This window comes from Nerophis ophidion, linkage group LG19 (assembly GCF_033978795.1).
Source record: "Nerophis ophidion isolate RoL-2023_Sa linkage group LG19, RoL_Noph_v1.0, whole genome shotgun sequence".
Lineage (NCBI taxonomy): Eukaryota > Metazoa > Chordata > Actinopteri > Syngnathiformes > Syngnathidae > Nerophis > Nerophis ophidion.
Window position 1 is genome coordinate 25315189 of NC_084629.1, and position 72089 is coordinate 25387277.

Here is a 72089-nt window from a genome sequence, read left to right on the forward strand (position 1 = left end):
TAATGATATATACATACATGTGTACATATAAACATAGGTATATATACAACATGTAGTGTGTGTGGGTACGCGCGTGTGTGTTAAAAAAAACAAAACAATGCATACTTAGTCACTGCCGTTGTGTCCTTGGGCAGGACACTTTACCCACCTGCCCCCAGTGCCACAACCACTGGTTTAAATGTAACTTAAATATTGGGTTTCACTATGTAAAGCGCTTTGAGTCACTAGAGAAAAAGCGCTATATAAATATAATTAACTTCGCACTAATACTGGTCTTGCCAGTAACCATGAGTTAATGACTTTCACATCCAGAGGGTGGCAGTATTGCACTAATACAGTTGGCACCCGCCGTTTAACGAAGAAGAAGAACAAAAAGAAACCCGGAAAAACCGCTGGAGAAGAGCCAGTCATGTACTGTACACAGCAGCACTAAAACGCAGCAAAACAGGTGCGTCTTGCTTTAATTGATTCATTCTTCTGTTACAGTTATCAACGCTTAATATTATTTAACACATTCTCCTTCCATACACTTTTATTCCAGCGCATGACGACGGACGAAGCTAATATATGTTCTTGTTTCGCCCACTTCTTCAATTCAGCATCAATCATTTATTTTCAGAATTTTTTGCACCTAAATCATTGTTTCTCAGCTGCGTGATGATTTTAAGTGATGAGTAATGTGCTCTTTTTCCAAAGTTTGTTTGGACGGAAATTAAAACGAGTCTAATACTTGTTGAAAGCATTAGCACGTTATAATGTTGACATTAATTTGAAATTTAAATGCACGCGTTTTGTCTCTCGCAGATTCGCCATTTTTATGCTTTCGCGTAGTTTTAGTCTTCTACTTTTCCCAATCCACACACTGTGGTTGTGGGAAAAACACTATATTGCCATATGAACTTGAAGTGCCTTCCCATTACTAACCCAGAGGGTTCAATATGATGTTGATCCACCTATTGCAGCTATGACAGCTTCAACTCTTCTGGGAAGGCTGTCCACAAGGTTGCAGAGTGTGTTTATAGGAATTTTCCACCATTCTTCCAAAAGCGCTTTGGTGAGGTCACACACTGATGTTGGTCGAGAAGGCCTGGTTCTCAGTCTGCGTTCTAATTCATCCCCAAGGTGTTCTATCGGGTTCAGGTCAGGACTCTGTGCAGGCCAGTCAAGTTCATCCATGTCTTTATGGACCTTGCTTTGTGCACTGGTGCACAGTCATGTTTTACACCACTGCATCCGACACTTTACATTGGACTTGTTGATGTATTGTTTAGATGCAGCTGCTCGGCCACAGAAACCTATTCCATAAAGCTCTTTGCCTACGGTACGTGGGCTAATTGGAAGGTCACATGAAGTTTGGAGCTCTGTAGCAACTGACTGTGCAGAAAGTCTTTGCACTATGCGCTTCAGCATCCGCTTACCCCTCTTTGTCAGTTTACGTGGCCTACCACTTGGTGGCTGAGTTGCTGTTGTTCCCAAACTCTTCACTTTTCTTATAGTAAACCCCAAAGTTGACTTTGGAATATTTACGAGCGAGGAAATTTCACGACTGGATTTGTTGCACAGGTGGCATCCTATGACAGTTCTATGTTGGAAATGACTGAGCTCTTGAGAGTGGCCCATTCTTTCATAAATGTTTGTAGAAACAGTCTCCATGCCGAAGTGGTTAATTTTATACACCTGTGGCCGGGCCAAGTGATTAAGACACATGATTCTGATCACTTGGATGGGAGGCCAAATACCGTGTAGCAGTCATTAGTTCTGAGCTTTGCTGATTCGCCATAATTTGACTCCAACTCATTAGTGGCCCTGGTTCCCAAATTATGTATGCTAGTTTTCAATAGCTGTTACCCAAATGTATGTGCTGGAGCATTTACAGTTGGGATCAAAATTATTCAACCCCCACACAATTTTGGTGTTTTAGCAAGTTGGACATTTATTCCGTATTTTGTTTATAGTCATATCAAATAAAGATGTATTAAATAGATAAATGCAACTTTAATTACAACATTATATTTTGTAACATACCAAACAGTGTCATTTTTCTTAATATCTCATTGACAAAATTATTCAACCCCTTGAAGATCATAACTCTTAAGAAGATAATTTGAATAAGGTCTTTTCAATCAGATGTTGAAAACACCTGTAGATGTGACTAGAACCATAACAAGCAACAATTAAACTGATTGAAACAGACTGTGACGCTCAGCTTCTTGTAGATGGTCAATGGTGTATTTGCAACATGGTGAAGTCCAGGGAGTGGTCAAAGAAGTCAAGAGAGGAGGTAATTTCTCTTCATAAGAAAGGATATGGATATAAGAAAATAGCAAAGACATTACACATGTCCTTTTTTGGTATTTTGTAAAATACAGTGTTACAATTTAAGTTTCATTTGTCTATTTGACACATCTTTATTTTATATGGCTATAAACAAAATACATAATAAATGTCTAACTTGCTAAAACACCACAATTGTGTGGGGGTTGAATAATTTTGATCACAACTGTAAAACCTTAATAGACAAAAAGTACTGTAATAATTAAAAAAAAAAGGATTTTAGTTTTATGTATTTTAGGATTGTAGCTGAGATAGGCGCCAGCGCCCCCCGCGACCCCGAAAGGGAATAAGCGGTAGAAAATGGATGGATGGATGGATGTATTTTAGGAATAAAATGAGAAGTTAAACTGTCCTCACATACAGTATAAACCTTACCACTCTTTTTGTGTTTTTGGTGTTCAGTTTTGTGTGTCCTCATTTTAGAGCAGCCATGACGTGCTCTTGCCCTCACCTGTGCTCCCGCTCGTCGGCCTACACGCTGGCCTTGGGCGTGGGTTTTGTCACCCTGGGCACGAGTCGCATCCTGCTGCTTAAATTCTCCGCCAATGCCGGTAAGCGGCAACCGAATGTGCCCCGGTCGTCAACCGTCGTTTTTTAAAATACTTTTTGGTTTGTAACGTGCCAGAGAACAAATACGACTTCCTGCCGGCATCTGTCAACCTGCTGGCGGAGGCGCTGAAGCTGGTCTTTTGCCTTACCATGTCAGTCAGGGTGTTCATCCAAGGTAAACACGGACGCCATTGTTGTCTTTCTCATTCTGTTTGCATGTGTGATTATGAGTGTTTGTTTTTTACTCCTTTCAGAGGGGCGCTCATGCAGAGAGCTTCGCTCGTCCTCTGTCTTGTCTCTCCTCGGATCTCTTAAGTGGGCGATCCCTGCTTTCCTCTACTTCCTTGACAACCTTATCATCTTCTACATCATGACCTACCTACAGCCTGTAAGTCGCTTTCTCGGCCTTGTTCACACTCATTGGACACCTCACTGCTACTAAAAGCCTGCTACTCTCCACAGTTGAGGAATTAAACCCCCCCAAACATACCCTAAACATATTGGATCTTATTAGATTGCACTAATTTTCCATGTTTGTTGTCTGGACGAAAATATTCCGTGTCCTTCAGTTTTATCTCCAAGTTGTTGTTGTTTTTCTTGTCCTCAGGCCATGGCTGTCCTGTTCTCCAACTTTGTTATTATCACCACGGCTGTTCTCTTCAGGATTGTTCTAAAGTAAGCAACCAGTTTCTCAAACAAAAGAGTGCTACTGTCCTCCTTAAAAAAACAGCCGAGCCCTCATTTACAGAGCTTATTTGACTAGTTCTTGACATAGATGAGTGGTTTTCAAACTTTTCTTCACCAACTACCACCTTTTTAGAAAACACTTGGCACTCCCAAGTACCACCATAATGACCAACATTAAAACCCAGTAGCACACTATATTAAATACAAAGCAGAGTTTAATTTTAACAAGTATATTTTATATTTTTGGCCAATCTACCATTACCCATAAATTGAACAGTTACACTGTGTCTGAATATAGGAAACAAAACACTGTACTTCAATCAAGTGATTCTTTGGCGTACCACTTACATGGAGCCTGCGTACCGCTACTGGCAAAATGGTGTATAAAGACAGTATGGCCAGTTAAACAACAGGCGCCATGATTGCTACCAAGGAGCTGTGCGGCTGTGCCCGGATGCATGCAATTGCTTTCGTTTTGACCTTTAGTTTTTCTGATGAATTAAACCAAAATAATATGTTTATATACAGTACAGGCCAAAGGTTTGGACACACCTTCTCATTGAATGTGTGTTTTCTTTATTGTCATGACTGTTTACATTGTAGATTGTCACTGAAGGCGTCAAAACTATGAATGAACACATGTGTACTTTACAAAAAAGGTGAAATCACTGAAAACTTGTTTTGTATTATTGTTTCTTCAAAATAGCCACCCTTTGCTCCGATTACTTTTTTGCACACTCTTGGCATTCTCTCCATGACCTTCAAGAGGTAGTCTTCTGAAATGGTTTTCACGTCCCGTGTGAGCTTGAAGCTCATCAAGAGAGTGCCAAGAGTGTGCAAAGCAGTAATCAGAGCAAAGGGAGGCTATTTTGAAGAAACCAGAATATAAAACATGCTTTCAGTTATTTCACCTTTTTTTGTTAAAGGCCTACTGAAATTAGATTTTCTTATTTAAACGGGGATAGCAGGTCCATTCTATGTGTCATACTTGATCATTTCGCGATATTGCCATATTTTTGCTGAAAGGATTTAGTAGAGAACATCCACGATAAAGTTCTCAAATTTTGGTGCTAAGAGAAATGCCCTGCCTCTACCGGAAGTCGCAGACGATGACGTCACACGTGTGGGGGCTCCTCACATATTGCCATTGATTTTAATGGGAGCCTCCAACAAAACGTGCTATTCGGACTGAGAAAACGACAATTTCCCCATTAATTTGAGCGAGGATGAATGATTCGTGTTTGAGGATATTGATAGCGACGGACTAGAAAAAAAAAACGCGATTGCATTGGGACGAATTCCGATGTTTATAGACACATTTACTAGGTTAATTCTGGGAAATCCCTTATCTTTCTATTGTGTTGCTAGTGTTTTAGTGAGTTAAATAGTACCTGATAGTCGGAAGGGTGTCTCCAAGGGTGTCTTGACGCGCAGTGTCTCAGGGGAGTCGACGGCAGCTGTGGATGGCACAAGCTCAGCTTCTCTCCGGTAAGAACTGACTTTTTAACCACAATTTTCTCACCGAAACCTGCTGGTTGACATTTGGTAGGGATCCATGTTGGCTTGACCGCGCTCTGATCCATAGGAAAGTTTCACCTCCAGGAATTTTAAACAAGGAATCACCGTGTGTTTGTGTGGCTAAAGGCTAAAGCTTCCCAACTCCATCTTTCTACTGTGACTTCTCCAATATTAATTGAACAAATTGCAAAAGATTCAGCAACACAGATTTCCAAAATACTGTATAATTATGCCGTTAAAGCAGATGACTTTTAGCTGTGTGTGTGTGTGCAGCGCTCATATTCCTAACAGCCCGTGGCGTCTTGCGTACACGTCACCATTACACGACGTTTTCAACAACAAACTCCCGGGAAATTTAAAATTGCAATTTAGTAAACGAAAAAGGCTGTATTGACATGTGTTGCAATGTTAATATTTCATTATTGATATATAAACTATCAGTCTGCGTGGTGGGTAGTAGTGGGTTTCAGTAGGCCTTTAAGTACATAACTCCACATGTTCATTGATAGTTTTGATGCCTTCAGTGACAATCCGCAATGTAAATATTCATGAAAATAAAGAAAATGCATTGAATGAGGAGTAGGTGTGTCCAAACTTTTGGCCTGTACTATATATTTCTAAACATATGCCACCTCATAAACTTACAATAAATCATGCTTTTATTTTATGTATATTTGCAGCCGTATTTGACACACTCTGCTGCTACATTCCTGTAGTGTTTTGTGACCAGCAGGCTCTCTTAACACGCGGTGATGGGCAGTAACAAGCTAAATGTAGCTAAGCTACGTAGTTTAACTACATTTTCCAGTAGATTTTTTTAATGAGTAGCTTTTCCTGTAACTTAGCTACTTTTAAACCCATGTAGCGAGGTAGCTTACAGCAAAGCTACAAGCTACAAAGAGAGAAAATGGACTGAATCCAGGGCAGAAAAATACAATCACCTGGGTAAATGAGAACATGCATCCATACGTAGAAAATCCATGATTATTGGTTGGTGTTCGTATGATGAGTCATAATTGGCTAAGGTTAGGGTGAAACATTATGGACTGGCCGATCAGAGGCAAGATAAGGAGGATCATCAAAATTAGTAAGCAAAATCATAACAGACACACACTCATGTCATATGACGACAAGCGAGTCGGAGACAGAGGGACACTTTAAGCTGACCACTCCAAAAAAAAAAAGAAAGATATTTGAAAGTGACAAGAGTATTTTTCTCCCGCAGATTACAATTTTAGTGCCGATAATGAAGTGCAGAAACCCACAGAAATACGTGTCCTTCGCTATATTTAGAAAGATGTATGCGTTTAGTGAAAACAACGCCCCAAACCTTAGTTTTTAGTTGTTTTTAGCCATTATCGGACATCTTTAGTGACAACCTTATAAGGCACACTGTCAATTTTTGAGAAATTGAAAGGTTTTTAAGTGCGCCCTATTGTCCAAAAAATACGGTGATAGAAAATGCAAATATATTATGTAGCGTTTATGAATTGATTTTAATTTATTTATCTATTTTTATGAATTTGACAGTTTATGTCAAATTGTGGGCTTCACGGTGGGAGAGGGGTTAGTGCGTCTGCCTCACAATACGAAGGTCCTGCAGTCCTGGATTCAAATCCAGGCTCGGGATCTTTCTGTGTGGAGTTTGCATGTCCTCCCCGTGAATGCGTGGGTTCCCTCCGGGTACTCCGGCTTCCTCCCACTTCCAAAGACATGCACCTGGGGATAGGTTGATTGGCAACACTAAATTGGCCCTAGTGTGTGAGTGTGAATGTTGTCTGTCTATCTGTGTTGGCCCTGCGATGAGGTGGCGACTTGTCCAGGGTGTACCTAGCCTTCCGCCCGATTGTAGCTGTGATAGGCGCCAGCGCCCCCTGCGACCCCAAAAGGGAATAAGCGGTAGAAAATGGATGGATGTCAAATTGTCAGCTGTCACTCTACAACTCGCATGCACACCCACAAAAAAACAGACACAAACGGATGTTGAATCCTACCTTTAGGTGTCACTATTTCACAAACAGAACTCTTGACATTACAATAAGCATCAGAGTGGTTATGGAAACAAGTAAATAAATAGGAATATAATGTATAGGAAACACTGGAATCTTTGGTGAGCTTTGAACGTTTCTGTGTTTCTCCTCCTTCCACCACCAGGCGGCGTCTGTCCTGGGTGCAGTGGGCAGCATTGGTCATGCTTTTCCTGTCCATCGTCTCCTTGACAACAGGATCAGGGTCCAGCCAGAAGTCCGTGTTCGTGCTTGGTGTCCACTCTAACTCCCTCTCCACCCCGTCCAACTCCTGCCGGCTGTACACGCAGCTTCTGGAGCAGATGAAAAACAGCAGGTGGCGTCTTAGCGACACCCTCTCTATAAAGACAGCAGGGACGTGAGTTTTTAATGTTACTCCCCACAGCGCCAACGGCTCGTGGTTGTCCAACCTGCCCGGCCAAGCGTGGAGGGACAGTCTGTTGGAGAAGCTGCGCTCCCTGGGTGTGGGCCACATCCTGCTCCTCCTGCAGTGCTTCATCTCGGCCATGGCCAACATCTACAACGAGAAGATCCTCAAGGAAGGAGACCAGCTCACCGAGAGCATCTTCCTCCAGAGCAGCAAACTGTGAGGCGTCGCCACAGCAGCATCTAAAGACACAGGTGGCATCTATTGACTTTGTTATTCTTCTCCAACATCGCAGGTATGCCTTTGGTTTGATGTTTAATGGATTGACCCTTGTCACTGGTCAAGAAGCTCGCGGTCTCACCGTCCACTGTGGCCTTCTTCATGGACATAACGTCTACTCTCTCGCTCTGGTGGTGGTCACTGGTGAGAAGCACATAAACATTGCTCAAATAAATCAAAACTGAGCATGGATTTCTTTGTAAATACATCTTTTTCCCATATAGCTTTTGTGTTTAAAATAATAAATGGCTACTATGTGGACATGGGCCTAGTGAAGTTGCAGAGTTGTATCAGTAGGTGGCACTGTAGTACCGCCAAATATTATCGTGGTTGTTTAGATCTGCACTGCAGAATATTTTCATTACAGTATGATTGGAACAGTATTGTTTTGTTTGCATAGTACTATTTTATACATATGTGTCTATTACATAAGCAGAAATCATCACACTAATTTTTTATATAATAATATTATAGCTGGTATAATAATGTCTATTATTAATATAACCAAAATATTAAGTATTTATATTATGAATTGATATAATATTAAAATGTAACATTTTTACACTCATTTATGTATTAGGTATTTAATGTGCTTTGTTTACCAGTTTTATTCAATATACTGTATTGATTTTCTTACTTACATATTTATCTCTACATTTAATTCATTTATTTAACTATTTAGTTTTTTTAAATATATACATTAATACAGTATTATGTATACTATAATTATCGAATGATTATAGCCTGTCAATAGGCATGTAAATCTTAGGGCAACTAACGATTCAATGCGATTTCGACTCCTAGTTTGACAATTTGATTCAGAATCATTTCTCGGTTCAGAATCGATTCTTGATTCAACATGATTCTCAATTCAAACAGATACTTGCAATGTATTTGGTATGATAATTTTAATGAAACTTTTTCAAAACCGGTTACAAAAGCTACCTCTGGTTGCTTGGAGATGGCCAAGAATTAATTTTAAAAAATGTAACTTATCAAAAAAAAATGTTTTAAATAACCACATTTTGGAAATTATGAATCAATTAAGAATCCCGATTTGGATGTGAATCTTTTTTTTTTTTTTGCTCCCCAAGCTGTAAACATATTACGGTTCACAATATTTCATTATTAATATTTAATAATGTATGATTACAACTATTTTAATTGTGTCTGAATAAATATGTAATTATTTGTATTGCACCTTGTAATAATTAATGTAGATTTTTGATATAAATAGCTCTTTGGACCATGTCAATCAAATAGAATTTAATTTTTAGGGCATTTTATCAGATTGTAGAAAATGGATGGATGGATGGATGGATATGCTGTACCTATGAAGTGGCTAGGCTGGTGAAAATGGTGTTGTCGGTAAATGTAATGTTTTACTAGACTAAAAGTAATTGTCAATGCTTTATGATGCATGCTAATGACAGCACCTGAGCCTTCAAAATCAATTGTTCCTCTCCGCCAGCTGCCCTGGGTCTATTCGTGGCCTTCATCTTGAAGTTCCGAGACAACATGTTCCACGTGCTGTCGGGGCAGATCACCACGGTCCTGGTCACCGCCCTCTCCCCCTTGCTCTTCGACTTCCGCCCCTCTCTGGACTTCTTCCTGCAGGCTCCCATGGTCCTACTGGCCATCTTTATCTACAACGCCAGCAGGCCCCGGGACCTGGAGTACAGCCTTCAGCAGGAAAAACTGCGGGTCATCAACGGGGAGGTGTTAAAGAGGTCCAGAGGGGTAAGAAGGGCAAAACACACACACCTGTTAAGTTGTCCGTGGGAAAGACACTTTATGTATTTTGTGCATTTTTTTTTTAAATATTCAGGATTTGTAGGTATTTTAGGAGAAAAAGCAACATTCAACAGTGCAATTGTGCATCAAACACGTACAGTAGAGTATCCACACTACTGCTAAAATCATCTTTGCTGTCCAGCGTTAAACAATGTACTTTTAGCTGGATTCCCTGAACGCAGCACTTCTGCGTTTCAGGACGGCGAGGAGCTGGAGCTGCTGACAAAGACCAACACAGACAGCGATTCCGAAGAGTCGTCTTTGTAGCGCACAGGAGTGTTCAAGTAGGAAAAATATTGTCTTCTCCTGGCTGGCCCAGGACAGGGCCGAGTTACTACGTCGGTGGTGTGATGAACTCGTGACAGGTTTGTCTTGTCCTGCGGTCCAACTTCAGTAAGGAAAGGATGTAAGTCTTCTGCTGTATTTCGTTCCATTTGGAATCGTCATCAATTTTTTTCAAATCTTTGCAATCGTGAAAGATTTGGGGAAGCATTAGTCAATTTTGAGGAACGTGACCAATCTAATATTTCAAAAACATTTGGATCTTAAGGCAAAGAACAACAAATATTTCTTTTTCGTGATCTTTTTGGTCCTGTCACACTGCAAGTATTATTTTTTTGAGTATTTATGTATTAAAAATGAAGTTTTTGTTTGTGCCGCTTGTGCTAAATGGCAAATTGTGCAATAAACTGCAAGTATTCTGCATGTTTGGTATTTGATTGTGACCGGAGAAAAGGAACAAAATGATTAGAAAAAATGCTTTTCTGTTAAAAGATTACTGCAGAATTTCAGAGCCAAGTCCAACCATAAACTCATTTATGAGCGTTAACATGTCTTACTTAATCCTGATAATTGAATGCACTAAATCAGTGGTTCTCAAATGGGGGTACTTGAAGGTATGCCAAGGGGTACGTGAGATTTTTTTTTAATATTCTAAAAATAGCAGCATTTCAAAAATCCTATATAAATATATTTATTGAATAATACTTCAACAAAATATGAATGTAAGTTCATAAACTGTGAAAAGAAATGCAACATTGCAATATTCAGCTTTGACAGCTAGATATTTTGTGGAAATGTTCCATAAATATTGATGTTAAAGATTTCTTTTTTTGTGAAGAAATGTTTAGAATTAAGTTCATGAATCCGGATGGATCTCTATTACAATCCCCAAAGAGGGCACTTTAAGTTGATGATTACTTCTATGTGTAGAAATCTTTATTTATAATTGAATCACTTGTTTATTTTTCAACAAGTTTTTAGTTATTTTTATTTTTTATTTTTCCAAATAGTTCAGGAAAGACCACTACAAATGACCAATATTTCGCACTGTTATACAATTTAATAAATCAGAAACTGATGACATAGTGCTGTATTTTATTTCTTTATCTCTTTTTTTCAACCAAAAATGCTTTGCTCTGATTAGGGGGTACTTGAATTAAAAAAATGTTCACAGGGGGTACATCACTGACAAAAGGTTGAGAACCACTGCACTAAATGGTTGCTCACAAGCCACAACAAGTCATACAAAATTCTGCCTTGAAAAAGATTATTTTAACCTGGGGTTCTTAACATTTTTTGACGTCGAGGCCCAGGGCCCATTTAAATATTTACACTGAATTAGTAATTTTATTCTTGACTTTAGTCATATTGAATAATTATACATACCCTACTTACAGTTTGCAACTTGTCAAATGATATGAAACCATGTGTTAATCACAGGGATTATAACTGTGATGAAATAAATAGGCTAAATTAATAGTGAATATTTCTTAACTAAACTGTCAATACAAATAAAATGAAAATACAGCTTCACCACTTTAATCATAATTATTGCACTTAAGAAACTTGTCTTTGATTTTAGCTCCAGACTTCTTCTGTTTGTTTGATATTGTCATTACTGCCAAAAGTGTCGGAAAAGTGTAGTACAACTGTGGCTGCGGCTCATACCAGCTAAGAAACAGGTATTTTTGGCGGCCCTCTAGGGGGCGCTCACGCCCCAACAAAGGTCAGTGTTAAGAAACCTTGATTTAAATAATACATGTAGTTTAGTTTGCACTGCATTATTCTGAGAGCTTCTCTTGCATTAGTTTTCATCAGCAAGTGTACTTAATCCAGTGCTTTTCAATACTTTTTTTTTGTCATGCCCCCCAAATTGAAATACGACTTTATTTTTAATTTATCTATAGAAACCACTTTTATGAGTTGCTGGTACCAGCACTTTCATGTTACTGAGCTATAGACTTGTGTATTGTTTTCTCGTGCTTACCCTAACACCTTATCACGCCCGGCCCAAGATAAGAAGTACTGGTGTAATTATCATAAAACTTTTGGAAATTTCCGTGTAAATACAAGACTTTTATGTAGTATACATTTAACACCTCAAGTACTGGATCAAGGTCTCTGTCCTCTGTGTAGGTCATCCATCCATCCATCCATCCATTTTCTACTGCTTGTCCCTTACGGGGTCGCAGGAGGTGCTGGAGCCTATCTCAGCTGCACACGGGAGGTCTGTGTAGGTCAGTGGGTCTCATTTTTTTTCTGTCACGCCCACTCCAGTAGACTAACATTTTTCACACACTCCCTGAATTTAAGTCCTACTGAAAACCTGACAATATTTGTTTATTTATATTATACCAGTAAACTGAAGGGTTATTTCTGTATACTTGGTGATATTTCCTGGTTGCCAAGCTGGAGGCTTGTGTATTGTTCATGAATGAAATGCCTCTCATGACCTCCCTGACACCGCACCGCACCCTCCCGGGGGATCCACCCCACCATTTGACAAGCACTGACCTAATCCAAGCAAATATTTCACATTTTATTACAAGAAATGTCATTATTTAACACATCGTCTTATGGTGTTACACATTTTATACAAATATCTCTCCCAAGGCCAGGATTTCATATCATACTCATAATTCAATAGTGTAAGCTTCTGAGAACCAGCATCCTCTGCAGTGGATTTTTGTGTTTAGCATAACGCGGAAATTTCTTAAATGACTTACAGGCCTACTGAAATGAGATTTTCTTATTTAAACGGGGATAGCAGGTCCATTCTATGTGTCATACTTGATCATTTCGCGATATTGCCATATTTTTGCTGAAAGGATTTAGTAGAGAACATCCATGATAAAGTTTGCAACTTTCGGTGCGAAGAGAAAAGCCCTGCCTCTACTGTAAGTCGCAGACGATGACGTCACATGTTGATGGCTCCTCACATATTCAGATTGATTTTAATGGGAGCCTCCAACAAAAACAGCTACTCGGACCGAGAAAACGACAATTTCCACATTAATTTGAGCGAGGATGAAATTCGTGTTTGAGGATATTGATAGCGACGGACTAGGAAAAAAAAAAAAAAAGAGTTAAAAAAAAACGCAATTGCATTGGGATGGATTCCGGTTGTTTTTAGACACATTTAAAAGGATAATTCTGGGAAATCCCTTATCTTTCTATTGTGTTGCTAGTGTTTTAGTGAGTTTAACAGTACCTGATAGTCGGGGGTGTGTGTCCACGGGTGTCTTGACGCAGCTAGTGTCTCAGGGAAGTCGACGGCAGCTGTATGAGCAGCACAAGCTCATCTGATATCCGGTAAGAAGCGACTTTTTACCACAATTTTCTCACCGAAACCTGCTGGTTGACATTCGGTTGGGATCCATGTTCGCTGTGATCCATTGTAAAGTTTCACCTCTGTGAATTTTAAACAATGAATCACCGTGTGTTTGTGTGGCTAAAGGCTAAAGCTTCCAAACTCCATCTTTCTACTTTGACTTCTCCAATATTAATTGAACAAATTGCAAAGGATTCAGCAACGCGGATGTCCAAAAATACTGTGTATCTATGCGGTTAAAGCAGACAACCTTTTAGCTTTGTGTGTGCGCAGCGCTCATATTTCCTAACAGCCCATGACGTCAAGCATACACGTCATCATTACGCAACGTTTTCAAGAAAAAACTCCCGGGAAATTTAAAATTGCAATTTAGGAAACTAAAAAGGCCGTATTGGCATTTGTTGCAATGTTAAGATTTCACCATTGATATATAAACTATCAGACTGCGTGGTGGGTAGTAGTGGGTTTCAGTAGGCCTTTAAGAAATAAATGTCCACTGAAGTAGATGCTTGTTCTCAGGAGGATAAAAAGCTAACAAAACAAAAATAAACAAAAGCAGATTGACACTGAACTTGATAGCATTGCTAGTAGGAAAGTGATATATTCCATAGCCACAATAGAGTATAAATAATAATGCAACACAAGAGCAGCTGAATAACTGCAACAGAAGTCCAATAAATACATATGACTCCAATGATAAAACTAAATTCAAAATACAAAAATTTCCCTCTAAGCTCCTCTACTTTTATTGGCGAACCCTCTCTTGATTAGATGGAGCCTTTTGCAAATGACCATTAAGTGGCGCCATACAGAATTATACTTGGGAGAAGTGGTGAGGTGAAAGCTATCATTTGACTGCCTCCACTTTGTACTGCAAAAACACCCAATGACCTCATCTTGGGGAAATTAAAGGGCTGCCTACGGAAGGAGAGAGAGTGCTCTCATGTACGCGGTGAGCATCCACATGTTTAAAGAACCAGCTAGTAACCGTAGCCCTGGTGATAGCCGTCTTGATAGCCGTGCTGGTGGTAACCGTAGCCGCCGTACTCGTCCTCAGGGCAGCGCATTCCCAGCGACTGCTGGATGGCCATTTCCTGTCGGCGCAGCTGCATCGAGTCCACTAGGTCGTAGATGATCGCCATGGACCACATGGGCGAGGGGTACCAGGACTTGACGTTGCCGTCCTTCCCGACCAGCAGCATGGAGAAGTATTCCGGGCTGATTTGGAAGTAGTTCCTCATGTCCTTGACGAGGGTGGCTGTCATGCCTTCTCGTTCCACCGTGGCGCTTCCTGGATGGAGCAGAAGCCTGGAAGTTAGGCCTTGTTTTCCCAAACAGTTGGATTAACGACACGTTTTGTAGAATTAACTGTCCTGAGCCTCATTAACATGCTTTATGGGTGTTATACGATGTAAATCACAGCAGGTCAAATGGTGCTTGGACACAGGCCGCTTAATATGTTTGGAGAACCAATGGAGCAGAGCAACAATAAGAAGCAGGAATTCTGAGTAAAAACAGCTTTATTAAGAAAAGCTGTCTTGGAATCCGACTGTCAGCCTTTCTTTGAAGAATTCTGTGTTCATTTAAACCATTAAGAGATACAGATCATCACTGTTCGGAACAGTTAACCCGTTGACTATGGACCAAAATACCTGTAAATCCGTCATACTAACAGGACAACATACAATGTATTTTAGAAACACAAGGTGCCCTTACTGAGAAGCTACTATGCTACAAGTCAGATCATTCTCCGGTAAGTGGCTGATCCTTAAACAAGTTCACTAAATAGGACTCTCCCTTAAGAAACTCCTCCAAAGTCTGTCCATACCAAATATTTTTTTCATGGGCTTGGCACCAAAAAAGTTCAGTCCAACACCTAAAAACATCTGGAACATGTCCAGATCAGGTCCAGGATGCCATGGTACGGGAACATTGACAATTTAGCCATGTTACACTTTTACATTTTTTTGAGAAGCCAATTGTTTGATGCATAGTTGTTCTATCAGTACAGGAGAACTGGTTACGGCTTTGAAGTCCTAATAGCTCAAATTGTGCTTGGACACGGGGCCGCTTAATATGTTTGGAGAACCAATGGAACAGAGCAACAATAAGAAGCAGGAATTCTGAGTAAGAACAGCTTTATTAAGAAAAGCTGTCTTGGAATCCGAATGTCAACCTTTCTTTGAAGAATTCTGTGTTCCTTTAAACCATTAAGAGACACAGATCATCACTGTTCGGAACAGTTAACCCGTTGACCATAGTAACAGGACAACATACAATGTATTTTAGAAACATGTCTTATTCGAGTATTCCCTGGTGGTCACGACCCAGAAGGTGCCCTTCCTGAGAAGCTACTATGCTACAAGTCAGATCATTCTCCGGTAAGTGGCTGATCCTTAAACAAGTTCACTAAATAGGACTCTCCTGAGAAGCTCCTTCAAAGTCTGTCCATACCAAATATTTTTTTCATGGGCTGGGCACCAAAAAAGTTCAGTCCAACACCTAAAAACATCTGGAACATGTATAGATCAGGTGCAGGATGCCATGGTACGGGAACATTGACAATTTAGCCATGTTACACCTTTACATTTTTTTGAGAAGCCAATTGTTTGATGCATAGTTGTTCTATCAGTACAGGAGAACTGGTAATGGCTTTGAAGTCCTAATGCAAGCGCACCAAGACTCTAGAGATTTGACTTTTCTTGTTTTGGATGTCCATCATGCAAACACTCCACACAGGTTCAAGGACTCCTTTAGTTCACCCTCACATCTGTAAACTTAATTAGCAAAGTTACCAGAAGACGAGACCGGTCAAAGTAGGTTGACCTGTCTATGAATTCCACGTTCCTAAAACCCCACACACACCAAGAGAATGTTATGGTATGGATCAGTTAGCTTTGGTAATTTTAGCTGGGAAGATGGACAGATTTCCAGGGGCTTTTGAAGAAGAGGTTTCTGGTGATCAATTTTAAAGTTTAGACTTCCTTTCGTCCTAAGCTGCTTGTTTGATCCAAGTCCTTGCCATAACCCTGAACACGATGAACTATGGAAAGCAGATTTAGTCCCTTGATGTTTCATAGTAGTAGGTTTCTTAGGAGTTGTACAATTCCACGGTCAAATCAGAATGTCATGTTTGTCAGAGAGGGCTCTTACCATTAAAAGGATATAGTTCCAAGACTCCTCCCATGTCCAGGATGTCTGTCCCAACCAACTTCAGAACGGAAATGTGCCTTAAACCTACAAAGGTACAAAGTGCATTAGATTAAAAAGTCCAGATCTTAAAATACCGTTTTGCAGTATTGCATCTGATCATCTGCCTCTGAATCCTATTTTTTCTGCTAATCCACCATGACCTCACCATGCCTGTTTGTTTTTGTAGCCATCCTAAACTAAACAGGCAGTTGCTAGGTAAGAGGAGAAGGAAGTGGTCTGGGGATTGTGGGCCAGAGAGATTTTTTTTCTTTTGGAACACAATAAGCATGTTTTTGTCTTGTTGAGAAGTGCTGAATAGCGCAATCAAATCTTTTTAGGCCTTGTCAGCAGGACGGGTCTTTGTTTGGGATGTGACGGGAGGGAGTAGTCCTGTATCCTGGCCAAGAACAACTTGATATCTAAAAACAAAATGTCCGAACATGCTGATAAGGAATCCCTCCATTGCCTGGCAACTTTTAAAATGAAGATTTTTAGATATTTACAGCGTGATCTACATTGTTTAAGGTAAAAAATATATATATTGTAATACTCAACTAGCGAGTTGTGAACGCCTATCCGACACACTACAGTGACTCACTATTGTCTCTGGTGGTTTAAAACCACCGCTATTTGTTCAGTGGGGCAAAAAAGTATTTAGTCAGCCACCGATTGTGCAAGTTCTCCCACTTAAAATGATGACAGAGGTCTGTAATTTTCATCATAGGTACACTTCAACTGTGAGAGACAGAATATGAAAAAAAAAATCCAGGAATTCACTTTGTAGGAATTTTTAGAATTTATTTGTAAATTATGGTGGAAAATAACTATTTGGTCAACCATTCAAAGCTCTCACTGATGGAAGGAGGTTTTGGCTCAAAATCTCACGATACATGGCCCCATTCATTCTTTCCTTAACACGGATCAATCGTCCTGTCCCCTTAGCAGAAAAACAGCCCCAAAGCATGATGTTTCCACCCCCATGCTTCACAGTAGGTTTGGTGTTCTTGGGATGCAACTCAGTATTCTTCTTCCTCCAAACACGACGAGTTGAGTTTATACCAAAAAGTTCTATTTTGGTTTCATCTGACCACATGACATTCTCCCAATCCTCTGCTGTATCATCCATGTATCCATTTTGGTATGATCTCAACTGGTCGTGTTTGGAGGAAGAAGAATACTGAGTTGCATCCCAAGAACACCACACCTACTGTGAAGCATGGGGGTGGAAATATCACGCTTTGGGGCTGTGTTTCTGCTTAGGGCACAGGAGGATTGATCCGTGTTAAGGAAAGAATGAATGGGGCCATGTATTATGAGATTTTAAACCAAAACCTCCTTCCATCAGTGAGAGCTTTGAATGGTTGACAAAATAGTTATTTTCCACCATAATTTACAAATAAATTCTTTAAATTTCCTACAATGTGAATTCCTGGATTTTTTTTTACATTCTGTCCTTCACAGTTGAAGTGTACCTATGATGAAAATTACAGACGTCTGTCATCATTTTAAGTGGGAGAACTTGCACAATCGGTGGCTGACTAAATACTTTTTTGCCCCACTGTATATTTATTGTGTTTCCATGGTAAAGAGTCCCAGCGTATTATCTCTGTCTTGACTGGTTAAGCCTAGTCAGGGTTTTGCTGATCCGACTCAATCCTTGAACTGAACCACTGCTTTTTGTAAATGTGGCCTTTGTTTAATTGTCAGTTCGAGTCGTCTGCTCATTTTGTTATTTGAAAGTCGAAAAACTATTGACCATTTGAGGCAGGCGTAGCCGCCCCTTGTTAGAAGTCCATTTTAGGCTACACTCACCCAGGTTGCAGGCCTGGCTGCTCAGGCCATAGAGCTGCTGCTGATAGGCCCACTCTTCGTCATTTGGGGTGGAGATGATGAAGAGACGACGCCTCCATCGGAACCTGTGATCGTAACAAATTTAGAGACTTGAGTGAAAGGGAATGCTGAACACTTTGGACATTTTCTACATTTTAGCCACAACAGATCTCTTCACTTTTGATCCAGGTTTTTGTGGCAATAAAAATGTCTCCGGTAATGTAATGCCTGTTGTTTAAATTACTGCAGAAATCTTTGGGTAATAAACCGGCTGTCAGAGTCACTGTAAATTGTGGACAAATTCATAACAGAGCACAGGAACAGGTGCTTGAAAGAGGAAACAGGCCAAGGGGACCACCCAAGCAAGCAAGGCCAAAATGTTATTCAGGATCTGCTACCAGAGTCCAGTCTTTACCTCGAGAGGAAGTTCTCCAACGATCTCGGCTTGTCTTCTTTCTTGCAAACAACGCTGTCTCGCTTCTGCTGCTCCATCTCTCTGATGCGCGAAGAGAACGTGTCAATGTAGTTGAACACGGCCTTCATGGCGATGGGAACCTCGTAGGATTGCTGACAGAAGAAGACCGTCATTGATCACTCGGGTTGATTTGAACGTGAGTAAAAACCACACAGACCGACACAGCTAAGGAGGGGGAATCATTTGCAGTAAAGTTTTAGAATATTTATCCTGTAATTTTGGTGTGGCTTGTCACATATTTTGCATTCTTGATCCTGACTTCTGGGAAGCAACACCCAAAATGCTGAGCTATCAGTATTACAAGAAAAAGCCTACAAGCCACATCCAACACTTATTTCCTCAGGGCTACGGTGAATCTGTTGCACACCCGTCTCCCGCCCACGTTCTTCGCAAGTCCACAGACGTCCCTGTCTCTGTCTCTGGCGGCTGTCAGCGGAGCTGGCGAACACTAGCCTCTTTGATGGATTCGTCCAAAAACAACCTGCTGATTTTTTCCTGGCATGAGCGCACACATGCACAAGCAGCTGTCGGGCAAATGTTAAGTTGTGTAAATTAAAAGGGTTTTTGCGTCAATGCAAGGACTCTGATAGTCCATGGGACATGATGGACAGATGCTTTAAAGGGAACATTATCACAATTTCAAAAGGGTTGAAAACAATAAAAATAAGTTCCCAGTGGCTTGTTTTATTTTTCGAAGTTTTTTCAAAATTTTACACCTCCCGGAATATCCCTAAAAAAAGCTTTAAAGTTCTTGATTTTCGCTATTTGCGATGCGACTATCCATTTCCCTGTGACGTCATACAGTGCTGCCAATACAAACAACATGGCGGTTACCACAGCAAGATATAGCGACATTAGCTCGGATTCAGACTCGGATTTCAGCGGCTTAAGCGATTCAACAGATTACGCGTGTATTGAAACAGATGGTCGGAGTATGGAGGCATATAGCGAAAACGAAATTGAAGAAGAAACTGAAGCTATTGAACGAATAGCTATAGACGCTATTCGGCCATAGCATGGGTGTACCTATTGAAGTGGCCCATAGCATGGCTGCCGTATTAGCATCGCCGGTAAAATGTGCAGACCAAACGATCAGGACTTTCGCATCTTGTGACACTGGAGCAACTTAAATCCGTCGTGTGGTAAGTGTTTGTTTCGCATTATATGTGGGTATCTAGTTTCAAATGTACATACAGCTAGCGTAAATAGCATGTTAGCATCGATTAGCGTATCATGTTAGCATTAATTAGCTGGCAGTCATGCTGCGACCAAATATGTCTGATTAGCACATAAGTCAACAACATCAACATAACTCACCTTTGTGATTTCGTTGACGTAATCGTTGCAAATGCATCTGCAGGTTATCCATACATCTCTGTGCCATGTCTGTCTTAGCATCGCCGGTAAAATGTGAAGACACTCTGGCACATTCAATGGGGGTCTGGCGGCAGATTTCTTGCCAGTGGTGCAACTTGAATTATCACCTGTTAGTGTTGTTACACCCTCCGACAACACACCGACGAGGCATGATGTCTCCAAGGTTCCAAAAAATAGTCGAAAAAACAGAAAATAACAGAGCTGAGACCCGGTGTTTGTAATGTGAAAATGAAAATGGCAGGTGTATACCTCGGTGACGTCACGTTCTGACGTCATTGCTACAAGACCGATAAACAGAAAGGCGTTTCATTCGCCAAAATTCACCCATTTAGAGTTCGGAAATCGGTTAAAAAGACACATGGTCTTTTTTCTGCAACATCAAGGTTTATATTGACGCTTGCATAGGTTTGGTGATAATGTTCCCCTTTAAAAATTAGAGGAAAGATATCAGGACAGTTCTTTGAATAGTTATTCAATGCACAAAAGGGATGGTTTTAGCCTAAAAAAAAGATGAAGCCTTGCATAAGAACTGCAAGAACTTTCCACGGAAATCTGTCGTGTTTGAACCACAGGAATCATAGTCCAAATTTTGTGTTCGGATGATTTTATCTAGTCTTAAAATAGTACATATGGTAATATTAATACAGTATACTTGAATGTTTTCAAACAGCATCACTGTCAGACAATCCAAGCAACAAAGAAAATCTGTTATTTATAGCCACAAAAACATTCGGATGTATTTAGTACTTTTCTGAAAAAAATCCATCCAGGTTTTGGATTGTGAGCAAACCTGTCAACCCTCCAGTTTTTGCCAGTAAATCACGTGTGTTGTCCTTTAGTCTGGCTCTAGTTCTGCCGCTACTGCATCAATCGGGTCCGCTCGACTTAACCCTCGACAACACTCGGGGGTTGGCTCGTAACAGCCGTGGGGCGAGTTGCATGTTCCAAGATTCAATCAGATCAACATGTAAACGATACCCAACTGAGAAACATTAGATCAAACTGGCTAATTACCTATTGTCAGAGTGGCTAGTGCAGTTGTTAGTGACATTCCTGTGTAAAACAATGGACATGGGTTTGAGTGTCGCCTCAGTGATGTCATTTTTTCTCTAATTATTTAACCGTGATTTTTGACAAAAATGAAAGTCCCTTATTTTTACCCATGTTCCTGGAGAAATTTCCTCTATTTTCCATTCAAACGCTGTGATTTTAGCTGGTTCTAAGGCGCTTCAGTCTGGAAACCAGCACCCTACTGGTCAAAAACCTTTACTGTAATTTGCAGACTATAAGGCGATACTTTTTTCCCACACTTTCAACCCTAAAGGCTTTAACAAACCTGTGGCTGATTTATGGATTAGTCCAGGTTCACAGGCTTCACGTGTCGGCAATAAACTTAGCCTCGTCACATCAGTGGTCTAGAAAAAAACACAACCCTCTGTTTTGCTTCAAGAGTCAGTCTGTCAGAATTCACCTTGGGTGAACCTTTGACTGGTTCATGCAGTATACACTAACTCTTTCCGTTGGCCGTCCAACATCTTACCTTCACCCTCATGTCCGTGTCAGTCAGTACCATGTTGAAATCATCGTGGATCATACTGAATTCTTTTCTCAACTCGGTAATCAGGTCCTGGTTCACGAGATCCTCCTGACGCAGCCCCTTCATTGGCTTGTCATTCTCTAGACGAGGGAAAGCAAGCAGGGAAAGATCTGTGAGCGTATTTCCAGACAGGACCAGACGTGAATTAGGTATTTGAAGGACACGAAGTAAGTCAATCGAGGACAAACTTGACAAAGAGTTGCTTTTACTCGCTGACTTCTTGGCGTGCTGGTTGGATGCTGTAGCTTAGCTAGCTGGCATTGGGAGACGCCAGTTAGCTCCTAAAAGAGAGGTCTTAATTGCGGTGCTGGTTATCTTTGTTTGACTAAAACAATGCAGATAAGGGTACCGTTTTAGCTTGAGCATTTATTTGTCCAACAGTTCGTATTTTTTCTACTGTAGTTCTAAAATAAGTCACTCCAAATGCCCTAGAGGCCGCTACTTTCCAATGTGTTTAGCTTTGTGTGCGGTTAGCTTATGATTTTGGCCTCAACAAAATTGACAAGATCTTGGGTTTGGGGGAAACTGCTGTCGTGACGAAGCGGTTGTTGCTGGACACAGGACGGACTCTTGGAAGAAGAAGGAGGGCCGCGTGCCTGGCGACCCTTTTTTGTCGAGGACGTGAAGATATCCACCTATTCGAAATTATGACAACAGGACATCTGCTGATTGGAGTAAGCGTTGCTCTGGTTTGTCGACAAATTGGAAGTTGCTGGCAGTCTTCAAAGTACCCCAAAGCTGCCACAAATGATTGTAGGATGAGGGAGGAACTGTGGATTACATCGGACTGTCTACCCCGCAGGTTTGAGGACCAGTCATAGACAATTTAGAGTGAAAAGCAAATTTTTATTTTCACTCGCATACAAATCATTCTAATTTGGATTGTTTCCCTGGCTTTGAGACTCTCCTGAAGAACACTGCAGCGAAGACACAACAAACTCCCTTCTTGTCTCTCATGGACACACTTGTTGTTGTTGTTGACTTTGGACTAGCGACTGCATAATACATCGAGGCCGCGGAACAGAGACACAATACGGGCTTACACGCACACACATCCCCAAAAAATATACGCCACACATACACACCCTTTACCCCCCCAACCCAACACCTTCGACGCAAATCCCGTAGGGGTGATGAATGGATGGTCAGCGCCTGAAGAGCTGCGGCCTACCACCATGACCTTGAACTACCTTCCCTATGTAACTAGATATCTCGAGATGTATGTTGTAATATGTATATGTGCTTTGCTATGGAGTTTTTTTCCCACTCCAGACTGGGCCCCCTTAGGAGCCCAGTCTAGATTGTATTTTTTTACTCATCCTTCCCCAGCGTTTACCTTTTCCCATCTTTTACGGGGCGCCTTATGGCGACCCATCAGCGTTCTTTTTCTGTAACCCAGTACACTGTTTGTCTAATCTTGAACAGGTTTGTGCTGAAAACAAAGTTTCGTTGTACTTGTGCAACGACCTATCCTATCCTAGATGGCTAATGTTAGCTATCTATAATTGTATATTCTATTGTAACAACAACAAGACTGAAAATTGTTAGTGTGTTATCTGGGGTTGCTTTTGTGTACGTGCACACGACATCTGTGAGCCGCAAGTATGGCTGCATCGATTAGTCGTCATGATCGACAACGTTGATTATTAAAAATAATTAGACAAAGATTTGTTATTGTCCACAAGTCGCTTGAAGGGGTCATTTTATGATTTTTCACTACATTTAAACCACTTTCTTGTGGTCTACATAACATGTAAGGGTGCTGCCTTGCTTTGGTCAAAATTTTGCATTGATTGTTTTACAGACCGTCTTTCAATCCGCTTTCTGACCGTTGCTCCACCTCGACTGTGTTTTTTCCCGATCAGTCATGTCATATAACTTTGAACTCTACGCAAATTTGTACAATAAATGGCAACAGCGCAGGATGCATGTGCATGTACGAGCCAGTCTTCCCCACAACGAAAGGATGGAGATAAAGAGGGATTGACCACAACGTCAGACTACAATAAATTTTTTCCATATGTGGATAATCCGCTGGCGTCACCAATGGGAACAAAGTAAGAATTGGGGAAAATTCCAAACGGCTTGTTTGGAGGACATATGAAGGTAGGTAAGGTTGTTTTTTTTAAATATCTTCGCTATTCATGGATGGTTTCACTTAAAATTATCGGGACTTACGGAGATCCCAAAAGGTAAGATAAGTTAATTTTGCATGATAAATTTTAATTCATATATCGCCTTTTTCACCAAGGGCCATTCTTCAGCATACCGCTAGTTTGAGAATCACTACTTTCAATGAATAATTGCAGCTAAATCAATCAATCAATGTTTACTTATATAGCCCTAAATCACTAGTGTCTCAAAGGGCTGCACAAACCACTACCTTGTTTACAGTACATATTTTTTCACTGTGGTTATAAACTTTGTGCGGTATCGTCAAACCATTACTTTCTTATTAATTTGTTTCATTTGTCACAATGGGGATAAGTTGATTGGCAAAACTAAATTGGCCCTAGTGTGTGAATGTTGTCTGTCTATCTGTGTTGGCCCTGTGATGAGTAGGGTGTACCCCGCCTACCGCCCGAATGCAGCTGAGACAGGCTCCAGTGACCCTTCGGGACCCCAAAAGGTATAAGCGGTAAAAAATGGATGGATGGAATTTTCCATAATAAGTTTTAAAAATGAGTTAAAATCAACACCGGAGTCGAATGTGTGCAACCAAACACAATAAATATTACCCAGTTAGTTGTAGCCCTGAATGCCAGCCAAATTCTTCGGACCAACGAGCAATTTTAATTTAATATAATTAGTAATTGTGAACTTTAAAAATACGCAGTACAGGCCAAAAGTTTGGACACACCTCCTTCTCCTTCAATGTGTTTTCTTTATTTTCATGACTATTTAAACTGTAGATTGTCACTGAAGGCATCAAAACTATGAATGAACATGTTGGGTTATGAAAACCATTTCAGGTGACTACCTCTTAAAGCTCATCGAGAGAATGCCAAGAGTGTGCGAAAAACTAATCAGAGCAAAGGGTGGCTATTTTGAATAAACTGGAATATAAAACATGGGTAACACTTTAGTATGGGCAACATATTCTAAATAACAAAGACTTAATTTAGAGTTATTCGGTTAGGGTTAGGATTACAGGGTTAGGGTTAGTAATGGTGAATATGTTCCCCATACTAAAGTGTTACCGGCTTACTGGTTGTATAATAAGGCCATGCAGAATAAGGCGTTAATAAGTACCTAATAATGACTAATTAAGAGCCAATATGTTACCAATTTTTATGTTAATAAGCAACTAATTAATGGTGACTATGTTCCCCATACTAAAGTGTTACCAATACCTGTTTTCAGTTTATTCACCTTTTTTTGTTAAGTACATAACTCCACATGTGTTCATTCATAGTTTTGATGTGACAATCTACAATGTAAATAGTCATGAAAATAAAGAAAACACATTGAATGAGAAGGTCTGTTCAAACTTTTGGCTTGTACTGTACATGTTCTGGAAAAAAAACACTAAACTAGCCCATGTTGTATTTTTTTGGTTTTGAATAATTAACTGTGAGCAAGTTGCTAAGAGCCCCGTTAAACGGCGAGGTCCACTTAAACCAGGGAGGAGTGCCCCTTAAAAGGCCCAGTTGTTTGCTACACACAAGTTTGTTTTTTTCTAGTACGGAAAATTAGCATGTGGGCGCACCGTGACATCACCTTCCGGCATTTTTCCCCCCCAAAATTCCATGTGGATGAAACATTGTCTTGCGGTGGGACATGTAGACTCATAAAGTAAAAAATTAAAAATAAAAAATAAAGTGCATTTTCTCTTTGGAGGAGGTACAATATGTGGTACAATGGTCAATACGGAGACATTTCATGTAAAGTCTAGTGTTGTGTTTACAAATCTCCAATCACTACATGTCTGGAAAACATCCCCAGAGTGGGCGTATGACTCAGCAACTGCAAGCGTCTGGTGGATGTTGCCAAAAAAGCGGATGGTCTGGTGCACAGCAGTACAATGCGTGAGACTACTTACTACAGATGCGCGGATAGGCAATTATATCATCCGCAACCGCATTGCCAAAGTCGTCATACACCCACCGTCCACCCGAACCAACATTTTATCAGAACCGCAACCGCCCGCTGACATACATCAGAGGTCGGCCACCTTTACCACTCACAGAGCTATTTAAACCCGTTTCACAGAGTAATGAAGACAATGGGAGCCGCTAACGTTTTCGCGAATATCCAATAGCGTTCATCCTGATGACAAGAATTTGGGCGTGCTGTGAAGCCTTTGCCTTTGACACCTTCAAAAAATGTACAAACCGATTGTTAGTCCAGCAACATGTTGTATGCAGCTCCCGCAATCACACAAACAAGATTGAAAGGCATACTGGGTGATACAGAGTACACTGATGGTTGTGATATAAACAAATTTAACACTCTTACTAATATGCGCCACGCTGTGAAGCCACACCAAACAAGATTGACAAACACATTTTGGAAGAACATCCTCACAGTAACACAACATAAACGCAACACAATCAATACCCAGAATCCTTTGTATCCGTGAGAATTCCTGAATATATCTTACACCCCCGCACCCCCAACCCCGCCCACCTTACCGACGGGTGGTGGGGTTTGCTGCTAGCGGGGTATATAAAATAGTCATGAATTGTCATGGATACAAAGGATTCTGGGTATTTGTTGTGTTGCGTTTATGTTGTGTTATTGTGAGGATGTTCTCCCGAAATGTGTTTGTCAATTTTGTTTGGTGTGGCTTCACAGCGTGGCGCATATTACTAAGAGTGTTAAAATTGTTTATATCACAACCATTAGTGTACTCTGTATCACCCAGTATGCCTTGCAGTCATGTGTGTGTTGCTGCGGAAGCCACACACATGTTGCTGGACTGACAAGCAAATCGTACATGCTGAAGAAGGCGACAAAGCCAATGGCTTCATAGCACGCCCTAATACCTATTATCTGGGTGACTGCCGGCAGTCATTCTAGAGAATATTAGCGTCTCCTATTGTCTTCTTCACTTTGTGACACAGATCTTAAACGGCTCTTTGAATGGTAAAGGATACCGATCCCAGAACCATGTATATCAAATATTTCCGGATGGTTCAACCGCCACCCGCCCGAATCTAATTAAAATCTATTTTTTCGTCATGTCACCCGCCCGACCCGCGGTCTCATCCAGGGACTCCGCGGATGAGACCGCAAACCGCGCATCTCTACTACTTACCCAACTGGTAGTGGTCAATTTTCATGGTGGAGTTGACGAGCGAGCCAAAGATGGTGATGATGGAGACTTTCCTGATGGCCATCTCGCACACTGACTCCAAGTACTCGTCCCTCTGCTGGACATACATCTTGTTCTCCTCGCCGGGTGATGTAATCAACTGCAGGGGAGGGGATGGACGTCAATGTGTAGAGGTCACACTCATACGTGGTACGCTGCAGAGTTGGTGTTTATGTTAACCTGCAAGCGGAGGACCCGCCATATTTTCCCAGTCTTTACCCGCGCGATAAGAATCTATAGGGGCTGCAAAACAGAGACGCGCAGTCTAGCTCGCGGATGATAGCGCCGTGTGAAGCAAACCACGACAGCGAGTGCGTCACAATGAACAGAAGTGCAATTGTTACTGCGCCCAGATCTAAAGTCTCGGAAAGATCCAGCTTGCACAACTATTTTCAAGAGTGTAATCGATCTTGCTGTTGAACCCCCCCAACACACACACACCCCAAAAAACAATATTAAACAATAAAATGCTAATTTTCACCACTAAAATGTTGCCATTAAAGCAGGGGTGTCAAACTTCTTTTAGCTCAGGGGCCACATGGAGGAAAATATGTGCCCACGCGCGCCGGGCTATCAAAATCATGGCATTAAAACAAAAAAATAAAGACAATTTCAAGATTGGGTTCTTTCTCTAACTGTGGCCAGAAATAGAACAAACAAGTTCTGAAAATATTACAATAAAATATAGAAAAAAAGCAGTAAAGTTTAGATCAATGAAGGAAAGAAGAATGTTAATGAATGTTAAAGTTAAAATGTAACAATGATAGTCACACACAGTAAGTGTGGTGAAATGTGTCACCTGCATTTGATCCATCCCCTTGTTCACCCCCTTGGAGGTGATGGGAGCAGTGGGCAGCAGTGGTGGCCACGCCCGGGAATAATTTTTTGGTGATTTAACCCCCAAATCCAACCCTTGATGCTGAGTGCCAAGCAGGGAGGTAATGGGTCCCATTTTTTTTTAGTCTTTGGCATGACTCGGCCGGGGTTTGAACTCACAACCTACCAATCTCATACTTATAACTGAATAAATTTACATAGGCCTAAAAATGTGTTTTCTTTTGTACTATTTTTTTTAATGAATTAAGTAAAATTATGACAACCTTTTTCAAAAACACAATATAGAATGAAAGATATAACAGGATAATGCATAGATTTGTCATTTGTTTTCAAAACGCTTACAAAAAAGTGGGACCCCAAAAATGTACTGTGAGACCACAATTTTATGACTTGATGGGGTCCCTGGCACCCCATTTTTTGAAAATTCCTAGCGCCAATACTGATGGAGTATTGATGCGCTGTGGCCTGCGGGCGGGTTCTAATAGTAATAATCAAATCATCCCAGGGGCCATAATTATTTCAGATATCGCCCGCGGTCCTTGACTTTGACACATGTGCATTACAGCATTTCAAATCATATTTTTTACAGAACTTTACATAAGCCCCCTTTTTTAACTGTGAAATGTTCATTCTTGCAGCCATTGTGCTCACTCAGCCACATGCCTGAGTGAGTGCAATGTGTCCTTCATGTCTTTTTATTTTTTTGGACTAAAATGTGCAATAATGTTATATTTGTGTGTGTGTATGCATATATATATATCTATATCTATCTATATATATATATATATATATATATATATATATATATATACATATATATGCATATGTATGGATATGTGTGTGTGGATACAGTATATACCGTATTTTTCGGACTATAAGTCGCAGTTTTTTTTCATAGTTTGACCAGGGGTGCTACTTATACTCAGGAGCGACTTGTGTGTGAAATTTTTAACACATTACCGTAAAATATCAAATAATATTATTTAGCTCATTCACGTAAGAGACTAGACGTATAAGATTTCATCGGATTTAGCGATTAGGAGTGACAGATTGTTTGGTAAACATATAGCATGTTCTATATGTTATAGAACTCTTACCATAATATGTTACGTTAACATACCAGGCACCTTCTCAATTGGTTATTTATACCTCATATAACTTACACTTATTCAGCCTGTTGTTCAATATTCTTTATTTATTTTAAATTGCTTTTCAAATGTCTATTTTTGGTGTTGGGTTTTTTCAAATAAATTTCTCCCAAAAATGAGACTTATACTCCAGTGCGATGTATATATGTTTTTTTTCTTCTTTATTATGCATTTTCGGCAGGTGCGACTTATACTCCGGAGCGACTTATACTCCAAAAAATTCGGTACATATATATAGATACTAGGGCTGCGAATCTTTGGGTGTCCCACGATTCGATTCAATATTGATTCTTGGGGTCGCGATTTGATTATAAATCAATTTTTTTCGATTCAACGCGATTCTCGATTAAAAAACGATATTTTTCCGATTCAAAACGATTCCGTATTCATTCAATACATGGGATTTCAGCAGGATCTACCCCAGTCTGCTGACATGCTAGCAGAGTAGTAGATTTAAAAAAAAAAAAAAGCTTTTATAATTGTAAAGGACAATGTCTTATCAACTGATGGCAATAATGTAAATTTGTTTTAACTATTAAATGAACCAAAAATATGACTTATTTTATCTTTCTGAAAATATTGGACACAGTGTGTTGTCAAGCTTATGAGATGCGATGCAAGTGTAAGCCACTGTGACACTATTGTTCTTTTTTTTTTTTTTTTTTATAAATGTCTAATAATAATGTCAATGAGGGATTTTTAATCACTGCTATGCTGAAATTATAACTAATATTGATACTGTTGTTGATAATATTCATTTTTGTTTCACTACTTTTGGTTTGATCTGTGTCGTGTTTGTGTCTCCTCTCAATTGCTCTGTTTATTGCAGTTCTGAGTGTTGCTGGGTCAGGTTTGGTTTTGGAATTGGATTTCATTGTTATGGTATTGCTGTGTATTGTTTTTTTGGATTGATAAAACTTTAAAAAAAAAAATCGATTAAAAAAAAAAGACAATCGATTCTGAATCGCACAAAGTGAGAATCACGATTCGTATTCGAATCGATTTTCCCCCACACCCCTAATAGATACATATCTTATTTGTATCTTTTTTTTACTATTATAATAATAAATTATTGTGTATACACCTTTTTCCTCACTGGAATTAATCGTTTCAGCTGACCTTATTGTTGGAGATGTTTCATGGTATGTTTTTTGACTACAGATAGGAATCTTACAACCACTCACAAATCGATTTCGAGTCTTGGGGTGACAATTCAATTCAAAATCAATTCCCAAAAACTTATAACATCTTTTCAAAACAGGGTACTCTTGGCAGTTGACGTATACACGCAACGAGTAAACCATAGACCATTGTTTCTTAACCACGGCCGCCAGCAGCCCCAATAGTATCGGTTTCTCTGTTGTGATTCACTTTCCCAACACTTATGTACATACAGCATTAATGACAATCTCAGACAATGTTTGAAACTTGAGTAATAGAGTAGTAGTGAAGCTGTATTTTCATTTGCACTTAAATTTATTGACAGTTTATTTAAGAAATATATATATTTATATACTGTATATATATGTGTGTGTGTATGTATACATATATACATACATATATATATATATACATATACCGTATATACATATATGTGTATGTATATATATGTATATATATATATATATATATATACAAACATACATACATATGTATGTATATGTGTATATATATATACGTATATACATATATGTATATATGTATGTATATACGTGTGTGTTTATATGTATAATATTTACATTTATAATATTTTTATTAGTTTACTTAATTATTTTATACACATTATGAGTCTCTTCTTTTGCAGTATATTTGATTAGTATTTATTTTTGTAATCAGCCTGACCTAAGCCTTGATAATAATCATTGTGATTTAAAACATGTTTTCATACCATTTGACAAGGTTTATCCTGGTAAACTGTAAGTAAGTTACACGCTATAATTATTGATAATGATTGAAATCAAGAGTACGATTACTAATTCAGTCGTAATATTTGTGTGGGCTCCGTAGTGGAAATGTGGGCCCCAGAAGTCAAAGAGGTATGGAACCCCTGACATACTGTAGATGGCCTAAAAATGTAATTCTAAAACATCGATTTTTGAAAATTATGAATCGGCTTAAATAAGAATCACGATTCGAATGTGTTGTTTTTCAGCGCCTCTATATTTTATGGTACATTATCATAAACAACTTTATGATGCCTGGTGGCAAACTTTATTGACATTAAGGACCAAGCCTTCCTAGGTTTTGTAACTCCACCTTATTGGCTGTAGTGAGTTGACTGAAGGTTCAGTCCTATACTACCATACTTTCTCTGGATGATATTACTAATATACTAAGAAATGTATTATTGTACTTTTATTTTATATTACTGCTGTTTCCATAAAGCACCAGTACCGCGCTTATCTGGAAGGATGTGATCAAGATGTATCATACGTACGTACTCTGTATCACCAAATTCCAACAAGAGAGCAATGCTCCCTTCAAAGACGTTATTCTTGCTGGGTGTGTCCTAGATTATGGATTCTATTGTGATGCTATTAGGTTTAGCACCACTGAGGTCTGGGTCGGGTTACTTAGATCCAGATGTTAGGAATGCTGGCTCTAACTCTCCCTCCCAGTGTATGATAGACAAGAATGTTCTCTTACCAGCAGTCTTCTCCGGTTCTCAAAGTAATCCAGGAAGGAGGCAAGAGACCCCTTCGGAGGAGGTGTTGGCTTTTTTGTGGGTTTGGGGTAGTCGTCCTTCTCCGGGTACTTTGACAGCTTCTTTCCATTTTTCTTGCCGCCTTTGCCCTCTTTGCCCACCTTCCCCCCTCGCCTCTCAGCCTTCTTGGCCGCCTTCTCGTTCTTGTTCTTCTTCTTCTCGTGCTTGGCCTTCACCTTCTTGGTAGGGCTGATGTCCGGGAAGCCTTCGTTCTCCTCGGGATAGGTGACCGTAGGCTTGTCCTCGTACTCGTTTGTTAGCACCTGGATGGATGTGTATGATAAGAAACGATTTGTTAATAGGAGTTTTTCTGATCAACATGGCTTCCGATCCCAATCCGATTTTTTTTTATTATGTTCTTCAATCCCGATCCGATTTATTTTTAATTTTTTGGCCTCCAAACCCGTCCTGACTCGATTTTTTTTTCTTTTGGGCCTTCGATCACAATCCAATTTTTTTTATAATTGCCTCCCTTCCCGATCCGCTTTTTTTTTTTGCTTCGGATACGATTTTTTTTTTATGGTCTCCAATCCCGATCCACCTTTTTTTTTTTGCCTCTGATCCCAATCAGATTTTTTTTATTATGGTCTCCGATCCCGATCCGCCTTTTTTTTGGCGTCGGATGCCTAGCCGCCTTTTTTGTTTGTTGGGGCTTTGATCTCGATCGGATTTTTTTTATTAGGGTCTCCGATCCAGATCCAATTTTTTTATTTTGTTTTGGCCACATATCCTAATTCGATTTAGTTTTTCTGATCCCATCTTGATATGATTACATTTTTTTGGGGCCTGCGATCCCAATCCAATTTAGTTTTTTTATTATAGCCTCCGATCTTGATCCGCCTTTTCTTTTTTTTTGGCCTCTGTTTCAATTTTTTTTGGGGCTTCCGATCCTGGTCATATTTTTTTTTTTTTTGGCCTCCGATTCCAATCCAGTTTTTTAAATTATGGTCTCAGATACCGATCTTTTTTTTTTTGAGTTTTTTGGTTGGCCTCCGATCCCGATCCAATTTTTTTTTTTTATTCAGCCTCTAATCCCATCCTATTCCGATTTTTTTTTTTGGCCTCCAATCCCAATCAGATTTTTTTTTATTATGTTTTTCGACCCCGATCCGATTTATTTTTTTTGGTCTCCGATTCCGATCCGATTTATTTTTTTGGGGCCTCCGATCCAAAACATTGACGATAGATTATTGGACTGAAAATGTAAAGAGCAAGTAACTAAAGTTAACAAAATGACACAATTTTATAAAGCTTACCTTTATAAATTTTGAATTTGCTAGTATTGTTGTAAATCAGATGATGTATTAAATGTATAGTTTTGAATGCTGTATACATTTTTTTTTAACAAAATAAGGTGTCTAGTGCACAATGACTAAACAAGAACTACTCTTGGTTCCTATTTCAATCATTTGGGTTTTGCCCTGACAAATTTCCTGTATCCAGAGAGAGTTTGTAAACAATAACAAAAATGACAACAAAAAATATTTTGTAAAGCTAAAAACAAGAAAAGAAAAATATAAATCTAACCAATTTAATATAATTTACACACTGATACTATACTCGGTATCGAAAGTATTAACATCTGGATCGATCACCCCTATTTTATATTGAAGTTTTAGCGGTTAGCTTCCGGTGTCGCCCTGCTCAGTGTGTGTGCGTGTAACGTGCATTTCCTTTCCTCTAGTCCTCCAGTGATAATGTTATTCGGAAGAAACCTAGTTTATTTTTCCGCCACGGTGCTGAGGATTTACTATCTTAGAAGCGTCTTCACACTGTGGATAGACGGCGCATTCATTTCAGCTTGTTGTCAAATTGCAGCCGGTGTTCTGGCAAGACATGCACCCTCCTGGAATTCATGCAAACTCCTGGAAATGTACTTGTGGGAAAGTAATATTTCAGGTGATGTATGTAAACCCTGGCACAAAACCGCAGTAAGGATTGGCTGGGCTCGGCAGCTCATCAGCCGATTAGTCAAATATTGGACCGTGATCAGGATAGGGGCATCACTAGCAGTCGACCCGAAGTTTGGAAACAAAAACCTGGAGGACTACAATCCCAACGTACAACAATTAACAGTGAAAGCATGGCAAAGTTCTGTTCACCTTCTCTCTTCCGTTCTTTCTCTTGGAGGGTTTTCGCGTGACCGGGACCAGCTTGTGACTGTGCGGATCCTTGTGGTCCTTGTCTGTGTGGTTATCTCCGGACGGTGTGGTTTTAGCTGGGAAGCGCTCCCTCTCTCTTGGGTTGTAGTAATAGGAATCGGCAGTGGTTCTCGGTGGTGCGGGTTCCACCATAACCGGGGTGTGGGGTCTGGTCGGTGTCAGGGTGGTTGTGGTGGTGGCGGTTCGTTTGGTGGTGGTTCTTCTTGTGGTTGTTGTGGCCTTGGTTGTTGTGGTGGTAGTTGTTGGTCGAGTTGTGGTTGTTGTTGTTGGTCGAGTCGTTGGTGGAGTTACTGTTGCCACAGATGCGGTTGTTGTTGTGGGCTTTCTGAGGAATTTTTTTACTGGTTTTCTTTCAACCGGTGTATCCACTGCCCAGACACACACATTAAATTACCTAAAAATCAGGTTTTAGTTCATGATTTTTAAAAAGTTTTATACGGTTGATTTTTTTACCAGGTAGTGTGCCCTCTTCCACTTGACCTTCCACGCCCGCTCCTTTACACTTCTGGACAAAACCTTTCTGGCGAAGCTTCTCCAGCCTCCTCATGGGCACCTGGTCTATCACCTCGTACATGGCCTCCAGCCTAACGGGGTAGGGGTACCGTTCCTGCACTTGCAGGGTTTTCTTCAGCAGTACCATGCCAAATTTACCTGCAGGGTTAAAGGTACAACACTGTTGTCAAACTTGAGTCCATCCCAGCTGAACTCGATCAAATACACACTTGTCAATAAGAACTGTTTGCATTCACGCTGACACCGTTGGAAAATGTAGTCATGCGTTAACCTAACGTACATTTTGGTAAATGCCAAGGACAATTTAGAGTCCTTGATAAACCGTTACTGACTTTGTGTTTTACAGTAGAAATAGAAGCTAACATACAGTCCTGGTGAAAAGTTGACATACACTTGTAAAGAACATAATGTCATGGCTGTCTTGAGTTTCCAATAATTTCTACAACTCTTATTTTTTGTGATAGAGTGATTGGAGCACATACTTGTTTGTCACCAAAAACATTCATGAACTTTGGTTCTTTTATGAATTTATAAGGGGTCTTCTGAAAATGTGAGCAATTCTGCTGGGTCAAAAGTGTACAAACAGCAATGTTAATATTTGGTTACATGTCCTTTGGAAAGTTTCACAGCAATAAGGCGCTTTTGGTAGCCATCCACAAGCTTCTGGCAAGCTTCTGGTTGAGTTTTTGACCACTCCTCTTGACAAAATTGGTGCACTTCAGGTAAATTTCTTGGTTTTCTGACATGGATTTGTTTCTTCAGCATTGTCCACATTTTGGGAAGGCCATTCTAAAACCTTAATTCTAGCCTGAATTAGCCATTCCTTTACCACGTTTGACGTGTGTTTGGGGTCATTGTCCTGTTGGAATACCCAACTGCGCCCAAGACCCAACCTCCGGGCTGATGATTTTAGGTTGTCATGAAGAATTTGGAGGTAATCAACCTTTTTCATTGTCTCATTTAGTCTCTATAAAGCACCAGTTCTTTTGGCAGCAAAACAGGCCCAGAGCATAATACTACCACCATCATGCTTGACGGTAGGTATGTTGTTCCTGGGATTAAAGGTGGCGACTTGTCCAGGTTGTACCCCGCCTTCCGCCCGATTGTAGCTGAGATAGGCGCCAGCGCCCCCCGCGACCCCAAAAAGGGAATAAGCGGTAGAAAATGGATGGATGGATGGATGGATTAAAGGACTCACCTTTTCTCCTCCAAAGGTATTGCTGGGTATTGTGGCCAAACAGCTCAATTTTTGTTTCATCTGACATCACATGGACAAAGATAAGACTTTCTGGAGGAATGTTCTGTGGTCAGATAAGATTCTTCAACGAACCTAACATATACATTTTTTTTACTTCAAAGTTGAGATGTGTGAGTTATAAACATTTTTTTTACTGAAACAGGACTGATGGCTACTCTTGCTTACTCATCCCAGCTACCGATAGCTAAATTAAAAAAGAAAACTAAGTAACGTGTAAAGTCAAGGGAGGGATGTGGGGTAGAATTTATTCATGCTTTGTGACCATTGAATCATTCATTCACTTAAGTGATTGATAAAAACTGGAGTCAGTAAAAGGTTTCGAGTTTCCTATCAGTACCTCAAAGACATTTGGGACCTAGCATTTTTGTGAACATCGATGACAAGTTTGGGTCTTCGATGAAGCTATTGCACTCTAGAGATTTCAATCAACCTTGTACGTATTTTACGGAAAGGCAGACAAATGCAAATAAACTTAAGACACATTAATTGTAAAAAAAAGGCTTTAATAAATATAATGTACATTTTTTTCGAATAGAATGTTGTTCAGGTTTGGCTTGATCAAAAACAGGAAGTTTTTGTGTGTGTTTTCATACACCAACGATTTAGAATCTTCACTAGCGAACAGTGCGTGTTTTTAGACAATTACGTCTTCAATCAGTCTAGCGTACGTGTTTTTTGCTGCGACAATTTGGAACAACTTCATCTTTAATGCACTGAAAGTACACTTCGTTTTCTAAAGGTTGAGAATAATTTTGCGTCTTTAATGAAATTAGTGGTACATTTTCATGACAAATTATAACAATTTAGTGTTAAAGTTTTACAAAAATCTAAATTAAAACTATCAAACGTACTTGTAAAACTTGTAAAAAAGTTTTGCAAGTACGTGATTATGTACTTTTTTGCATACATTGAGTCTTCAATGAACGACAGATTTCGTAAAAATGTTAAACAATTTAGAGAATATCTTTAACCTGTTCAAAACAGTCAAAAACATTTTTTGCAGTGAGCTAAATACCGTTTTTGTACTACCTCAGATTGTTTAAATACATTGTAAACGTGAAATATAAATGTATCAAAAGGAACGTAACATACTTATTTGTTTTCGGAACCGTAAAGAACTTAATTTATCATTAAGGAACCTAAGGTACCTTTTCTCATAAACCTTGTTGGCGACTGAGTCTTAGAGGAAACTAATAACGCATTTTCTTAAAAAGTAAAGACAGATACAATTTTAGTAAAACTAACAAACGCGTTTTTGTAAAGGCCTGAGAAAATGTTGTCTTGATTAAAGATGTGTTTTCGGAAACATAAAAAAGTAATACATCATTGAGGCACCTAAGGTATGTTTTCTCATAAACATTGATGGCCACTGAGTCTTCTATGAAAATTACGCATTTTCTTAAAAACTAAAAACAAATACAATTTTAGTAAAACTATCAAATGTTTTTTTTTTTATCCCTGACAAAATGTATTGAGAGATACTAACTTTTATGTTTTCGGAACCATAAAGAACTTAATTTATCATTAAGGAACCTCAGGTACGTTTTCTCGTAAACCATGATGGCGACTGAGTCTTAAAGGAAACTAATAACACATTTTCTTAAAATTAAAAACAGATACGATTTTAATAAAATTAACAAACATGTTTTTGAAATGCCTGAGAAAATGTATTACGAGGTACTAACTTATGTGTTTTCGGAACCATAAAGAACTTAATTTATCATTAAGGAACCTCAGGTACGTTTTCTCGTAAACCATGATGGCGACTGAGTCTTAGAGGAAACTAATAACACATTTTCTTAAAATTAAAAACAGATACGATTTTAATAAAATTAACAAACATGTTTTTGAAATGCCTGAGAAAATGTATTACGAGGTACTAACTTATGTGTTTTCGGAACCATAAAGAACTTAATTTATCATTAAGGAACCTCAGGTACGTTTTCTCGTAAACCTTGATGGCGACTGAGTCTTAGAGGAAACTAATAACACATTTTCTTAAAACTAAAAAAAGATAAGATTTTAATAAAATTAACAAACACGTTTTTGAAACGCCTGAGAAAATGTATTGAGAGACACTAGTTTACTGTATGTGTTTTTGGAAAAATAAAGAACCTAATTTACCACTAATATATGTTTTCTCATAAACATTGATGGCGACTGAGTCTTAGAGGAAACTAATAACGCATTATTAAAAACCAAAAACAAATATGATTGTAGTAAAACTAATAAACGCATTTTTGTAAATGCCCGAGAAAGTGTTGTCTTGATTGAAGTTCTGTTTTCGGACACATAAAAAACTAATATATCATTAAGGGACCTAAGGTATGTTTTCTCATAAACATTGATGGCAACATAGTCTTAGATGAAAATTACACATTTTCTTAAAAACAAATACAATTGTATTAAAACTATCAAATGCGTTTTTAAAATGTCTGAGAAAATGTTGTGAGAGATACATATGTGTTTTCGGAACCATACATAACTTATTTTTCTTAAAGGAACCTAAGGTACGTTTTCTCTTAAACCTTGATGGTGAATGAGTCTTAGAGGAACCTAATAACGCATTTTCTCAAAAACTATAAACAGATACGATTTTAGTAAAACTAAGGAACGTGTTTTTGTAAAGGTCTGAGAAAATGTTGTCTTGATTGACAATGGGTTTTCGGAAACACAGAAAACTAATATATCTTTGAGGGACCTAAGGTACGTTTTCACGTAAACATTGACTGAATCTTAGATGAAAATTACGCATTTTCTTAAAAACTAAAAACAAGCACGATTTTGCTAAAACGAACAAACGCGGTTTTTGAAAGGCCTGAGAAAATGTTGTCTTGATTGAATAAGTGTTTTTGGAAACATAAAAACAATTATATATCATTTCTCGTTAACATTGATGGCGCATTTTCTTGAAAATTGAAAACAAATACGATTTTAGTAAAACTATCAAACAAGTTTTTTGAAAGGCCTTAGAAAATGTATTGAGAGATTCCAACTTATGTGTTTTCTGAACCATAAAGAACCTAATTTATCATTTAAGATCTTAAGGTACGTTTTTTGTAAACATAAGACTTAGAGGAAACTAATAATGCATTTTCTCAAAAACTGAAAACAAATACAATTTTAGTAAAACTAACGAACGCGTTTGTGTTAATGTCCTGAGAAAATTTGGTTTTGATTGAAGGTGTGTTTTACATTAAAAAAATATATATATATCATTAAGGAACCTCAGGTACGTTTTCTCGTTAACATTGATGACGACTGAGTCTTAGATGAAAATGACGCATTTTCTTAAAAACAAAAAACAATTAGGGTTTTAGTAAAACTATCAGACGCGTTTTTTTAAAGGCCTGAGAAAATGTATTGAGAGATACTAACTTATGTGTTTTAGGAACCATAAAGAACTTAATTTATCATTACGGAACCTAAGGTACGTTTTTCTCGTAAACATTGATGGCAACTGAGTTTTAGATAAAAATTACGCATTTTCTTAAAAACAAATACGATTTTAGTAAAACTATCGAACGCGTTTTTTGAAAGGCCTGAGAAAATGTCTTGATAAGATACTAAGTTATGTATTTTCGGAGTTTTAGAGGAACCTAATAACGCATTTTCTAAAAAAACTAAAAAAATATACGATTTTGGTAAAACTAACAAACGTGTTTTTGTCTAGGCCTGAGAAAATGTCTGGAGAGAACATAATGTACAAATGTGTGTTCGGAAACATAAAAAACTAATACATCATTAAGGGACCTAAGGTATGTTTCTTTGTAAACCTTGATGGCGACTGAGTCTTAGAGGAACCAAATAACGCATTTTCTAAAAAACTAAAAACAAATATGATTTTAGTAAAACTAACAAACACGTTTTTGTCAAGGCCTGAGAAAATGTATTGAGAGAACGTAACGTATATACCTATGTGTTTTCGGAAATATCAAATACCAATACATCATTAAGGGACCTAAAGTACGTTTTCCCGTAAACATTAATGGCAACTGAGTCTTAGATAAGAAATACGCATTTTCTTAAAAACAAATACGATTTTACTAAAACTATCGAACATGTTTTTTGAAAGGCCTAAGAAAAAGTCTTGATAAGATACTAACTTATGTGTTTTCGGAACCATAAAGAAATTAATTTATCATTAAGGTACGTTTTCTCGTAAACCTTGGTGGCGACTGAGTCATAGACAAACCTAATAATGCGTTCTCTAAAAAAAAACTTAAAACAAATACTATTTTAGTAAAACTAACAAACCCGTTTTTGTCAAGGCCTGAGAAAATGTCTGGAGAGAACAAAACATACATATGTGTTTTCGGAAACATAAAAAAGTAATACATCATTAAGGGACCTAAGGTACGTTTTCTTGTAAACATTGATGGCGACAGAGTCTTAGACGAACCTAATAACGCATTTTCCCAAAAAACTAAAAATAAATACGATTTTAGTAAAACTAACAAACGTGTTTTTCTCAAGACCTGAGAAACTGTCTGGAGAGAACATAACGTACATATGTGTTTTCAGAAACATAAAAAACTAATACATCATTAAAGGCCTACTGAAACCCACTACTACCGACCACGTAGTCTGATAGTTTATATATCAATGATGAAATATTAACATTGCAACACATGCCAATACAGCCTTTTTAGTTTACTAAATTACAATTTTAAATTTCCCGCGGAGTTTCCTGTTGAAAACGTCGCGGAATGATGACGCGTGTTTGTGAAGTTATTGGTTGGGAGGTTTTAGCCCAGCACCCCTTACGGCTAAAAGTCGTCTCTTTTCATCGCATAATTACACAGTAATTTGGACATCTGTGTTGCTGAATCTTTTGCAATTTGTTCAATTAATAATGGAGACTATAAAGAATAATGCTGTTGGTGGAAAGCGGTATATTGCAGCTGCCTTTAGCACCGAAACACAGCCTGTGTTTCTTTGTTTGTTGTTAAGCTTTAACACAGAGCGGTCAAGCGAACATGTTTCTCTACGTCAACCAACAAGATTTTGGATGGGAAAATTGTGATATTAAGTCGGCTCACCGGAGAATTGAGTGAATTATACGACCTCCTCTTGTAGCTGTCAAAAAGGCAGCTGTGATCTTGGCTCCTCCATTGGCTTCTCTGGGAGACCCTGGCGTTCACCGCAGCCCTCCGACTTTCAGGTAGGACTTTATAATCTCACTAAAACACTATTAACACAATAAGCAGATAAGGGATTTTCCAGAATTGTCCTAGTAAATGTGTCTAATAACATCTGAATCGCTCACACTGCCGTCGCCTGGAGCCGTCGCCTTTTTTTTCTAGTGCTTCACTCTAACTTTCCTTATCCACAAATCTTTTATCCTCGCTCAAATTAATGGGGAACTTGTCGCTTTCTCGGTCCGAATTGCACTTGCTGCTGGTGGCTATGATTATAAACAATGTGAGGATGTGAGGAGCCCTACAACCGGTGATGTCACGCGCACATTGTCTGCTACTTCCGGTACAGGTAAGGTTTTTTTATTAGCGACCAAAAGTTGCGAACTTTATCGTTGATGTTCTCTACTAAATCCTTTCAGCAAAAATATGGCAATATCGCGAAATGATCAAGTATGACACATAGAATGGACCTGCTATCCCCGTTTAAATAAGAAAATCTCATTTCAGTAGGCCTTTAAGGCACATCGGGTACCTTTTCTCGTAAACATTGATGGCAACTGAATCTTAGATAAAAATGACGCATTTTGCTAAAACAAATAACATTTTAGGTCTCTGCTTTTTGCAGATGATGTGGTCCTGATGGCTTCATCTGGCCAGGATCTTCAGCTCTCACTGGATCGGTTCGCAGCCGAGTGTGAAGCGACCAGAATGAGAATCAGCACCTCCAAGTCCGAGTCCATGGTTCTCGCCTGGAAAAGGGTGGAGTGCCATCTCCGGGTTGGGGAGGAGACCCTGCCCCAAGTGGAGGAGTTCAAGTACCTAGGAGTCTTGTTCACGAGTGAGAGAAGAGTGGATCGTGAGATCGACAGGCGGATCTCGGTGCGGCGTCTTCAGTAATGCGGACGTTGTACCGATCCGTTGTGGTGAAGAAGGCGCTGAGCCGGAAGGCAAAGCTTTCAATTTACCGGTCGATCTACGTTCCCATCCTCACCTATGGTCATGAGCTTTGGGTCATGACCGAAAGGATAAGATCACGGGTACAAGCGGCCGAAATGAGTTTCCTCCGCCGGGTGGCGGGGCTCTCCCTTAGAGATAGGGTGAGAAGCTCTGTCATCCGAGAGGAACTCAAAGTAAAGCCGCTGCTCCTCCACATCGAGAGGAGCCAGATGAGGTGGTTCGGGCATCTGGTCAGGATGCCACCCAAACGCCTCCCGAGGGAGGTGTTTCGGGCACGTCTGACCGGTAGGAGGCCACGGGGAAGACCCAGGACACGGCCTGGGAACGCCTCGGATCCCCCCGGTAGAGTTAGACGAAGTGGCTGGGGAGAAGGAAGTCTGGGTTTCCCTGCTTAGGCTGCTGCCCCCGCGACCCGACCTCGGATAAGCGGAAGAAGATGGATGGATGGATGGATGGAATACAATTTTAGTAAAACTAATAAACGTGTTTTTGTAAAGGCCTGAGAAAATGTCTTGAGAGAACATAATGTACAAGTGTTTCCATAAATATAAAGGCCTACTTAAACCCACTACAACCGACCACGCAGTCTGATAGTTTATATATCAATGATGAAATATTAACATTGCAACACATGCCAATACGGCCTTTTTAGTTTACTAAATTGCAATTTTAAATTTCCCGGGACTTTTTTCTTGAAAACGTCGCGTAATGATGACGTGTGCGCGTGACGTCACGGGCTGTTATGAATATGAGCGCTGCGCACACACACAGCTAAAAGTCGTCTACTTTAACGGCATAATTACACAGTATTTTGGACATCTGTGTTGCTGAATTCTTTGCAATTTGTTCAATTAATGTTGGAGAAGTCAAAGTAGAAAGACGGAGTTGGGAAGCTTTAGCCTTTAGCCACACAAACACACGGTGATTCCTTGTTTAAAATTCACGGAGGTGAAACTTTAGTATGGATCACAGCGGACATGGATCCCGACTACATGTCAACCAGCAGGTTTCGGTGAGAAAATACCGGATATCAGCTGAGCTTGCGCCTCCCGTACAGCTGCCGTCGACTTTCCTGAGACACTGCGCGTCAACACACGGCCGTGGACGTACACCTCCGACTATCAGGTACTGTTAAACTCACTAAAACACTAGCAACACAATAAAAAGATAAGGGATTTCCCAGAATTATCCTAGTAAATGTCTCTAAAAACATATGAATCCATCTCAATGCAACGCGATTGCAATCGCGTATTTATTTTTATTTTTTTATTTTTTTCTTTTCCGTCGCTATAAATATCCTCAAACACAAATCTTTCGTCCTCGCTCAAATTAATGAGGAAATTGTCGTTTTCTCGGTCTGAATAGCTGTTTTTGTTGGAGGCTCTGTCACGCCAAATTTCTTCTCCCTACAAAAACCTCGCCCCCCCATTTACTTCCAGGGTCATGATTAATACAGACGTTTTGTTAACGCTATATTATAAAAATATAACGCTATATTATAAAAATATAACGCTATATTATAAAAATACAGACGTTTTGTTAACGCTATCTTATAAAAAATTAAAAAAAAAAATTTACAAACACAAGCTATGGGATGACATAAGAGGAAACGTGACCCCGGAAGTAAATGTGTCATCCCATAGCTTGTGTTTGTAAATTGTTTTTTAATTTTTTTTATAATATAGCGTTAACAAAACGTCTGTATTTTTATAATATAGTGTTAACAAAACGTCTGTATTAATCATGACCCCGGAAGTAAATAGGGGGGGAGGTTTTTGTAGGGGGGAAGAAATTGGGGGTGACAGCTCTCATTAAAATCAATGTAAATATATGAGGAGCTGTCGCCAAATTTCTTCCCCCCTACTAAAACCTTCCCCCCCTATTTACTTCCTTCCGGGGTCATGATTAATACAGACGTTTTGTTAACGCTATATTATAAAAATATAACGCTGTATTATAAAAATACAGACGTTTTTTTAACGCTAGGTTATAAAAAAAAATTTCAAAAAACAATTTACAAACACAAGCTATGGGATGACACATTTACTTCCGGGGTCACGTTTCCTCTTACGTCATCCCATAGCTTGTGTTAGTATATTGTTTTTTTCATTTTTTTTAATAATATAGCGTTAACAAAACGTCTGTATTTGTATAATACAACGTTAACAAAATGTCTGTATTTTTATAATATAGCGTTATATTTTTATAATATAGCGTTAAAAAAACGTCTGTATTAATCATGACCCCGGAAGTAAATGGGGGGGGGAGGTTTTTGTAGAGGGTGTCACGCCAAATTTCTTCCCCCAAACAAAAACCTTCCCCCCCATTTACTTCCGGGGTCATGATTAATACAGACGTTTTATCAACGGTATATTGTAAAAATATAACACTATATTATAAATATACAGACATTTTGTTAACACTATATTATAAAAAATAAAATTCAAAAAACAATTTACAAACACAAGCTATGGGATGACACATTTACTTCCGGGGTCACATTTCCTCTTAAGTCATCCCATAGCTTGTGTTGGTAAATTGTTTTTTTCATTTTTAAATTTTTTTTTATAATATAGCGTTAACAAAACGTCTGTATTTTTATAATATAGCGTTATATTTTTATAATATAGTGTTAACAAAACATCTGTATTAATCATGACCCCGGAAGTAAATGGGGGGGGGAGGATTTTGTAGAGGGTGTCACGCCAAATTTTTTTTCCCCAAACAAAAACCTTCTCCCCCCATTTACTTCCGGGTTCATGATTAATACAGACGTTTTATTAACGCTATATTGTAAAAATATAACACTATATTATAAAAATACAGACGTTTTGTTAACGCTATATTATAAAAATAAAATTAAAAAAACTATTTACAAACACAAGCTATGACGCATTTACTTCCGGGGTTACGTTTCCTCACGTTTCCTCTTAAGTCAGGGGTCGGGGAATCTTTTTGGCTGAGAGAGCCATGAAAGCCAAAGATTTTAAAATGTATTTCCGTGAGAGCCATATAATATTTTCTAACACTGAATACAACTAAATGCATGCATTTTTTATTAATAACATTTGTAGAGTACAATAAGTCTCCTATTATTTTGAATAACATGTTTTATTCTAAAGCTAACCAATAATAAATAAAATACTTCTAATCAATAATGTGACTTCTTGAACAGGTGCGGTAGAAAAATGGATGGATGGATTAAAATGCATATATTTTTATTTATTATTTTTAACACTGTGATTGCCAGCAAAATGATTCATTACTTATTGTGTTAAGCAGTGTTAAGCAGTGTCAGCTAAGATTTATCTGAGATCCAGATGCAGTCATCAAAAGAGCCACATCTGGCCATAGGTTCCCTACCCCTGTCTTAAGTCATCCCATAGCTTGTGTTTGTAAATTCTTTTTTTATTTTTTTTTTTATAATACAACGTTAACAAAACGTCTGTATTTTTATAATATAGCATTATATTTTTATAATATAGCGTTAAAAAAAACGTCTGTATTAATCATGACCCCGGAAGTAAATGGGGGGGTAAGTTTTTGGTAGGGGGAAGAAATTTGGCGTGACAGGGCCCTCAACATGTGACGTCATTGTCTGCGACTTCCGGTAGAGGCAGGGCTTTTCTCCAGTTGCGAACTTTATCGTGGATGTTCTCTACTAAATCCTTCCGGCAAAAATATGGCAATATCGCGAAATGATCAAGCATGACACATAGAATGGACCTGCTATCCCCGTTTAAATAAAAAAATCTCATTTCAGTAGGCCGAGGGAATAAGCGGTAGGAAATGGATGGATGGATAAAATATTTGTTTTTTCTCGTAAACTTTGGCGGCAACTACGTATTACGTATTTCCGTAAAAACTGAGAACAAACTTTGGTAAAGAGAAATGTATCACCTTCAAAAAAGAAACGCGTAGCCTTGACTGAACTTAATTGGACGTTACCTTTCTCCAGCTTGAGGAAGCTCATGAGTCTGGGGATGAGGGCGGTGTCCAGCGGCTCTTCCATCACTTTGCCCTCGTTGGTGATCCTTCGCACTTTCCCGCCCATCTCACCCTCCTGGTGGAACATCACGATCTGCTGGACGTGCCTCTCCGCCAATTCGCAGTACACGTCGGGTTTCAGAAGCGACATCATCAACCGGTAGTAGCCTTCCGAGTCGTGCGGCGCCGTGATCACCAGGACTCGGTTCTTCCCGGCGAAACTGGCCAGCAGGTTGGGCGAACGGGCGCCGGCGGGCATCCTCGCCACCCGGGACCTGGCCAGGTGGGCACCCTGGTCTTGCGGCATCCCAGCCCCGGCTCCTCTCCTCCCCGCCCTACGTGTGCCCTCGTCCGCCTGCACGTCACGGCCCTCTATTGAGCTGTGCACGGAGATGGCGGACGCGAACCCGGGACGCGCCCGCTCGAGTGGGCGCCCCCTGGCGGGCCTCGGTCGCCGGTGCAGCTGCGCCCGAATGCGACGGGTGTGCGTGTCGGCCTCGCCTGTCCACGTCAGGAGGAACATTAGCGCCAAGGTGAGCGCGGAAACCTGACACATTATGCACCAATTACAGCATTTGAAGGCAAAAAATTAAATAAAAAAAATAAATAAATTAACTCCAGGCGAAGATGCACATCTGATAGTGAGTGTGACTCACAGCATGAGAAGAGTTTAAAAAAAAAGTGTTTTTAAAAAAGTTAATCGTTCGTAAAAAAGTGGCGACTACACGCAAAAACGCATCTCAAGTTAATAAAATCCCCAAGCGCTTAGTGATATTCTTCATTGTTGAGACTAATTCAAACCTGCGTTTTAAGAGCACGTCCACGTCGCATCTCGCGGGGAATCGAAACTCCACTTCTTTGTTTTAATTCCAACTTTGTGTGAATATATCCTCCAGCGGATTCTGTGCTCCTCGCCGTGTTTCCAACCTTCCCGTCGGAGTCCTGCTTGACAACAAAAGTCCTCATCCACCTCCGGAGCTCCACTTTCCTGACGGTTTTGAACTCAACACCACGCCTCTTCATAGAAGCAGTAAGTAAAAAAAAAAAAAAATGTAAGATGAAAAATGAAAGTATCCCCTCCTGTTGGCCACAATGATCCCTCAGTGTCAAGTTTCTCCTTTTAAGCCAGCGGATGAGGAACACCCTTTTTTTTTCTCCTAAAGTACTGGATATTTTCTAACAAATATTAGGGCCACACTATAACTATACTACAGAAAAACGTTGTTTTTTTTATTTTGCAAAAGTTTTTTTTGTGTCGACCTCTCAAAAAAACCCAAATTTTACAAGAATAAAGTATTATTTTTATTTTTATTTTTTAGAAAAAACAATTTTTTTTAACCAACGAAAACTTAAAAGTTGTATGATATTTTTTAGGATTTTTTTGTAATATAACTAGGAAATAAAGTGAGTGAATTAAATTTCACTTACTTTTTTCCTTTTAAAATGTTAACAGCTTTTTTTGTCTGGAGAATATGTTTTTTCTTGTAGTGTTGTGTTTTGCTGGAAAATGGTACATTCTTAATTTGTAATATACAATACAAGATTTACCTAGATGAAAATAAATAAAACATCAAAATGCACATTTTTTAATGTAAAAAAAATAATACAGCTTTTATGGGGTAATATTGTCATGATCTGCTGCTCGGATCATGGCATATTCTGGTTTTGTTCTAATTTGTATGACGTCCTGTTAATATTTTGTCTTCCTTAGTTCCTGGTGGAACTTCCTGTTTTGTTCCGTTTCCATAGTAACACATTTGTGTCCCCTTCCTTTTGGTCTTTCACGCGCACCTGCCTTTTGATTATCCGCTTTATTTAAGCCTGCCCTTGTTTGTCATTCGTCCTCGCAGTCTAATTTGCTATTTCATGCAACAGGTGACGTCGCTATCCCCACTTGTGGTAAAAGACTATTTTCTTGTACTTTAACTTCCACGCTATTCCCTCTTTTGTTTATTTCCCTAGCTCACATGCTAGCGTCTTTTGTTCTTTCTAGCTCACATGCTAGTTCTGTTGGTTTGTCTCGAGTGCCTTTTTGCAAGTATTTATGTTCTTAGTTTGTTCTGTAGTGTTAACTAAATCATCATTCTTACTTTCACGCTGTGTCCGGTCCGCCTGCACGATTGAGAGAACGCAACAGCATCACCACAATGCCAATGAAACGTCACAAATATAAAGTTTTCGCAAGATAAAAATATGTTTCCGCTCAAAAAATGTATGCCTTTTCAATATTGCATTTTTTTTTTCAAAAAAGTATTCATGTTTTTAAATAAAAAGCATAAAACTATGTCATTTTTTTCCCAGGGAAAAGTCTAATTTTCTCAAAACAATAACCTCCTCAAAAATAGTTTTTGTCTCAATTGATGTTTTTTCGCTAAGATATTCTTCTTCTTTCTTCTTTCTTTTTATAAGCTCCCCCAAAAAGACATTTCTCCAAAACCCTTTTTGCCCCAGAAAAGTTCACACTTTTTCTGTTAAATATAACTGACATTTCCAGAAAAGTATGTTTTTGCAAAAAAATGTAACCTCGTTTGAAAAATAAATATTGCTTCCGTCTTGAAAATACACACACTTATTTGTGCAATTTTTTTTTTTAAATGGTACGAATGACATGTTCTTTCTTTTTTCCTAGAATATGTACAAGCTTATTTCGCTGGAATGTTATTTTATTTTTTTGAGGGGATTTGTAAAAATGGAAAATATAACAGAAATTTTAGGAAACATGATTTTTTTTCTTAAACATTTAACCTCGTTTAAAAGAATACCTCTTTTATCTCCAATACACACAACTTTTTTTTCTGTGAAATATTACATAATTTCTGGAATTTTTGTTTAATATGTTATATATATATAAAAAAAAAAAAGTTAAATGTTTAAAAACATTTTAAAGTTTATAGATTTTTTTTTTTTTTTTTTTTTTTAAAGTTTAAGTTTTTTATTTTTACTAAGAAATTGTATACATATTTTTAAAGGGTACCACTTTTTTCTTTTTTTCTTACAAAAAATATACAAATCCCTCCCAAACATTTTTTTCCTATACACAATTTATTATTATTTTTTTTTTAAACATTTCTTAAAAAATAAAACAATTGGGGGGATTTTAAAAATGTTTTTCCTTTTTTTTTAAATGATGTTTTATTTTCAAATGTTTAAAAACATTTTTTTAATTATACATGTGTGTGTGTGTGTGTGTGTGTGTGTGTGTGTGTGTGTGTGTGTGTGTGTGTGTGTGTGTGTGTGTGTGTGTGAATATATATATATGTATATATTAGGGGTGGGCAAATTAATGCGTTAATTATGAGTTAACTCATCAATCTATTAACGTCGACAATTATTTTATCGTACATTTGCGTATGTTGTTTACATGCTTTTATTTTGTTAACGCCTTTTCTTAACAAGATGGCAGCGCCCAGATGCGCTTCGGCGTGGAGGGGCTCTTGGTAAAGATGGAACATTTGGCAAAAATACCGGACAATTCTGCAGATTTCATGGCTGGCTTACAGCGTGGTCACTCCGGGATCACTTACGACCGCCAGACAATTCTGGATGTGGATAGATCGGGCCGTTTTGGACTGAATGACGCGTGCTTGCTAGACCGGCTAGCTAGCATGGGAATACTTTGCCGGCTACATCCAGCGGCCTGTGAAGCAGCGGAGTATGTTTGTTGTCTGTCTATTTATGAATAATGCAGACGAGGCGTGTTGGCTGAGTTCTTAACGTTTGCTTTCAGAGCGTGCATATCACAACATACAAGAGGCCGTCATGGCGACACAACCTATACCGGGCTACCGCGCATGCTCGTCACTCCTGTTGCGTGCTGGGTAGGGTAGTTATTTTTTCCCCTGGCTCATAACATCACAATATAGTACCATGTATATGCGTTCAGTTTATCAATGCACCAAGCAAACAGATATGGTCATAATTATTTTAAGTCCACTACGCAGAATAAACACAACATTATTAATATTGCTACTACGGATAATTTGATCAAAAATTCCCTAAACCAGCCCACTACCTATAATATAAGTTTTTGCTATTTAACTGCTACTGACTGATTTAAATTGTGTTTGCACAAATTGTGTTTGCACAATAAATGTTTTGGCGCTTTTGTTCATGTGGGGGAATATTCCAATAAAGGTGCACTACACACTACTTTTTAATTCATTATTGGGCTTTGCGTATACAATGCAGTTAATCGCTATTAATCAGAGAAATAGTGCGATTAACTTCGATTAAAATTTGTAATCGTTGCCCAGCCATATATATATATATATATATATATAGGTATATATATGTTTTTGTATATATATATGTATATATATATATATATGTGTGTAAGTATATATGTATGTATATATATGTATGTATGTATATATGTATGTATATATATATGTATATATATATACATCTGTATATATATGTATATATATGTGTATATATGTATATATACGTATATATGTAAATATGTATATATATATATATATATATATATATATATATATATATATTGATAAATATTTTTAAAGGGTACGTCTTTTTGTTTTGTTTTTTCTTCTAGAAAATATACAAACACTTTTTTTGTCCTAATATGTTTTTTCTTAATGGTATGAATGACTCATTATTTTTTTGCTGTTAAATGTACAAGCTTTCTTTCCCTGAAATTATTTTTTTGTTTTTCCAGAATTTTGTCTTTGTGAAATATAATATAAATTTCTGGACGGTATGCTTGTTGTTCTTGTTTTATTTTTATTTACTTTTATTTCATTTAATTTTATTCATAACATTTACCTCAACGAAGTGGCTGGGTAGAGGGACGTTTGGGCTTCTCTGCTTAGGCTGCTGCCCCTACGAGCCTCGGATAAGCGGAAGAAAGATGGATGGATGGATGGATGGATACCTCGTTTAAAAATAACAAAACATTTTTTTAAGTTTATACATATATATATATATATATATATATATATATATATATATATATATATATATATATATATATATATATATATATATGAATGTCTTGAAACATAAAAAGTAAAACAATTATTATAAATTGTATAAATACTTTTTAATGGTATGACTTTTTATTTCAGAAAATATAAGCTCACCCTACACCTCCAAGTAGATATGTCTCCAATGTACGACTTTTTGTAGAAAACAAACTTTTTTTCTGTGATGTAAAACAGACATTTCTAGAAAAGTACACTTTTTCAAACATATTTAACAATGATTTATTAAAAAAAAAAAAAAAAAGCTTTAAAATTGCTTTTTTCTCGAAAATATTTAGTTTGTACTATTTTTTCATTTTTATTGGATTTGTTTGTATCACTATGCAGCGTTCTACAACCACAATGACAAACAAAGCACACGCCGAGACCAGTCTGGTAGACATGGTGGTCCTCCTGCTGCTTCCTGGACAATAGACGTTCTGTTGACACTTTTAGGAGGACGGAAGCTTGGAGCATCCTGTGAAGTTCTCCTGATGCTGGCCGATAAGAGCAGCTGCACCATGAGGAAGACTCCCTTGTGGGATTTTTTCACGTGTGCGTGTCCGAGTCAACAAAAAAGACAAGGTGGGCGGCCTTTTTTTCCTGATGGTGGACATTACTGTACTGGACTGTTTAACTTCTAGGTCTGTTTGTACACAGGATTACCATAAAACTGTCTAATGAGAAGACCGTGGTTTGTGCAAAGGCGAAGACCCCAGTAGGTAAACATTTTTTTCCCTTCACAAAACCTTGTTTTCAACATACTGGCCCCCTGCCAGTGCATTTCTTTCTGTTGACGGCATCCAACTGAGGACAGACGTCAAAAACACGCTGGCCACTATGACCTCTGAACCGGCCGTCCGCCCGCTGACACGTCCGTTCTGAGAGGTGAGCGCCTGACCAGACATCACACAGGACGTGTATTTTCATTGGAGGGATGATGGTTGACTCTTGTAACCTCGAGCTGTCAATATGTCCATGCTCAGAGGGTACGCAGGCCAGCAAGCACCAGTAAGGGGTGGTGGAATCGCACCCATTGTCCAACACGCTATACCAATGTCCTAGTGTGAGTACGCACTCAAAGTCTACAGGGGACCGGGGAGACTTTCCTTCTCCTTCTTGAGTAGTAATCTTTTTTTTGTCGTTGTCTCTGCATGTCAGCAGAACAAGAAGGTGTGCAACAGACGTGGACTCTCCTTTGACAGTAATATGGAGGTTAGTAAGTCAGGAACTGAATGAGTCCGTGTACTGTAAAATCCTCCCAGGTGGTGTGTGTGTTTGTGTGTGTGTGTGTGTGTGTGCGTGCGTGTGTGTGTGTGTCTTGAAAATACACACACTTTTTTGTGCTAATGTTTTTTTCTCACTAGTATGAATAACACTTTCTTTCTGTTTTCCTAGAAAATTCACAAGAAATATAAACGTTTTTCTGTCAAATATATCAGACTTTTCTAGAAAAGTATGCTTTCTCAAAATTATTTAACCTTATTTAAAAAAATATATATATATATATTACTTTTTTCTTAAAAATATACACACTTTTTTTTTGTCCTAATGGTTTTTTTTCTTATTGGTATGAATAACACTTTTTTCCCCCTGGAAAATGTACAAGCTTATTTCCCTGAAAATTTTTTTAGGATTTAAAAATGAAAAAACAGACATTTCTGGAAGGTATAAATGTTTATTCTTAAACATTTAACCTTATTTAATGTATACCACTTTTATCTCCAATATACTTTTTTTATGTGAAATATTACAGAATTTGGGGCATTTGGTTTATCTGTTGAAAAAAAGAAAAAGTTATATACAGTATATTTGTATCTATCATTTTAAAAATGTTTTTTCGAATAATGTTTTATTTTAAATTTTTTAAAAACAAGTATTAAAGTTATACATGTATTTTTGGGGGGGATTTTTTAACCTACAAAAGTAAAAAATTATATATATATACATATATATATATATATATATATATATATATATATATATATATATATATATATATATATATATATATACATATATATATATATATATATATATATATATATATATATATATATATATATATATATATATATATATAGTATATATATGTTGTTGTTTTTTTAAGAAATTATATAGATATTTTTAAAGGGTACCACTTTTTTCTGTTTTTTTTCCCCCCAAAAGAAAATATTTTTTTACAATATACAACTTTTTTGGGGAAATATAATTTTTTTTCTGTTAAATATATAATACTTTTCTGGAAAAGTATGCTTTCTCAAAATTATTTAATCTTATTAAAAAAAAAAAAAAAGATATGGATTTTATCTTAAAAATAAACACACTTTTTTTTTTTTTTTTTTTTGTCCAAATATGTTTTTTTCTTAATGGTATGAATGACTCTTTGTTTTTCCTCGAAAATTCACAAGCTTTTTTCCCTAAAATTATATTTTTGGTTTTTCTAGGATTTTTTTCTGTGTGAAGTATAACAGAAATTTCTGTAAGGTAAGCATGTTTAAAAAAAAACAAAAAAAAACATGTACCTCGTTTTAAAAAAAATACAAAAATACTGCTTTTGTCGCCATATACACAACTTTTTTTATTTATTATAAATATAACATTCTAGAAATGTTTTTATTTTTTTTAAATGTTTTATTTTCAAATGTTTAAAAATGTTGTTCTTTTTCTGTGAAAACTTACAGAATTTGGGGGATTGATTTATTCAGGATTTTTGTTTTTGTTTTTAAGTTATTTTTTTTGTTTTTTTATGAAGAAATCATATAAATCTTCTTAAAGGCTGTTTTTTTTTTTTTATTCCAGAAAATATATACGCTCCCCTCTCCCCCCTAAAAAGAAAACACATTTCTACAATATACAACTTTTTTATCCTTTTTTTTATTTTTTTTTTTAGAAATATAAACTCTTTTTTGAATAATGTTGTATTCAAAAAAATTTTTTTTAAATAAGCAGAACAAAGTTCTATGACTGTGCAGCAGACGTGGACTCTTTTTTGACAGTAATATGGAGGTTAGTAAGTCGGAAACTGAATGAGTCCGTGAACTGTAATGTTCTTCCAGGTGTGTGTGTGTGTGTGTGTGTGCGTGCGTGCGTGTGTTGTGTGTGCATGCCAGGTGGGTGTGGAGCCAAATCCCTACCACAAGTGCTTAGCTTAGACCCAAGACCGGGTCTGCACCTCAGCTGTGTGCACGTGTTGAGCAAACAGTAGAAAATTACAAGCTGATGCAGGCAAAGTGAAAGAAGGATTTATTGGACTTCTTTCACATCGAAACGTCAACTGTTGGGGTTGTAAAAAAACAAAAAAAAACACATGGGTTACATAGAGTAATTAGTTACAATGTCATTTTCCAATGCAGTCTGCTGAAAATGATGGAAAGCACCACTCAACATAGTATCTGTGGTCAAAGTTGGAATTGCCACGGAACACAGTTTACTGTACTGCGGTCTGGCGGCTAAAGCGCACGTCCCAAATGTGTCACGTTTCATGTGTCAGATAAGCCGTGACGAATGAGGCCATATATGATTCCCTTCCTACCGTGAAAAAAAAAAATCATACATCTCCAGTCCTCTAGGTCAGTGGTTCTCAACCTTTTTTCAGTGAACATTTTTTAAATTCAAGTAACCCCTAATCAGAGCAAAGCATTTTTGGTTGAAAAAAATAGATAAAGAAGTAAAATACAGCACTATGTCATCCATCCATCCATCCATTTTCTACCGCTTATTCCCTTTTGGGGTCGCAGGGGGCGCTGGCGCCTATCTCAGCTACAATCGGGCGGAAGTCGCCACCTCATCGCAGGGCCAACACAGATAGACAGACAACATTCACACTCACATTCACACACTAGGGCCAATTTAGTGTTGCCATCAACCTATCCCCAGGTGCATTCACGGGGAGGACATGCAAACTCCACACAGAAAGTTCCCGAGCCTGGAATTGAACCCAGGACTGCAGGACCTTCGTATTGTGAGGCAGACGCACTAACCCCTCTGCCACCGTGAAGCCCCACTATGTCATCAATTGTCATCAGTTTCTGATTTATTAAATTGTATAACAGTGCAAAATATTGCTCATTTGTAGTGGTCTTTCTTGAACTATTTAGAAAAAAAGATATAAAAATAACTAAAAACTTGTTGAAAAATAAAAAAGTGATTCAATTATAAATAAAGATTTATATGCATAGAAGTTATCATCAACTTAAAGTGCCCTCTTTGGGGATTGTAATAGAGATCCATCTGGATTCATGAACTTAATTCTAAACATTTCTTCACAAAAAAAGAAATCTTTAACATCAATATTGATGGAACATGTCCACAAAAATGAATATTGCATTGTTGCATTTCTTTTCACAGTTTATGAAGTAACATTCATATTTTGAAGTATTCTTCAATACATTTATTTATAAAGGATTTTTGAATTGTTGCTATTTTTAGACTATTTAAAAAAAAATCTCACGTACTCCTTGGCATACCTTCAAGTACCCCCAGGGGTACGCGTACCCCCTTTTGAGAACCACTGCTCTAGGTAGTGGTGATGCATTTTTTTTTTACAAATTAATTCATTAAAATAATCATGGCCACACTTAACAAACAGACTTTTCCATGGTCAGCAAAAATGTCCACACGAACAGCAGTATTTTTGAAGGAGTATATTCTGGAAACTATTCAGTAATTATCATTTATTAGTAACTACATGTTATTGTCAGTCCACACGTGATTTGTTTATTTTTTCAGTTTAAAATGTCCCAAAAATGTCTTGGTGGAATAGCACCCCCTGTGGTTAATGAATGGCATTCACAGCTTGCGATTCTCGAGTTTATTAGTTAAAGTTAAAAATATTAAAGTACCAATGATTGCCACACACACACTCGGTGTGGCAAAATTATTCTCTGCATTTGACCCATCACCCTTGTCACCCCCTGGGAGGTGAGGGGAGCGGTGAGCAGCAGCGGTGGCCACGCCCGGGAATCATTTTTGGTGATATAACCCCCAATTCCAACCTTTGATGCTGAGTGTCAAGCAGGGAGGTAATGGGTCCCATTTTTGTAGTCTTTGGTATGACTCGGCCGGGGTTTGAACTCACAAACAGTGGGCAAGAATACACTAAAAATAAAACAAAGCCAAGGACTAACCCATTAAAAGTGTTTCATTTACCATTTTTGTACACAAATTTTCCTGGGAAAACGCATGTTTACTGTTTCCATCCGCTAGCATCGGGGCCAGACGGGGCAGTGCCCCACCTGATCCAGCAAATCGACACCCACTTATTACCTCCTACCATCTCATGATGTTATTTTTTTTCATCAGAGTTGGAAGTTTCGGATGATTTGTCATTGCGCTAACTACTTTTGTCCGGCTTCTCGGTGTCATGGTTTGGTGAGAGTTGCTGGCAGAGAAAGAAGGCGGAGTGCAAGTAAAACTCAGTTAATTGTCACCAGAAGCAAGGAACAAACAAGCACAGCCTGCAGAGTATAAGAAAGAACCCAAGTGGAACTAACTACAACTAATAATGAGAATCAGGTGTGCTGGCGGGACATGGAACAGAAAGTGATCGGTGCTTCAAAAGACAGAGGCCAAACAGAAAGTACTGATCAAACAAGAGCATCAGGACAGAAAGTGATTCTACAGACAGGAAGTTGACAACAAAACAAAAAATAGCTATGAAGGATCTTGACACTTGGTTGACAGAGTCCCAAGCACAGTATTTGGGGGCCAAGCGGGGCAGTGACCCACCATACCCAGCTGGAATTGTAGAAATAAATCTTGTTTGGTTAATTTATTAGTTCGCTACGGCCGTCTTAAAAAAGACCGATTGTGATTTTTTTCTACCTTGAAAACACTTCCTTGTGTTCTACATAACATGTAATATTGGGGTTTTGGTCAAACTTTTGCATAGATTTTGCCCTCAATGCATATCTTCAAACCACTTTTTGGCTGTCTCTGGCCATGTCTACACTAAGGCATTTAACCCCTTAAAGGAATAATTACTTAGCCTAAGCCCCGTTTCAGCCACACTAAACCAGCGTTTAAGGTCACCCTCCTCGGACAAATTTTTACACGGGTAAGTGCGCCATGTATTTCTTGAATCTCCAGCTCTTAGCTTTGTATGGACTCATGGATCGTTTACAAACTTAGTTCGGAGAAGAAGTGAGGCCAGAAAGACCGCGCCCCACACAGGAAGTGATGTCAGAAAGAATGCGCCACAGCCAGCTTCATAATAAAGCAGTTTCGTAACTTGGAGCTAACCACTGGAAAGATGGAGGCAAGTAATCCAGACATGCCCGTGTTTCTCCTTCCATTACATGTGCAGACGCCTGTGGAAATCACGCGTGAATACCTTAAGAGAAAGCGATTGCAGCTATTTGGGATACAACACTCCCAAAGGCAAAACCCATTAACTAAATGTTGGTCAAAACTGAGCTGATAATAATTTTGGAGTTCCTAGGTGATATGCTTTACATTAGTGTATGCGATATTTTAATTTGTTCCGTAAGTAAGCTGTTATGGGCATGGCAGGACCTAGCAACTACCACATAAACGCGTAGATACAACAGAAAAACCTAGTATCTCAAGGGACCAATCGGAGCTTCTTTGTCAGTCGCCTTATTGTCTTTAATGAGACATTTGCACGAATGGGGGCCGACGGTCAACCTGATTATGTGATATTATGGCACAAGGGGATATTTGGAAGATTGGCCCAGGACGTTGCAAGCACCTTCATTAAATGTATTGTTCTTGATTCTTCCCCTTGCATACTCTTTTGGGCAGATAACTGTGGAGGTCAAAATAAAAACTGGACGCTGTACACGGCTCTTGCCCAATGTGCAAACGCAGAACGGGGCCCTACCGAGATTGTAATAAAATATCTGGAGAAAGGGTACACGTTCATGAGAGCAGATTCAATCCATGGTTTAATCGGCAAGAAAATGAAATCTCAAAAAAACATCTATACGTTTGATGACTTTGTAGATCTTTGTAAGACAGCATCAAGATAGATTGGTATTCCTTTGTTTTCTCAAAATCAGCTAGAAGTGAGTTACTAGGTTTTGCCTTTGGACGGGAGAGCACTTCTCAGACGGTAAGAGAACTTTTCAATGTCGAGGTCAGCTGTGATTCTATTTACCGAAAAACCTTGTCCATTTGTCAAAGGAGAGTCAACGAGAATGCGAGCTCCCGTGGATGTGATAAAAAAGGTAGCGTGTGCTTTGTATTACCTGGCCATCGAGGGAAGACTCTGGAAAACAGCAAATGCTTTTGAACTGGCAAAACAGACCATATCAGTTATTGTCTGCCATATATGTCGCAGACTCAATGTCTAGGTCCAGAGTATATAAAGTCAACAAAAAGCAATGGGCAATGAAGGTGAAGGCAAAATAGTGAGGAGTGTCCTGGGCAGATATCTAAATCCCTTGTTTGATTGATGTAAAATGTTCTTTATCACATTGTTTACTTGTCTAATAAATATTTGATTAATGTATGATGACTCAGGTGAGATTCACTACGATAGAGCCCCACAGCACACTGGATTCCAGTTAATTGAAATACCACAAAACTGGATATTGTTCAGATGAGTTACATTTAATTGAAGAACTTGCACATAAAGCAAGACTGGAGGTGAATATGAGGTGCTCATTTTCCGCGCATGTATACTAGGTCGTGTTGCGCTGGCTGACAAAGGGGCCTGGGGTCTTAAACAACCATTTTGTGTGTGTGGACAAGGATAAGATAAGGTGGCATTTACCCTGGATAACCTTAGCCTCTGGAAACGAACCCCTTGTCATGCTGACTGGAGGTGTGGGTAGTGACCCGTGTTGGTTAATATCACTGATAACAGAGCATTTGTGTTGTCATGCGGATTAAAAATGCTCGTACAGTGGACCAAAAAAGTATTTAGTCGACCACCGATTGTGCAAGTTCTCCAAATTAAAAATGATGACAGAGGTCTGTAATTTTCATCATAGGTACACTTCAACTGTGAGAGACAGAATGTGGAAAAACAATCCAGGAATTCAGATAGTATGAATTTTAAAGAATTTATTTGTAAATTATGGTGGAAAATAAGTATTTGGTCAACCATTCAAAGCTCTCACTGATGGAAGGAGGTTTTGGCTCAAAATCTCACGATACATGGCCCCATTCATTCTTTCCTTAACACGGATCAATCGTCCTGTCCCCTTAGCAGAAAAACAGCCCCAAAGCATGATATTTCCACCCCAATACTTCACAGTAGGTGTGGTGTTCTTGGGATGCAACTCAGTAGTCTTCATCCTCCAAACACGGCGAGTTGAGTTTATACCAAAATGGATACATGGATGATACAGCAGAGGATTGGGAGAATGTCATGTGGTCAGATGAAACCAAAATATAACTTTTTGGTATAAACTCAACTCGTCGTGTTTGGAGGAAGAAGACTACTAAATTGCATCCCAAGAACACCACACCTACTGTGAAGCATGGGGGTAGAAACATCATGCTTCGGGGCTGTTTTTCTGCTCAGGGGACAGGACGATTGATCCGTGTTAAGGAAAGAATGAATGGGGCCATGTATTGTGAGATTTTGAGCCAAAACCTCCTTCCATCAGTGAGAGCTTTGAATGGTTGACCAAATACTTATTTTCCACCATAATTTACAAATAAATTATTTGAAATTCCTACAGTGTGAATTCCTGGATTTTTTTTCACATTCTGTCTCTCACAGTTGAAGTGTACCTATGATGAAAATTACAGACCTCTGTCATCATTTTAAGTGGGAGAACTTGCACAATCGGTGGCTGACTAAATACTTTTTTGCCCTACTGTATATAAATTACAACTAGCCAATTTGCACAAAGATCTTTGGTGTTAATTTCTACCATACATGGACGATTCGCCGACGTCACCGGTGGGAAAAATGTCACGAGTTGTGCAAATTCCAAACGGCTCGTTTAAGGGACGTATGAAGGAAGGCAAGATTGTTTTATAAATATCTCCACTAGGGTGGTCAAAATGTATTTAGATTATTTTCGATAGTTTTCTAAATAAAGGGGACCACATAAATGTTATTATTGGCTTTATTTTAACAAGTAGGGTACATTAAACATATGTTTCTAATTGCAATTGTGTCCTTAATTTTGTAGCAGTAAGTAAACAAACACCCATACATTTTCTACCGCGTATTCCCTTTGGGGTTGCGGGGGGCGTTGGTGCCTATCTCAGCTACAATCGGGCAGAAGGCGGGGTACACCCTGGACAAGTCGCCACCTCATCGCAAGGCCAACACAGATAGACAGACAACATTCACACTCACATTCCCACACGAGGGCCAATTTAGTGTTGCCAATCAACCTATCCCCAGGTGCATGTCTTTGGAGGTGGGAGGAAGCCGAAGTACCCGGAGGGAACCCACGCATTCACGGAGAGAACATGAAAACTCCACACAAAAAGATCCCGAGCCCGGGATTGAACCCTGACTACTCAGGACCTTCATATTGTGAGGCAGACGCACTAACCCCTTTTCCAGGGTGAAGCTAGTAAACAAACAAAGGCTCCTAATTAGTCTGCTGACATATGCAGTAACATATTGTGTCATTTATCATTCTATTATTTTGTCATCATTATTAAGGACAAGTGGTAGAAAATGTATTATTAATCTACTTGTTCATTTACTTTTAATATCTGCTTACTTTGTAAGTGTTCTATCTACACTTCTGTTCAAATGCAATAATCACTTATTCTTCAGTAGTTTGATACTTTACATTAGTTTTGGATGACACCACAAATTTGGGTATCAATCCGATACCCAGTAGTTACAAGATCATACAAGATCCAATATGGCTCTTCCGACATTTCGGGTTGCCGACCCCTGGCTTAAACTAATAAAAATATTCTCGTAATAATACGACATTCTTTATTGTAGCAGTAATATATCTTGTAGCACCATAACTTTTTTTGTCATCATGACCTTTTTTTTTTACCATAGTATTACAACTTTATTCTTACACTGTGCAACGTTTTTCTTGTCATTTCTTTCTGGTCCATTACAGTTTTTCAACATACGAAGACTTTATTCTCAAGTCGGTTAATTTTTGTAAGAATATATATATATATTTTTTTTTGGTGTGTAATTTTGAGGTTATTTTTCTTTAGTGTTGCCTGAATTATGATTTTACTGTCAGGAATTTGACTTGGATTTGTTTTGCTTCCTCCACGCAAAGGATGATTTGCACGAGCGAGACGTGAGTGTAAGTACATGTTTAATTTATTCACGCACTAAATACATAAAAAAAAGCAAACTAGGAGGTACTAATACTAGACTACAAAATACAAACATGAAACAAAAACACTTGCTGGATGGCATGAATAATGAACTATAAACAAAACTAGCACAATGGCTTAAATAACAAAAACTTACTTGACGTGGACAAAACCGAATAACATGGCATGAAGGTAGGATCAGCATGTAGCAAGCAGTACAGCATAAGCAAGAAGTAGAATGCAAGCAAGCAATAGCATAAGCACCAGCAATAGCAAAGTTCCCAGGCCGATGAACAGAAAACTAATTATTTAAATAGTGACTATGATGATGAGAAACAGGTGCGGGACTGAGGGCAGGGGCGTGACTTGGAAACCAGGTGGAAATTAATGCGTAACTATGGAGACAAACAAAATCAGGAAGTGCAAAACAGGAAACAAGAGTCCAAAAACAAAACATAAACATGATCAAACATAATTTGATTTACAGGCATGACATTTACAAAGGCGATAATACAAACTATCACATCATCCAAAAAGGTGAACTTCATGACAACAGGGACGTCTAACCATATCAGGCATTATCGTGCAAGAAAACACCTTGGCACTGCTTGGTTGGTCAAATTGTCGTCTATTTACGCTGACGTTTCCTGAAGACCGAGCATGTTTGGGGCCCTAATCCGAACGTTTAAGGTGGCTCTCATCGTACCTGGACTGTTCCGGAAAGCCTCCAGCTGAACAAGCTGGCGTTGCGTGGCGGACAACGCATCCTTTGACCCGCGTGAATAGATTCTTCAGTGGTGTTTGCTCAGCTAAGTAACCTCTTAATGCAAGAGCGTATTAGGATGATTAGTAATCCAAGACTATGGCGTCCATCTTGGTCCATTCATCATGTCAATAGGGAGTCTTTCAACGTCGTTCGGGCAGACGACAAGTCCAAACCTCGCTGAGTATTTGGTCAGGCTAATGGTGTTAAAATACTGAGCTTTCTGTTTCTATGGATTTAAAAGCTAGACGTTTGTGAGAAATTGTGTCCCAATTTTGGGAACCTCAAGTTCGAAGTTCCTCCAAAGTGGGTTGCTCTGGTCTATTTTGATGGTTGTCACCATCTGTCCTTGGTCTTACCCATTAGCTATGATGCTAGGTGGCTACATGATAGCATTACTAACATTGTATACGCTGTTATTTTACAGATTGAATGTGTAATATGAAATGTACCTTATTTACGTAACATTAATACTTTCTAGCTGGCTAACTAATAGGGGTGTGGGAAAAAATCGATTCGAATATGTTATGCGATTCAGAATCTATTCTCATTTTTAAAAAATCTTTAATTTATTTATTATTATTTTTATTTTTTTTTTATCACTCCAACAAACCACTACACAGCAAAACCATAACAATGCAATCCAATTCCAAAACCAAACCTGACCCAGCAACACTCAGAACTGCAATAAACAGAGCAATTGAGGAGACACAAACACGACACGGAACAAACTAAAAGTAGTGAAACAAAAATGAATATTATCAACAACAGTATCAATATTAGTTATAATTTCAGCACAGCAGTGATTAAAAATCCCTCATTGACATTATCATTAGACATTTATAAAAAGAAAACAAAAAGAAAAATAGTGTCACAGTGGCTTACATTTGCATCGCATCTCACACACTGTGTGCAATGTTTTCGCAAAGATAAAATAAGTCGTATTTTTAGTTTGTTTAATAGTTAAAACAAATTTACATTGTTACAATCAGTTGATAAAACATTGTCCTTTACAATTATAAAAACTTTTTTTTTTTTAAATCTACTACTCTGCTAGCATGTCAGCAGACTGGGGTAGATCCTGCTGAAATCCTATGTATTGAATGAATACGGAATCGTTTTGAATCGGAAAAATATTGTTTTTGAATCGAGAATCTAATCGAATCAAAAAAATCGATATATTATCGAATCGTGACCCCAAGAATCGATATTAAATGGAATCGTGGGACACCCAAAGATTCACAGCCCTACTAGCTTACTAGCTACAGTAAGTACCTCCATCCTAGCAATACTAACATTGTGTACTCTAAGTAATTTTAAGGTTTGAATGTCCCATGAAATAACATATTTTGTGTAACATTAACATTTAAAATGTAAAATGTACTTTATTTACGTAACAGTACTACTTTTTAGCTACGTGGCTAAATGCTAGCATGACTGACATAGCGTGAATTAAGTCATCTTACAGTTTGAATTCTCCAATAACATATTTTGGGTGATATGAACATTCAATTTCCCCATGACTGCTTGGGTTCCTTCCGGGTACTCCGGCTTCCTCCCACTTCCAAAGACACGCACCTGGGGATAGGTTGATTGGCAACACTAAATTGGCCCTAGTGTGTGAATGTGAGTGTGAATGTTGTCTATCTGTGTTGGCCCTGTGATGAGGTGCCAACTTGTCCAGGGTGTACGCCGCCTTCCGCCCGATTGTAGCTGAGCTACATTGGGAATAAGCGGTAGAAAATGGATGGATGAACATTTAAAAAGTCAAATGTAGTTGTTTTACAAAACAGTACTACTTTGTAGCTTGCTAGCTGACTAGCTATGTGGCTACATGCTAGCATTACTGACGTAGCATACTTTAAGTTATCTTATAGTTTGAATTCTCCAAGAACATATTTTGGGTGGTATGAACATTTAAAAAAGTCAAATGTAATTGTTTTACATAACAGTACTACTTTGTAGCTCGATAGCTGACTAGCTATGTGGCTACATGCTAGACAGAAGACAAGTCCAAACCTTGCTGTGTGTTTGGTCAGCTAATGGTGTCAACATGCTGAGCTTTCTGTTTCTATGGATTTAAATGCTGAACGTTTGTGACGAGTTGTGTACAAATTTTGCGGCATCTCGTGTTGGTGGTTTATGAAGGCTACGCCCGTCAAAGTTGCTCCAAAGTGGGTTGCTGTGGTATGATTTGATGGTTGTCCCACCTGTCCTTGGTCTTAACCTTAGCTATGATGCTAGGTGACTACATGAAAGCATTACTAACATCGTATACTCTGTTGTTTTACAGTTTGAATGTGTATTATGAACGTTTATAAAGTGAAATTTACTGTATCTACGTAACGTTAATAACTTCTAGCTGGCTAGCTAACTAGCCACAGTATGTAGCCCAGTATTGCCCAAGTTTTGTTGAGCAAATAAAAACAAATAAGACATTGTTTACAACGTTTTAAAAACTTCAATAAACGTGGATACTAGTGTTTGTCTGACTCATTGGATATGAACTAATATTATATTTTATCTGTGACATTTACAAACCCCAAAACCAGTGAAGTTGGCACGTTGTTTAAATGGTAAATAAAAACAGAATACAATGATTTGCAAATCCTTTTCAACCTATATTCAATTGATTGCAAAGACAATATATTTAATGTTCAAAATGAGAAACTTAATTTTTTGCAAATATTAGCTCATTTGGAATATGATGCCTACAACATATTTCAAAAAAGATGGCACAAGTGGCAAAAAAGACTGATCAAGTTGAGAAATGCTCATCAAACACTTATTTGGAACATTCCACAGGTGAACAGGCTAATTGGGAACAGGTGGGTGGCATTATTGGGTATAAAAGCAGCTTCCATGAAATGCTCAGCCATTCACAAACAAGGATGAGGTAAGGGTCACCACTTCGTGAACAAATGCGTGAGCAAATTGTCCGACAGTTTAAGAACAACATTTCTCAACCAGCTATTGCAAGGAATTTAGGGATTTCACCATCTATGGTCTATAATATCGTCAAAGGGTTCAGAGAATCTGGAGAAATCACTGCACTTAAGCGATGACCTTGGATCTCTCAGGCGGTACTGCGTCAAAAAGTGACATTAGTGTGTAAAGGATATAATAAAATAATAATTATAACAATGGATTAGATTTTATATCGCACTTTTCTATTATTAGATACTCAACGCGCTCACAGAGAAGTGGGAACCCATCATTCATTCACACCTGGCGGTGGTAAGCTACATTTGTAGCCACAGCTGCTCTGGGATAAACTGATTGGAGCGAGGCTGCCAGTTTGCGCCAACGGCCCCTCCAACCACCACCTATCATTTATTCATCATTCATTCACCAGTGTGAGCGGCAAGGGTGAAGTGCCCTGCCCAAGGACACAACAGCAGCGATTTGGATGTCGAGGGTGGGAACGAACCTGCAACCCCCAGTTTTCTGACACAGCCGCTCTACCCACTACGCCATACCGCCCCTAATCCCCACATGGGCTCAGGAATACTTCAGAAAACCACTGTCAGTAACTACAGTTGGTCGCTACATCTGTAAATGCAAGTTAAAATTCTACTATGCAAAGAGAAAGCCATAAATCAACAACACCCAGAAACGCAACCGGCTTCGCTGGGCCCGAGCTCATCTAATATGTACTGATGTAAAGTGTTCTGTGGTCTGACAAATCCAAATCACAAATTGTTTTTGGAAACTGTGGACGTCGTGTCCTGCGGAACAAAGAGGAAAAGAACCATCCGGATTGTTATGGGCGCAAAGTTCAAAAGCCAGCATCTGTGATGGCATTAGGGTTTATTAGTGCCCAAGACATGGGCACATATGTGAAGGCACCATTAATGCTGAAAGGTACATACAGGTTTTGGAGCAACTTATGTTGCCATCCAAGCTTGGCATTGTCTTGTATTTAAGCAAGACAATGCCAGGCCACGTGTTACAACAGCGTGGCTTCATAGTAAAAGAGTGCAGGTACTAGACTGGCCTGCCTGTAGTCCAGACATGTCTCCTATTGAAAATGTGTGGCGCAATATGAAGCCTAAAATACCACAACAGAGACCCCGGACTGTTGAACAATTTAAGCTGTACATCAAGCAAGAATGGGAAACAATTCCACCTGAGAATACTTCAAAAATTGGTCTCCTCAGTTCCCAAACGTTTACCGAGTGTTGTTAAAAGGAAAGGCCATGTAACACAGTGGTAAAAATGCCCCTGTGCCAACGTTTTTGCTATTTGTTGCTGCCATTAAATTCTAATGTAATGATTATTTGCAAAAAAAAAATATTTTTCACAGTTGGAACATTAAATATCTTGTCTTTGCAGTCCATGCAATTGAATATAAGTGGAAAATGCTTTGCAAATCATTGTATTCTGTTTTTATTTACCATTTACACAACGTGTCAACTTCAGTGGTTTTGGGTTTTGTACTACTTATAGCATCAATCAGTTGCTACACAGATGTGCCGTCGCTGGGATGAACCGATGTGAACATGTACCCCAATTCAGCAAAACTAAACAAATAAATCAGCTGCATGTGTCGCTTGCACACATGCGGCCTGCTTGTTCGCATCAGATGGGATAATGACTTGCACATTTCCATGTAGAGAAAGAGTGAGAGAGAAAGAGTGCTGCAATTGGTACTCTTGAATAAAACCCAATAAATCTCAACCTTATTCATCATCCAAAAGCATGATCACAACACAGAATCCCTAAAAGGCTTCATGATGTGCCGCGCAGAGTAATGAAGCGCAGATGATGTTGCTAATGTTGCCTTGGAAGGCGATCCAAGCGCATGAGGACGCTTAGTTTGTCTCCTAAATGGTTCTGTTAGCTTGTTTACTCTTCAAGACAAAATATCTCCTTATGAAATCTGCTTCATCATGGACCCTCCTCCAGTCGTTTAATAGAAGCATCTCCCTAAAAGTGGCATGACTTGGAGTTCAACCAGCTTGAAAAATGTGCCTCAAAAGTCAAAGAAAATCTACGTGTGCACATGATTAGTGCGATAATTTCTTGCGATTAATCACATGAGTTAACTGGTTAACAGGCCAGATAACTCACAAAGATCAAACAAATCAATAAAACGTGTTGATCAGAAAAATAAATATTAACCAAATGTACTGCAAATAAGGAACTCCCAAAACTGATGAAAAATACATTCTAATTAGATAATAATAGATGGTATCAATAATTATATATATGTTTCTTAACTGAACTGTCCATAAAATTAAAGTGCAAATGAAAATATAGCTTACCCATTTAGTCATAATTTTTGCGCTAAAAGAACTTTCCGTTTTGGTTCATTTTGGCAGCACCGGGGACCAAAGCAGTAGTGTTTTGCCAGAAGAAGACCACATTTCCCGTGAGAGCGAGCGTATATAGCCAAAAAAAGAAAAAAAAAAAAGAAAAAGGAAGGCTAACCAGATAAGAGAGCAGTCAAGGATCAACATTGTCCCTGCTTTCAGTCGCTGGCATGGGCTCGAAGATGAGGAGGGAAATTTAGACCGTTCTTGCTAAACTAGTAATGCTCAAATGCTAATGCTAATGTTAGCCATTGGGAAATTTGCGTGACAGCAATAAATAGCCACCAGCGTGATAGTTTCACTACGACTTCCTTCAAAAAAACTATCCCGCCGGTCTTTCTTTGCTTTGGACATTCATCCGCTGCGATACATTTTTGGTAGTAGCGTCGAGTTTGTAGCACAATCCAAGATCATCTCTTGATAGTGTCTGCTATTTAACATCAGCATAGCCATTAGTGATCTAATATTTGGGACAATATTGGTACTAGTCCTTATAGGCATGCGCAAGTCAACAAGACAGCGTATTTGTTACTTACCCTGAAAATCAGGCGTTTTATTTATTTGTATATATATATATATATATATATATATATATATATATATATATATATATATATATATATATATATATATATACAGGTGCTGGTCATAATATTAGAATATCATGAAAAAGTTGATTTATTTCATTAATTCCATTTAGAAAGTCAAACTTGTAGAATGTATACATTCATTTCAAACAGACTGATACATTTCAAGTGTTTTTTGCCAAAAAGGAGATGATTATAGCTGACAACCAATGAAAACCCTAAATTCAACATCTCAGAAAATTAGAATATGGTAAAAAGGTCAGATATTGAAGACACCTGGTGCCACACTCTAATTAGTTAACTAACTCAAAACACCTGGAAAAGCCTTTAAATGGTCTCTCGTTTTGATTCTGTATGACACACAATCATGGGGAAGGCTGCTGACTTGACAACTGTCCAAAAGATGACCATTGATACTTTAAAGAAGGAGGGAAAGACACAAAAGGTCATTGCCAAAGAGGTTGGATGTTCCCAGAGCTCTTTGTCCAAGCACATTAATTGACAGGCGGAGAGAAGACAAAGATGTGGTAGAAAAAAGTTTACAAGCAAGAGGGATAACCGCGCCCTGGAGAGGATTGTCAAAGAAAACCAATTCAAAAATGTGGGGGAAATCCACAAAGAGTGGACTGCAGCTGGAGTCAGTGCTTCAAGAACCACCACGCGCCGACATATGCAAGATATGGGCTTCAGCTCTCACATTCCTTGTGTAAAGCCGCTCTTGAATAAGAGATAACGTCAAAAGCGTCTCGCCTGGGCTCAAGTCAAAAAGGACTGGACTGCTGCTGAGTGGTCCAAAGTTATGTTTTCAGAAGAAAGTAAATTTTGTATCTCCTTTGGAAACCAAGGTCCCAGAGTCTGGAGAAAGTCAGGAGAGGCACAGAATCCACGTTGCCTGAAGTCCATTGTCAAATTTCCACAATCGGTAATGGTCTGGGGTGCCATGTCATCTGCTGGTGTTGGTCCGCTGTGTTTCCTGAGGTCTAGGGTCAATGCAGCAGTCTACCAGGAAGTTTTAGAACACTTTATGCTACCTGCCGCGGACCAATTTTATGCAGGTGAAGATTTCATTTTCCAACATGACTTGGCACCTGCACACAGTGCCAAATCTACCACTACTTGGTTTAAGGACCATGGTATCCCTGTTCTTGATTGGCCTGCAAACTCACCTGACCTTAACCCCATAGAAAACCTATGGGGTATTGTGAAGCGGAAGATGCCAGATGCCAGACCCAACAATGCTGAAGAGCTGACGGCCACTATTAAAGCAACCTGGGCTCTCATAACACCTGAGGAGTGCAACAGACTGGTGGACTCCATGCCACGCCGTATTGCTGCAGCAATTCAGGCAAAAGGAGCTGCAACTATAAGTATTGATTGCCGTACATGCTGAAACTTTCCATGTTCATACTTTTCAGTTGGCCCACATTTCTAAAAAATATTTTTTGGTACTAGTCGTAAATAATATTCTAATTTTCTGAGATACTGAATTTGGGATTTTCAGTAATTGTCAGTACTAATTATCAAAATTTAAAGAAATAAACATTTCAAATATATCACTATGTGTGTAATGAATTGATATAATATGTACGTTTCACGTTCTGAATATAATTACTGAAATAAATCAACTTTTTCATGATATTCTAATAATATGAACAGCACCTGTACAGTCTATATATACAGTATATATAGACAGTATATATGTATATATACAGTATATATACATATATGTATGTGTGTGTGTGTATTTATATATATATATATATATATATATATATATATATATATATATATATATATATATATATATATATATATATATATATATGTGGGCTTCACGGTGGAAGACAGGTTAGTGCGTCTGCCTCACAATACGAAGGTCCTGAGTAGTCAGGGTTCAATCCCGGGCTCAGGATCTTTCTGTGTGGAGTTTGCATGTTCTCCCCTTGACTGCGTGGGTTCCGTCCGGGTACTCCGGCTTCCTCCCACCTCCAAAGACATGCACCTGGGGATAGGTTGATTGGCAACACTAAATTGGCCCTAGTGTGTGAATGTGAGTGTGAATGTTGTCTGTCTATCTGTGTTGGCCCTGCAATGAGGTGGCGACTTGTCCAGGGTGTACCCTGCCTTCCGCCCGATTGTAGCTGAGATAGGCGCCAGCGCCCCCCGCGACCCCGAAAGGGAATAAGCGGTAGAAAATGGATGGATGGATATATATATATGTGTATATACTGTGTATATATGTGTATATACTGTGTATATATATATACTGTATATACGTGTATGTATATGTGCATACATGTATATATATATACTGTAGGTATATATATACATGTATATATATATATATATATATATATATATACATGTGTATATATATATGTGTATATATGTTTATATATGTGTATATATATATATATATATATATGTGTGTGTGTATATATATGTGTATATATATGTGTGTATATATATGTGTATATATATGTGTGTATATATATATGCGTAAATATATATATATATATATGTGTGTGTGTATATATGTGTATATATATGTGTGTATATATATATATGCATATATATATATATATATATATATATATATATATATATATATATATATATGTATATGTATATATGTATGTATATATATTTATATATATATTTTTTTTGTGTGCAAATGTATTAAAAGTTACAAATATAACATGTACATAAGTATTTACATCCTTTGCTCATTTTTTTATTGATGTACCATTAATTACAGCCTCAAGTTTTTTTTAATACAACCTGTCTTTGGGCAGTTTTGCCTTTTTCTCTTTGCAGCACCCCTACTCAAGCTCCATCAGGTTGGATGAGAAGTGTTGGTTTTCTTTCAGGATGTCTCTCTACAAGGTCAAAAAGATTAAGCACCACCTGCTTTACACCGTGGTCAGTTTACCCTAAAACTGTTTAAAATTCAACAAAACGTGTTAGACCCATCCAGCGCCCTTCTGCAAGGATGTTGCCATGGTAACGTCTTTTTCATGTAACAAACTGAGCAAGGTTAAACGGTGAAGAGCCAAAAGGAACAACAGTAGACTCGAGAGCAGGCGGAGGAATGTAAATAAAAACGTGTTGCACATTCGACAGTAAATAAGCCTTGGAAGTTGAGCGCAAACATTTGCTGTCAGTTTGTGTAAAAGCTACGAATATGTCAGAGCGGTGCAAAAAATAAAATAAAAATGTCTGCCACTCCACTGTAGGAAATATTAAATCAGCCCTGAGTGCTGTACTGTAGAATAATCCAATAAAATACCTTTGGCCAAATGTTAATGTAGTGTCAGGCAGTGTGCCATATGCACCAATATAACACTAAATAAACATTCCAAGACAGTGATTTTAAGAATCTGAAGAACTTTTTCATAAAATGTAATCCCCCATATGTGCGGCGTGCTGAGGGAATCATAGTGCAGTGTGAGTGCAGGTCTATAATGTTTGACCAGCGCATTCCAGAGTCGGCCTTTAGAACAACATTCCCTTCACGCGGCTCCTGCTACAAATGACGCCAAGTGCTCTCCAGGCTTCATGATCGCTTACACCTGCGATGTTGCATACTGTAATATAATCCATATGACTATTTGAAGTTGGAGGGAAAGTAATTTGATGTCTGGGAAGAGAGTTCAAGAGCAATGCAAGTTGAATCCATGGCCAACTGGCTATGGGGAAGTACTGTAAGTAGATGATGAACTCAAAGGGCTCTTAGGTGGACCCCTGAAGAACGCCAGTCACTCAATCAATCACAGTTTATATATATAGCCTTTAATCACAAATGCCTTGGAGGGCTTCACAAACCACAACAACATCCTTGGATCTGAACGAGAAAAATCTCGACCCAACGGGCACAATGAGAAACCTTGGGAGGGACCGTGCATGTGGGGACCCTCCACCCCCAGTCCCGACTTGGAACAGGTGAACTGATCCGTGGCCACGTGATAACCTCATGGGACAGGAAAGGGCGGTAGAGCGGAAGAGAGAAGCAGCAGATCAACTGGTCTGAAAAGGCATCTATTTAAAGACTAAGGGGTAAAGATTAGTTTTAAGATGGGACTTAAATGCTTTTACAGAAGTTTTATCTCTAACTGTTACAGGTAAGGCATTTCAGTGTATTTCCACTATTTTTACTATACTTAATGTTTGCATGCAAACTTCACAGTAAACGCAAAGCTGATCTACTAAACGTGTGCAAAGTGGAATGCGTCTGTTAAGTGAGCAGAATAAGGCGTGTAACCCATTTTGCGTATCTGTCTCCATGAATATTATGCTGATCATCAAAACCCCCACAGACTGGGAGGAGAAAATCCAAATATGTTATACTGCAGGCGCACTGTGATTTATCAACACCCAGCACTATTTTTACGTTTTATTTTGCACGTTTGAAAAGGACGGGCAAACTGAAACAGTTCCACAGTTTACCATGAATTGATTAACGTGGTTGATTGGCAACAGTGTTTGAATTTGAATGTGAATGTTGTCTGTGGTGTTTTGTTATTGGACTTTTGTGCTCGTCACAGTTTGT

The 72089-nt window shown here is 38.5% G+C and overlaps 2 protein-coding genes and 1 long non-coding RNA gene across 5 annotated transcripts; 2 read left to right on the forward strand and 1 right to left on the reverse strand.

Annotated features, from left to right (window-relative positions):
* Positions 1-316: 316 nt before the first annotated feature.
* On the forward strand, positions 317-10260 carry slc35a5 (solute carrier family 35 member A5). 3 transcript variants are annotated; one of them, XM_061879663.1, is made up of 10 exons: positions 317-448; positions 2758-2885; positions 2960-3058; positions 3138-3271; positions 3491-3558; positions 7243-7431; positions 7501-7701; positions 7778-7905; positions 9233-9501; positions 9754-10260. In XM_061879663.1, exons 2-10 carry the CDS (start codon positions 2765-2767, stop codon positions 9820-9822), a joined length of 1278 nt encoding a protein of 425 aa, XP_061735647.1. In that variant the 5' UTR covers positions 317-448; positions 2758-2764; the 3' UTR covers positions 9823-10260. The 3 variants fall into 3 exon arrangements, with proteins under 3 accessions (XP_061735647.1, XP_061735648.1, XP_061735646.1); XM_061879664.1 differs by having other exon boundaries at positions 343-448; positions 2737-2885; positions 9590-10260; XM_061879662.1 differs by having other exon boundaries at positions 343-448; positions 2737-2885.
* Positions 10261-12363: 2103 nt separating this feature from the next.
* Positions 12364-46708, reverse strand: ccdc80 (coiled-coil domain containing 80). Its single transcript, XM_061879661.1, has 10 exons — positions 45625-46708; positions 34261-34458; positions 33748-34175; positions 31588-31908; positions 26900-27056; positions 21583-21719; positions 18606-18757; positions 18173-18276; positions 16322-16405; positions 12364-14459 (listed from the first exon to the last, which is right to left on the reverse strand). Exons 1-10 carry the CDS (start codon positions 46217-46219, stop codon positions 14149-14151), a joined length of 2487 nt encoding a protein of 828 aa, XP_061735645.1. The 5' UTR covers positions 46220-46708; the 3' UTR covers positions 12364-14148.
* Positions 45627-51959, forward strand: LOC133538245 (uncharacterized). Its single transcript, XR_009802954.1, has 5 exons — positions 45627-46693; positions 50994-51230; positions 51306-51533; positions 51632-51711; positions 51810-51959. It is a non-coding gene; the product is annotated as an uncharacterized LOC133538245 (long non-coding RNA).
* The last annotated feature ends 20130 nt before the right edge of the window (positions 51960-72089 follow it).

Coding starts and splice junctions, on each gene's coding strand:
- slc35a5 (XM_061879663.1), top strand. CDS start 2,765: ATGACGTGCTCTTGCCCTCACCTGTGCTCCCGCTCGTCGGCCTACACG. Junction 2,886..2,959: donor TAAATTCTCCGCCAATGCCG/GTAAGCGGCAAC, acceptor GTAACGTGCCAG/AGAACAAATACGACTTCCTG. Junction 3,272..3,490: donor TCATGACCTACCTACAGCCT/GTAAGTCGCTTT, acceptor TCTTGTCCTCAG/GCCATGGCTGTCCTGTTCTC.
- ccdc80 (XM_061879661.1), bottom strand. CDS start 46,219: ATGTGTCAGGTTTCCGCGCTCACCTTGGCGCTAATGTTCCTCCTGACG. Junction 27,057..31,587: donor AGAACCGGAGAAGACTGCTG/GTAAGAGAACAT, acceptor CCTCCCCTGCAG/TTGATTACATCACCCGGCGA. Junction 14,460..16,321: donor GGAACTATATCCTTTTAATG/GTAAGAGCCCTC, acceptor TGCTCCATCCAG/GAAGCGCCACGGTGGAACGA.